At 41.8% G+C, this 70060-nt stretch overlaps 5 protein-coding genes across 12 annotated transcripts in view; 2 read left to right on the top strand and 3 right to left on the bottom strand.

Moving 5' to 3' along the window:
- Positions 1–1453, bottom strand: part of cabin1 (calcineurin binding protein 1) — a 38989-nt gene extending 37536 nt beyond the window's left edge. For all 5 annotated transcript variants that reach the window (XM_084945353.1, XM_084945354.1, XM_084945355.1 and 2 more), the window contains exons 1-3: positions 808–1453; positions 603–695; positions 370–483 (exon numbers count right to left, since the gene is read on the bottom strand). In XM_084945353.1, the coding sequence (XP_084801479.1) occupies positions 370–483; positions 603–695; positions 808–810 (210 nt within the window). In that variant the 5' untranslated portion in view covers positions 811–1453. The remainder of the gene's footprint in view (positions 1–369; positions 484–602; positions 696–807) is intronic.
- Positions 1454–3848: 2395 nt separating this feature from the next.
- On the top strand, positions 3849–6478 carry neflb (neurofilament light chain b). Its single transcript, XM_084947331.1, has 4 exons — positions 3849–4980; positions 5139–5263; positions 5383–5786; positions 5894–6478. The coding sequence occupies exons 1-4, from the start codon at positions 3910–3912 to the stop codon at positions 6085–6087; spliced, it is 1794 nt and encodes a 597-aa protein (XP_084803457.1). The 5' UTR covers positions 3849–3909; the 3' UTR covers positions 6088–6478.
- A 6421-nt stretch (positions 6479–12899) lies between these two features.
- Positions 12900–52186, top strand: dock5 (dedicator of cytokinesis 5). 3 transcript variants are annotated; one of them, XM_084946243.1, is made up of 51 exons: positions 12900–13119; positions 20885–20968; positions 21190–21230; positions 21324–21379; positions 21654–21750; positions 21916–22064; positions 22211–22346; positions 22438–22595; positions 26211–26292; positions 26871–27000; positions 27709–27781; positions 29902–30044; positions 30201–30326; positions 30458–30582; positions 32006–32104; positions 32333–32405; positions 32529–32632; positions 32891–33071; positions 33417–33514; positions 33596–33685; positions 34959–35059; positions 35191–35325; positions 35419–35530; positions 35950–36020; positions 36249–36355; positions 36493–36629; positions 38751–38846; positions 39050–39148; positions 39453–39623; positions 39735–39835; positions 41027–41085; positions 41337–41491; positions 41644–41729; positions 42118–42274; positions 42408–42448; positions 42529–42619; positions 42755–42877; positions 43207–43296; positions 43825–43929; positions 44211–44352; positions 45394–45475; positions 45587–45671; positions 45844–45930; positions 46049–46225; positions 47529–47612; positions 47694–47831; positions 48075–48247; positions 48423–48546; positions 48743–48902; positions 49102–49220; positions 49353–52186. In XM_084946243.1, exons 1-51 carry the CDS (start codon positions 13077–13079, stop codon positions 49452–49454), a joined length of 5598 nt encoding a protein of 1865 aa, XP_084802369.1. In that variant the 5' UTR covers positions 12900–13076; the 3' UTR covers positions 49455–52186. The 3 variants fall into 3 exon arrangements, with proteins under 3 accessions (XP_084802369.1, XP_084802367.1, XP_084802366.1); XM_084946241.1 differs by having other exon boundaries at positions 48402–48546; XM_084946240.1 differs by having other exon boundaries at positions 45394–45671; positions 48402–48546.
- A 2676-nt stretch (positions 52187–54862) lies between these two features.
- Positions 54863–58217, bottom strand: tas2r202 (taste receptor, type 2, member 202). The gene has a single exon (XM_084947003.1). It carries the CDS (start codon positions 56266–56268, stop codon positions 55126–55128), a length of 1143 nt encoding a protein of 380 aa, XP_084803129.1. The 5' UTR covers positions 56269–58217; the 3' UTR covers positions 54863–55125.
- Positions 58218–58353: 136 nt separating this feature from the next.
- vsig8b (V-set and immunoglobulin domain containing 8b) lies at positions 58354–63964 on the bottom strand. Of its 2 annotated transcripts, none has more exons than XM_084947554.1 (8): positions 63837–63964; positions 63482–63576; positions 61486–61646; positions 61159–61357; positions 60763–60915; positions 60525–60647; positions 60207–60345; positions 58354–60117 (listed from the first exon to the last, which is right to left on the bottom strand). In XM_084947554.1, exons 2-8 carry the CDS (start codon positions 63552–63554, stop codon positions 59865–59867), a joined length of 1101 nt encoding a protein of 366 aa, XP_084803680.1. In that variant the 5' UTR covers positions 63555–63576; positions 63837–63964; the 3' UTR covers positions 58354–59864. The 2 variants fall into 2 exon arrangements, with proteins under 2 accessions (XP_084803680.1, XP_084803679.1); XM_084947553.1 differs by having other exon boundaries at positions 63482–63561; positions 63837–63953.
- Between the last annotated feature and the right edge of the window lie 6096 nt (positions 63965–70060).

The raw sequence follows: 70060 nt of genomic DNA, 5'->3' as shown, positions 1-70060 counted from the left end.
CTAATTTTAGAACAGCTTTAATTTAAGGAGCGCCACAGTTGTTAGCACTGTTGCCTCACAGCTACAACGTCCTAATTACGAATCCACCATCTGATTGGGGCAAAGCTGTGTTGCGTTTGCATGTTCTCCCCATGTTTTTGTGGGCTCTCTCCGGGTACTCCGGCTTCCTGCCAGAGTCCGTCTCAATGTGTTAGCCCTGCGATAGATTGCTGACCTGTTCAGGGTTTACCCTGACTCTCGCCCTGGGATAGCCGGGATAGCCCACCCACCCCCACAACCCTGAAAAGTGTAAGAGAATGGATGGATGGATGGATGGATGGATGGGATGTTCTGTGAAACCATATTATTAGTTTGTGTTGGTGTGTTTACCTCTTTGAGCAGTGGAGTTTTGAGAAGCTCATGGTAGGCCTTGGCGGACTCCTCAAATTTATCATGTTTCTGCAGATCCAAAGCTTTGTGATATAAAGCGAATGCCTCTGCTTCCTATTGACAGAAACAAACGGGGGAATACAACTGACTTAATGAGATGTACAGAGATGAACGACTGCATCAGCAGATAGAACTAATATTGCTTATTCATCAGCATATAGTATGTAGCCTACTTGAGCCTCTTTTGTCTGACTCTTGCTGTTTCTCAGGGGGTCTTGAGACTCGTCTGCAGCTGCCGAAGCAGCATTTAGTGCTGCTATGCGAATCTGTGTAAAAGGGCAGAGAGAAAACGCTTTACCATGCAGTAATCTGTCTTAGGCAAGGGAGTGTGCGCAGTTACAGTGAGGATGTAGCTGACGCTGTGATTCAAGGTCTTACCATTTTAATATTTGAAAAGCAGCTCTTCTGCCTTCACGGTTCGCAGATTTCGTTGAATGCAAGAAAAACAAAAAATACACTGCAAAGCCATTTAGTATGTCCTCTGTGTCTTTTCCATTTACTGTTATCTATTCATTTGAGTGTATGTGAGAGCTTTGGGCGTACACAACCTACAACACAGAAAAGCAATGCGAGCCGGCGTTTCTATCACGCCACGTATTTGCTCTTTAAAGAGGAGATTACGACCACTTGGGACCGACTAGCTCACATTACCGACACGCCATTCAAAACCAAATCTGGTTAACTTAGCTCTCTGTAAACGATATTTCGCTCTTAGCAAATAATATACAGAACTCTGGAGAGTAGATGCTAAACGTAGCTCACAGTTTCTCCAGCTAGCCGAAATTAGCAGAGACGTTTGTGCGCTAACTGTAGCTTGTGGTCCGCCGGGCGACCGTCACTTCCAGAGCTCAGCGACTTACCATTCATTCTCAATTAAACTGCACCTGTAAAGTTTCAGGTACTCGAGCAACATAACAAACCCTGAAAACTCCGCGGCTACGAAGCAATTTAGAAACTTAACCTATACATCATCCTTTGTTGTTGTCAAACATGGATGAGACCCTGAGAATGTTTGCGTCACTGGATGACATTTGCCACCCGCCAATCAGTAACGTGGTCACTGATTGGTCAATACCCAGTGGGCGTACTCTTATGACCAACGATACTGTATGATATTGGGTGACACCGTCTGGGTTCGCTTTATTACTACATCGCCGTACGCCTGCCGGAGGGGCAGCGCGACAAGGCATTTGAAGTGTCGGATATCCTGAGTTCCGACAAGGAAAAGAGCACGCCGACTGAAAGAGCATTTATTACATAGCTACACGCTACCCAAGGAATACACTAAGGTGGCCCAATTGTTGGAATTAAAAAGAATATTGTATATTATCCTAATCTGTGCAACAGAAACCCAACCTGCCAAATGCGTACTCTTGCATAGTGTTATTTTAAACTACATCGGTGACCAATCAGGAACCTCTATATATAAAATTGCAAATTAAAGTTTGGGGCAAAATCAGGTCGGTCAGAGGGATGTGCACTTGTTATTGGTTATATCTTTATTTTCCAAATGTGGATGCTCCGCGAAATAACATTATATCTTTATAATAGTGTCGTGCGTATATTTTAGTGGTTAATTAAAATGGGAAGAAATTATCCTGTTGCTGGTAATTATACTATCATTGATCATCAATCATACTAATTGAATAGACCGGTTTTCTCAGCAAGTAGCCCATTAAAAAGCCCCTCTGTGGTCTTAAAGCCTCATTGGGGCAGCAGGCTATTTAAACAGCACGATGTGCATGAGTGGCTCGTTCCAGCTGTGCCAGCTTCCTAAAAACGAATATGAACTTTTAATATGCAGAGAGATGCTTATCCCCTCTTGACCAAAGTTAAAATAACTTCATCAGAAGCTAGGCTAACAGTAGTATGTCAAGTCTGCGCAGAGGTCCATTCGTTAGTGTGTACTAGTGTCATGGTCCACAGTTAGATAGGTAAGCAAGTGCACAGATTTGGTAAAGATAACACCGAGGGATTTGGGAACAGCCTATTGCACACAAATACTTTGAGCAGAAAAATCAGTAGCCTTATACATGTTTGTTTGTTTACTTGTTCTCATCAAAGTCCAAGCTATTAAATCTTCAAACAACTGTGTACAATCAGACAAAAAAATGTCCAAAAAAAATGTTGTGTTTCTCCTGAACCATTTCTAACTTATCAATTATGCATTAATAATGGCAACATTTATTAATTAAATTTTTTTCTTGATTTACGACACTCCAAAACTGTATGTAAACTGCAAAACTAACAGAAATACACGCAAAGTTTGTAGTAAAATACATAGCCATCTCATATTTTTTTCCAAGTACGTCTTTAGACCGGTTCTGTAGTTCGGCCTGTGCACTATAAAGCTGACTGCCCATGGATGGACGTGCATATGTTCTTGAGAATCCAATTCCCCATATTTACAAGATAAAAATGCAACCCTGTTTCCTGGAAAGCGTGGATGTTGCAGCATAAGCAGCACGTGTGCATAACATATAAAATGTTGAAACTGAGACATGTTGTTTTATGAAAATTATCGCTTCATTTTGAATGTAACACCAACCACATACAGCCCATGAGTATTATTGAATTGATTTATAATATATTTATTTATTCACCAAATATACAGTTCATATTGGCTAAATCAGGAGATAACAAGGTGTAAACGTGAACATTTGTTATAGATTAGTGCTTAAATATTTATAACCCTGTTTCCATCATGGGAACTTTCCTCACGTACTAAGAACCATTCGAGTGACTCGTTTTTTTTTTTAAAGGCGTGGATCAGGGTCTAAATGAAGTTCTGGAAAATTGAACATTGTGATCAACATTGTGACATGCATGGGAAACAGTCAACCACTAGAGGGCAAACTTTTATCTATAATCATGAGAAGATCCAGTGTGTGTGTGGGGGGGGGGGGGTTTCACCCTTTTTTCAGCACCCTAAGATGCTGAGCTGATTACCTTAGCAAACGTTTGCTGTGATAGTTGGATCATAATAGAAATTTCACTGATACCTTTTCAGACACTGCTGACAAATTGTATAAAATTATGCAAAACAGTGGCTAAAAGATGGTTTTCTCTTTCTTCTGTAGTTTGCACAGATATGTGATAGAAAGATGAGGTCTTTGTCAGGGTTTCTGATGACGAACTGCAAGAAAACTGCAGCTTCTAGGTGTAACAGTATATCATCTTTGTCCTCACTGACCCTGTCTGTTGCAGTCCCTTGTTGCTCTTTCGTTGCTTCTCCCCCGCCTCCTCCATCCCTACACTCATCCTCACCCACCCCATCTCTTCCTTGGCTGAGACCGGCTGGCTGGCACTATTATCAATTCTTTCTGTCAGCATGCCTGCAAAAAAAAAAAAAAAAAGAGAGAGAAAAAAAAAGCTTACGTCACAGTCATTACTGGCCCTATAAAAGTCAGAGTGATGCAGATTCACTGTGCAGTCGGCCCAGCAACATTCACAGACACAGAGCAGCCCGTCTCACTAGTCATGGCTTCCGCAGGCTTTGACCCTTACTTTTCTTCTGCTTACAAGAAGAGGGGAGTTGTGCGCAGCGGAGGATATGGGACTGGTGGAGGGGGAGCAGCTAGGTCTGCCTACTCCACCCACTCTGTCCCAGTAACTTCCTATGCATCTTCACACAGAAGTTATCCTGCATATGCCCGAGCTACTTCCAGCTACTCCACCGTTCTTTCTGCTCCTGTGCTTGCACCTGCTCCTGAGCTACGCCTTGACCAAGCAGCCCAAGTCAGCTCTGAGTTCAAAGCAGTAAGGACCCAGGAGAAGGCTCAGCTGCAAGACCTGAATGACCGCTTTGCAAGCTTCATTGAGAGGGTCCATGAACTTGAGCAGCAGAACAAGTTGCTGGAGACTGAGCTCCTGCTGCTTAGGCAAAGGCAGACGAAGCCATCCAACATTCGGGCCCTGTATGAGCATGAGATCCGCCAGCTCCGTGTAGCTGTGGAAGAGGCCTGCCATGAGAAGCAAGCAGCCCAGGACCACAGGGATCAGATGGAGGATGTGCTGAGGAACCTGCAGAAACGGTATGAGGAGGAAGTGCTTGGCAGAGAGGAGGCCGAGGGCAGGCTCATGGATGCCAGGAAGGGAGCAGATGAAGCCACACTGGGCCAGGCCGAGCTTGAGAAACGAGTTGAGACCCTGCTGGAGGAGCTGACCTTCCTGAAGCGTCTCTGTGAGAGTGAGATTGCGGAGCTGCAGGCCCAAATCCAGTACAGCGCAGAGGTGTCAGTGGAGATGGAGGTTGCCAAACCGGACCTGTCTGCTGCCCTCCGTGACATCCGAGTGCAGTACGAGAAGCTGGCACAGCGCAACCTGCAGTCAGCTGAAGAATGGTTCTGCAACAAGATGAATGTCATGACAGTGGGCGCCACTCGCACCACAGAGACTGCACGCAGTGCCAAAGATGAAGTTGGAGAGTACCGCCGGTTGCTTAAAGCCAAAATGCTGGAGATTGATGCCTGCCGCGAGATGAACCAAGCTCTGGAAAACCAACTACAGGAAGTGGAGGAGAAACAGAGTGGTGAGATTGCTGCACTGCAGGTGAGGCACAGAAACAAAGGAAGTGCAGTGACCTCTGTCTCTTTCCTGTGATAAAAAAAAGAAAAAAAAAGAAGTGATCCTTTGTTATTTTCTGTTACTCAGAGGAGTCACAGATCAGATATTTAACTTATGTACATATAACATTTCTCTTTGTACAGGATACAATATGTGAACTGGAAGAAGAGCTGAGGGCAAACAAAAATGACATGGCTCGCTACTTGAAAGATTACCAGGACCTTCTGAATGTGAAGATGGCACTGGATATCGAAATTGCTGCATACAGGTAAGTGTCTTATACATAGTGTCCCACTGTCTTATATACTGGATGGTAATTGTGGAATACACAATAAAATGGGTAATTAGGCATCTCATCTTCTTGTAATGTGTGCTTTATCCTATCAGGAAGCTTCTTGAGGGAGAAGAGAATCGTTTGAATGTGGCAGGACCGATTTCTGTCACTGGGTACTCCCAAGCCATGTTTTCTGCTCCATCCTATGGAAGAACGCAGATCTCCATGCATTCTCAGCTGAGCTCTGCAGCTCCATACCTGCTGAGCTCCCGCCTGTATACTACATCGCTGCCCACAGAGGAGACAATATCTGCAAGCCAAGCACAGCAGGCAGAGGCTAGCCCTCCTGAAGAGGAGGAAGAAGAGCAGGTGGAAGAGGAAGAGAAAGCTGGAGAAGAAGAAAAGGAGGAAGAAGAGGCAGAGCAGGAGGAAGGGGGGGAAGAAGAGGAAGAGGAGACAGCAGAGAAGGAAGGAGAAGAAGAAGAGGGAGAGAAGGAGGAAGAGGCAGATGCAGAAGGTTAGTGTGGTAAATTTCCATGTATGCCCCTGTGCGTGTCCCTGTGTGTATGTAGTGGGAAACTAATGTGACCTTTTATCTTTCTTCACCTCATTTTCATTGTGAAGAGGCTGAAGCAGAGGATGGAGAAAAAGAAGACGAGGAGGAAGGAGGAGAGGACGGCCAGCCTGAAGACGAGGAAGATGCCGAACAGAAAGAAACAGAGGGCGATGAAGAGGGTGAGAAGGAGGAAGAAACTGTAAAAGAAGAGGAAGCAGAGGCTGAAGAGAAAAATAGGAAAACAACAGATAAAAAAGTCTAACTTTACTCATTTTAAAAACAAAGTGCTAGCCTGTAGCTAAAAGGATGTTCCAAATCCTCTGGTGCTCCTATTTGCTCTGATGTCTCATTCAAACCAAATGAAAATATCTTAAAAAAGTGCTGGTGACCTTCACCTCTGTGTGGTCAACACGAGTGAAAGCTTGTACCTGAAAGCATGTATGCACAGGTACACTCTGCAAAAGATTAAAAAAAAATATTTACAAAGACAGGATGTGTCAGGAGTAGGAATTCTGCTTGGTGGAGAAATGTTTGCTGGTGCTTTACCTTAACCAAAATATGCTTATGTAACTGCCTTGTATGTGCAATAGCCTTCAAGTCCATCGTGTGCTGCATTGAACTCCAATAAAGCCTTGAAGCCTTCTTAAGCAGAAGCTATCTCCTGGATTTTCATTTTTCCATACAAAAACAATTTGCAATGGTGTGTTAAATCGAGTCACATTTAGCATAAATAAAACGCATAAAAAGAAAATCATATTCAGCGTCCAAGTCCTGTGACTCACTTGCACATGTCAGGATGGAAATTTTTCCTTCCTAATTAGCCCCTGAGCTTCTTTTTCTTTCATTCAGAGTCTTAAAGCAAAATGCTACTGTTGCACTAGAATGTTAATGGAGGTTAATGGAAAAGTACAGAAATGGCAGCCAGAGGGCCTTGCTTCTGTTCACCACGATAAATCAGCTCACAACTGACTGAGAAGAGGAGGGCTGCAGCAAACCAGCACGGTCAGCAAGTCTGGATCATCTTAGGTCTTATTCAGCAAAAAAAACGAAAAAAAAAACACACACACCAGTCCACAATTAAAATGCATGAAAAACAACACACGACACAATAAATTTTCAGTGTATCGGGCAAGCATTAATCTTTTAGCTTTTCAACATGACAAAGCCAATAAAGTCTCCTTAGATTTCCAGTAACTTGTGAAACCAAAGGCTGGTGTTAACGAATTGTGTTAAGCTGGCGTTTTAGGCTTTTTAAGTCAGCAGGTCGTCCACTGTCCCGTCTCTGTTTGATCAGCGAGCTGACACCGGTGTTTTCTTCCTGCTGCCTCACCCTCATCCACATCACTGTCCATAAATCAGGGTGCCCTGAAACCTTTATGACTCAGCTACTCTGCTGCACCAAAGAATCTGGCAAAGTGTCAGCTCATGCAGAACAGTGAGGAGTGGAGGAAAAAGAGAGAGCAATTTCATTATTTCATTAGGGAGAAAGACAGACAGATTGAGGGTGGACTTGGGGGGTGGGGGCATTGGAATAGCTTGCTGCACTAAAACCTTGACAGAGGACAGACTGTCTTTATCCAGCAAATAGGTGGAGGATTTCAGGGCTTCCTTTAGGCATTTGCAGAGATGCAGCTCTTATCACTTAAGTAAACCCCAAACACACACACACACACACACACACACACACACACACACACACACACACACAGATGAGCATACACACAGATGCATACTTTCTTCCTTCTTCTTCGTATCTAAATGGGACACACAAGTGGTTAGAAGTGCTGCATCATATAATTTTAAGCACATAATGGCCCTTTTAATTCATTCAGCAGATTTCCTACTCAGTGTCGCATGTATAAAGGCAATGCCCTAAACACTGTGCAGTATCTTTTGCCACTCTCTCGCCATCCCCCATGTCCTCACTTTACCTCACTCGGAGCTACACACACCCCCATCCTCCTCGTTATGTTGCTCTTGGTTGCCACAGTAGAGTCGGTCCAGAGGAGCACTCCGTTTAATTATTAGAAATTCCACTTTAGAGTGAATTTGGCTTTGTGTTACACACACCTTTCACCACTCAGACAGAGCAATACAGCAAATGTTTTTTTTACTGGATTAAAAGACCACTAATTACATACCACTGGGTGGATTATAACACACAAACCACGCTGCACATAGAATGCTGAAAAGGGTATAAGGCTCCTCGGAGCAGAAATAGTAAACCACCAGTAGGATGTATAGCTATTCTCCCACTTGCCTTCCATACAGCTAGGGAGCCTCGCAAGGTTTTGTGCATGTGTGTGCCTACAGCTTGTGTGAAGCAGCTCAGGGCACAGTGGGGCACAGATCCCCTGTAAATGCAGCATATCAAAGCAAGGCTGTATTATTTTTATCACATTTCATCTCTCAGATACTGACTTTCAGCTCGTGTTTCATCTGTCACATTTGGGCTGTGAACGGACTGGTGTATAAATCTTATGGCTCTCTTCCTCTTCTGGGCATAACACTATGTTAGAGGCAGGGAGGCCTATCACCGGGGCCCACCGGAGACCTCCAAGAGTTACATCCCTTTGATGAAAAAAAGAGAGAGACAGAGAGAGAAAACAAAGAGCTGGAGGTGAGATATTGACAAAAACCAAGCTAAAAAAAAGTGTCAGGATTGTACAGTAAGTGTAAACTCTTGTTTTATGATGTAGATGAAATTAACTGATTCAACTTTGTGTCAGATTTAGAAAGAAATTACTAGCCAATAGATATACATCCACTCCCGTGTAAACACCCTGGCTCATTTGACATAGTCAACATTAAAAATTGAATATAGACCTTCTGTTATGATCACTATCATTATAATTTCCAAAGGGTAAAAATCTCAGGAGTAATAGTGGTTTGTAGATTGTTACAAATATCATGAAAGTATCGATAGTTTCAATATCAATGCCGATATTGGTATCGGCTCGATACTAGGGTGACTGATACGACCAAAATTTGCAGTCTGGCACAGCACTAATCTACAAAGCAGAATCCCAGCATTACTAATCTTTTGTGGTCTTTTATGGAATATTAATTAAGTTGTTTTTTTTTTAAACAAAAAGCTGCACTTTGATACACTCTGGTGTACATGCATAAGAAAACATGAGCATGAACTCTTTTTTTAAAAAAAAAAACACTGCAGGAATGAATGCTTTCCATGTCTTTGGAAAGATGGTGTTTTCACCTTGAAAGCAGCACTTGTCGTCCAGATTATGGGTTTTAAATTGTGGGTGGGCGGGCATGTGCTCCCAGGCTCCGGTCCAGACAGTGATTGTGGTGGCACTGCAGTCTGTCTTTTTCTCTTTTTTTTGGATGGATGTTAAACACGGAAATCTGGATAAGAGTTGCAGCTCCCTCTGCTGATCTGAGAGAATCGTCTAATTAAAAAGCCTGTGTCAAAAGAGCCCTCACGCTGGCCTGGAAGGCAGCAGGCAGAGACCATTTCATTTAAAGAGGTTGCAAACTCCAGTTCTATAAATAGATTCTCATGTGTACATACAGCTTAGCTTCAATTTTCAGATGGCCTCATGCACCCACTTTCAGTGCTACAAAGAATGCTTCAGTGAGTCAGATGGAGACAAATGGGAAAGCCTCAGGGTGCATCCCTTCTCTAGCATCACAACCTGAAAATAAGATGTTAGGCATGTGGATACAAATATGCTGAAGCTTGCTTAGACTATACCTGAGAAAGTGGAGGGTGTGATCACATATATTGACACTGTATATTTCCTTAAGTCATGTGAGGGCTACATTTATCATCCTGTGGAAATAACACTGTTTATCTAATTAGGATCTTTGCACAGGAAATGTGGTGACACGTCAGCAGGCTTCAAAAGCATGCAGCAAACATGAGAAACAGAAGCTTTTTTTTTTTTTCCAAAACTACAAATGTCTCAGAAAAAGAAACAACAGAGAAAGTCAACAGGAGCCTGTGTCCCAGGATGTAGAGTTGTCATGCACTGGCAGGGCATTGACCTATCCTCAAAGAGCTGCTGGACTGAGCAATTACCTGTATCTGCAGCCTGACAGCCAGGTGGATGCCCAACCCCAATTTGCCTTTGGCATCTTGTGGTTCTGGCTGTGGACCTATAAATCCATTAGGCCTTTTTTGTCGACTTGTGTTTCAGGAACTGAACCGCCCTCCCTCAGAGGGGGCAGTGCGACTCTGTGCTCAGATCCCTTCCACTTAGAAGTCTCTGAGGCCTCTGTGCTTTCCTCACATTATACTAGAAAATCAGAATTCACTGAGTTGAGTAATTCCCGACGCTGAGGAAAAGTCAACTCAGGTCAAGCTTTATAACACTTCATACATATGGATGCCCATTGTGCTTCATCTTTGTGCATGCCGCAAAAAACAAAACAAAATGCACACACATGGGCATATGCGTTCAAGCTTTTCCCTGCAGAAAAAAACTCATCAAATGCAGCAGAAAATAGCAAGGTGGACGCTGGATTGAGAGCTTATTTATTATTATTTCAGCTGTCTGTCATACTAGATGCACATTCATCTGTCCGATGATACACTGAGAAAGCCCGAGGCAATGTAAACAGATAGTGTATCCCGCAATAAAGACAAAAACATTACTGCTAGCTCTGATTTTTTTTATCTACCATATCAGCAGCACATCCTCATCACCAGGACCACTTCTTTGCTTTCATGTAGGAAGCTGAGAACAAACAGTGTTTACATCCCAGCTGTTGTGGCTCTGAGCTGCTTGTGCAACCTGTTTCCATTTACTTTGCACATGTGCACACGGCTGGATTATAAACTGTTTTATTTCCAGAAAAAGGAGGCTTTATTATCAAAATACTGCACCTAGTCAAAGAGTAGTGCAGGCGTCTGCCTGACCTGATCTAAATGAGACAATGAGGGCAAAAGGGGTTTCTAGTAAGGATCCAGCCTGTCTCCTTCTATTGCTTATGGAGCATTAAACTTCAGGTGAACTCTGGGGTTCAGTCAGCTTGTAACTCAGTCTCTCGCGCTCTCTCTCTTTCAAACACACACACTAACACACTAGTGCACACAGACACCCATCTAAATTTCATGATTTCTCCTTATGGAGGAAGAGCAGAAGTAGATATTAAAAAAATACCATGGCAGACCATAAATGTGACTCAAGAATGAGGTTATCTATAGTACTGCAATAGCAGACAGCAGTCAGGTGATGGCACTGTTGCATTCCTTTTTGCAAGCTTGATTGTTTTCTTTATAACTTCCCAAAAGCAACTCTTTACATTTCATATGAGAGATTTTGCCCAAAGCACAAGAAGAATCAGAGGCAAAAAGGGCACGAGCAGTTGCGAACACCCTCCTACAATGAACTCAGCGAGCACCTACGGCTCAGCCAGAAATAGGTCACAATAATCATCTGTAACGGCTCAAGTCATAACCTTGAAAATTCAGTTACAAAATACATCCCTGGTCCCCAGTATTCTGGATGGCCTCAGTCAGTGTACTTAAACCATTTAGCTCTGTAAAACTGGTTAAATTTACAGCAGAAAGAAAACATGCACAGTCACTCAAAATCCTATCAACTAAGAGCAGAAATGCTTTCCGGCTTTAATTAATTACAGTTTTGTCTATAGGCTTATAAAGTGCTATTTTGTAGTTCCCATATGTTTAATAGCCCCCCACACCACCACCACCACCTTTTTTTAAATAACAGCTTCTAATCAGACTGCTCTGCATTAGTAATAATTCATTACAAGCTGTGTTCAAAAAAGAGACACATCACAATAGATGGGGGACAGAATAATGGAAATTGTCCTGGTACAACAAAAGCACTGCGGCTGAACATTACTGACAGCACCATTTGGTTGACCAGTGGCAGCAGAAAAATAAACACATATGACGGGCAAACAAAAGGCTGAATGGGCTACCAGATCTCAGAGCCAACAGCTGTAAATTACTTCAGTGGGTAGGGGATGGGAAGGCAAAGGGAGGGGAAAGGGTGAAGTCTCATCTCACTGATGGACAAATCAGCAGTTGTGTTTTCTGGCATTGCCTCCATAGGCTTCTCCTAATTTTGTGGCTTGCATGGAATGGGCCACAGTTAAATCAGATATAGTCTTGACTATGAGAGCATAACTAGAGAGGGGCCGAACAATCCAAATATCAGTAGTATCAATACCAACGCTGATATTGGTATTGATACTAGCATGACAGGATCGATATTTTGTTTCTTTCCCAAAGTCAGTATGCAGCCCACAGGATTGTGATAAATAAATATTTGTTTTTTGAAAATGAAAAAATATGCTAAATATACTATTAAAATGTCTATAGCCTATAACACATTTAAACAACAAAACTTGGCCCTAAGTGCTTTAAAGACAGGCTCATTTATATTCCACGTCTCCAAAAAACCCAGTTTCAAAAATAAATGAACATTTGAAAGGTGTGTTTTGTTGTGCTAATTGTTGTGGAAAATAAAAATCAAAGTGTAATCAATAAAATTGTTCAAATGTGTGAAGAACTTGCAATTGGATGATAAGTCATGACACAGTGATCTCCCTCATGTAAGCTGCTTTTAAGCTATAAGTATCACTCTCGGTATTGGTATACCGATACTGGTACCAACATTTGCAGTATCACACAGTGCTGAGCACCACCAGCTGCAGCAGGGACTCTGCAGTTCAATCTCATTTTGAATTAAAAAACAATAACCTGGCTATCATTTATTTATTGCTCATCAGTGATTTATAACTCTGTCTTCAATTAATTATTCCTCTGTAAGATTGTCAACTTGTGAGGCAGTGGCCTCCTGAAACCGACACTATCGGGAGTCACTGGAGCAAAGCGAGAGATAGTTCAGTCTTCTCTAATTTCCCCGAATTCAATTTGAAGCTCATTTGAGGATTTATGAGGAACTGTTAAAGTTATCGATTGACTGATGGCGAGAGCAAAATAGCTGCTGGGACTAAGGTTGCCTGGGACAACTACCTCCCCTTGATGAAATAAGTCCCTGCGGTGTATTGTGGGACTGCCCTGCGTTGTATTGCGCTGGGGGTTGGGGGTTAGCTCGTCAAGTGAATGGTTCACGCCTATCCCGCTCTCTCCTCTCTCGGCCGTGTTGTGCCCTCCTCTCCCCTCCCCGTGAACAAGTTATGATGGCGGAACTGTAGATCTCGGGACGAGCAGGAGTGCACCGCCCGCCCTCGGTTAGCAAGTGTATATAGTTATTTATTTATCCACCCAACTTCACGTCTTCCCCCTCAGCTATGACCCGCTGGATTCCTACTAAAAAAGAGAAGTACGGAGTGGGTAAGTGTTTGTATTTAACTACGTGCCCACCACCCCTCTTTATTATTTTCTTTTGCTGGTGAACAACTCTCCGCGTCAACTCCCAGAAACTCCACCAACTTCAAGAGGGACAAGAGTCGGGAAGTTGGGAAACTCAAGTTACTGGCGACTTTGTTGCTGTTGTTGTTTGTGACCTGAAGTGATTGTTACCACACTGTTGCCCAACTGGGTTTCACAAGCTTCCCTGTGGGGGCTTGTTCTCCCGTTTGTCCCTCTGTGCAGTTTGGTTTTAAGTGAGAAATTATTTACAGTTCAGTTACTACAATGTGCGAGGAGAAATGGGGGAAGAGCCGGGAGTTCAGTGAACGTATCAGCCATTCTTGAGTTTATAATCCCGCCGAGCTGAAGCTGTGCTGTAGTTAAGGTGAACTTGAATGAATCGTCATTTTGCTGAAAGGTCCTTTCCTTCAAGGACTCCTGTCGGGCCCCCACATGGGATCCGCTGCTGTGACTGCATGCCTCATGTGAGATAGTGGAGGAATGTTATTTGCATAGGCACGAGAGGAACTTTGTGGACAAGTGGCATTTGGCTACATTTACATAAGACTCTAATGTGTCAATGCAGTGGACCATGACCACGTAGCATATGTTTGTGGTCCTCACGACTGTATTTTACACTTAAGTTTGTTAAACTAAGGTGTGGCCCTTCCACCTGTGTGTGTGTGTGAGCTTGCAGTTTACTTTGCATGTATGAATGCATACACATATGCTCATGCTATCAGGTACCAGTTATCCACGCCCTCAAGGCAAATCAGCACAACTGTTGTCTCTGTTAGGAATCCCTTTGATGTTTACTGTAACGATTTTATAGCCTACACAGGTTGTCTGGTCATCGGTTTCTTCCCTGAGTCACTGCTGGATCTTTTGCTTTAAGCTACAGACACTTACCAGTATCGCTTCCTGGTGTACTACACACATGAGAGTGAATATATCTGGTGTCTTTTTTTTCTTCTTCTCTGGATGAATCGCAGCTTAGGACTGAAATACCTTGGCTGTGTTCTCTAACCTGGATCCCCCGCCCATGACTTTATTTTGGCTTTAAATAAAATGTTCTGAGCTCGGTTTGCTGTTGTGACTAAAAATATTTCTAAGCCACAATTCTAAGGCCACATGTGTTTCTCTGCGCACAAACTCTCTGCCTTTTGGTTTGCATGTGACCTTGTTTTAGCAGCTGATGTCGAGGAATATATATATATATATATATTTAAATGTTAATCCTTTTAGATCCCAGTGTGGTTTTCAAAACCGTATCTCTGATTGATTGTGTAGATGGTGCCATTCTCCTGACATTATTTTTCTTGCCCCAGAAACAAGGCAGGAGTCACTAGCGTTGTACGTAATCCTTAAAATGCCATCGGACCCCCGTACAAGGGCTTACATTTTTAATCCGATTAGTTAACCAAGGCTGTGCTCAAATACGGGCAACTACACTTTTTTGGATGAAAGAAGAGATTGTAAGGGTTCTGATCATATCAGTTATATCACACTAGTTAATGGGGAAATGTGAATAATAAGGAGCTTAAGAGCTGTAATGGTGAATTTGTGACACTGTCATAATAGGATAGCTTCTTATTTTTTATATCCAGAAGAGAAACGCTGCCCTGGAGGCTCAAAGGCATTGAAATCACCAGGTCTTGGGGAGTGATGACACATATGTGGCTCCAGAGGGAGCTCTGGAAAATCCGGTAAATTACCTCAGGTGATGTCAGTTGAGTCAGCATCATTCGGGACTTCACGTCTGAGGAAGAAGAAAAAAACCTGGAGGTACGGAATACAGAACGACCAATACATTTAAATTCCCGGCTAATATTGGCCTGCTGCAGATATGCCACTGTTGGTGTGTATGCTGTGTATTATGTGCGCCGACAAGGAAATATAATGCAGGAGAAGATGCTTGGGGTATTTTACGAATGAAATTCACACAGTTTATCCAGTAGAGCAGCGTTGACTTCATTGTTTTTATGCTAATGACACATCGCAGCTGGTGCCTGCCTTTTTATTGTAAACTGTGACCAGTTTTTGAAGTGACCCTGTTGTTACAATGACTCTATTATAATTTTTTTCTTCCTGTTTCAGTATAAATGCTGTGTGTTCAGTACAGCGTAGTACTGTGATAGTTTGCATGGAGATATTTTATCGATGCAGGGACACGAAAGATCTATGTTTTATAAAGTAAATGGAAATACTCATGGAATACTACAAACAAGAGGGCTCATCTAATGCACCACCACGCTGAGAGAATGTTAGTGGAGCTGACGTACACTAAATTGACTCAAGTGAAAAATTATCTATCACTGGACACACTTACAGAGCAACCGCCTAATTCAGAGCACGCTAATGGCTCAGTCACACAAATGAAAACAGGACACTAGCTTCCTTACGTCTATGAAGTCTAGCTTATGGCAACATTTATGGCAGGTTTTAGTGACAGTGTTGGCACGTTTGACTCATTTTACAACAATAAAAAGACAGGGGTGACAAAGCTTTATCTTATTGGATGAAACCAAGTTTAACCGTGAGGGCTTAATTTGCAGTTGTTAATTTGCATATGTCATTGCAATATTCTGTTAAAATGTTAATAAAAAGGTAAAAATTCTCAATAATATTGTATCTTGAGTGAAGTATTGTGAGTGTATCTGTTGTTTCCCCATACCTACTCTATTTATAGTTAAAGAATATAGGCAGATATGTTGATAATGGAATTTTCCATGAAATCCATCAAAGTCTTATCAGCACTGGCTGGTAAATCCACTAATATAGTGTGCAGCATGAAAGAAGTTTCTTCGACTTCTGAAGCTGTAGCTCATCTCTGCTTGGAGGTAGATTGGTTGCCACTCTACACAAGGCTCCTTTAGATTTAGAATAGCATGCCTTTATTGCCTCTGCAAAATGTTGCACAATTAAATTCTGATGTATCTCCTGTTAGCTGTGGATACATACAGAGGAACCACTACGGGGAGAACAAAACCGCTGCATTAGTGCGCCTCCACCCTTGTCAAAGCAGACCTCTCCCACTAGTCGTCTGGAATAAGAACATGAATTTTCTGGCTGTGCTAAATCGAACCTTATCCCTTTTAAGAACTGTCCATTGCGACGCTCACAGTATTATTTGATAACAACACTTACTCGCTGGCGGTACTCATTAAAAGGGCCCCTTCAGAAATGTTTGAAGAGGCCTAAAAATATCGCCTTGAATAATAATGTGTGTCTGAGAAGGGCTTACACTCTTCAAGAAAATGTAATAGACCATCTAAAAATTCTTAAAAGCACAATGTGAAAGTTAGTTTCATTAGAACCGTGATGTCTCCCGATAAACTGAGTGGTGCGCTATCGTTTTACGTGCCCTGGGTGCATCAGGTGTCCAAATCAGTCTTGTGTAAGCAGTTTGTTAGCCCACAATGACTGTGAAAATAGCTGTGTCACAGTTATGCTTGTTCACATACATACACATTTAAGCAGAACACCCTTTAGTGCAGGGAAGTCGATACAGTTCCAGTGAAGTAACAATAAACATTTCTGAGTAAAAATAAGCGGCTTGTGTGATAATTGAGTCATAATTATAAAAGCTGTCTTACAGTTGCTTACAAGCAACACTTCTGCCTCCTGTTATTACCTGAAGTTTTCCTCAGAGAACTGCCATTCTAGCCACCACAACTTCCACTTGATGAAATTAGGCAATAAATAGCATGTAGCATTTTCTTTAAAACGATGAACCGCTTACTTTTGCTCTCTCTGCTTGCCTGGGGCGGGCGGGGTTGGGGGGTGGAGGTTGTTATTAACAAAATCCACTGGCTTTGCAGCGTAAATACATCACAGTCATTACATCCCCCAGTTTGCCAATCTTGCCATGTCAAACCTAACTGCAGCCGGTGATTTGGAGATAAGTGCTGCCTTCGTTCTCAGCAAACCAATACCTGTTTGTTTTTAAAACGTAATAGCAGATGAATCTCCTTCTTCTTTTACAACCTGGTGAAAGAAGTCTGTACTTCTAAGGTTTTTTTTAATTTTCTTTTTCTGTTTAATGTTGCAGCAGGGTTTTTTTCCCCTACCCAAATAAAAAGATGAACCCAAGCTGCTCTAATTTTATCCTTTTTTGCACTTTTTGCTTTGAACTTGAGAATTAACTTTCTGATTTATGGATAACATAAAAGGACTTATTAGCTGGAGCACAGTTTTAAGATCATTTCTGGCTGTCTAGACAAGGAGATGGGAGGCTCGAGGCTTTTCTTGTGAGGCCTTTACCTTTTGAGAAATGCTGCCGGGGGAGAATTGGCTCAAAAGCAAACCTTAATAGACTTACTTATCTAATGGCTTTTTGGAGAGATACTAACTGAACCTGTCCCTGCTTTTGGTAGTATATGACATTTGTATGCCACAAGAGATACTGGATGTGATACATCACTGAGTGGTAGTTTATAGGAGGAAATAATAATATTTTAGTAGTTGCATCTGAAAAGTGATTTGATTTTGTATAAATGAATATGCTGCCTGCGCATCAAACCCCGTGCAGCGTGGCACTTAGTATTTCTATCCCATTATGGACTTTATGTTATATATATATTTTTTTACTGCACTGAAGGCTTTTCTACATTGAATGCAGAGGATTTGTATAGTAACATTTTCAAGGATTTCTTTCAGAAATTGATTCTTTCATCATTTAAAGCTGTTTTTTTTTTTCTTTTCTTTTAATGCTGTGTTGTTTTATCTTGGTCATGCAATGGTCCTTTCATGCCCAGTCAGCACTAAGAACAATAGATTCTCATTGTATTGTGTTAACTTTGATGAGCTGCCAGCGGCTGCCCAAACTCTTCGACTGGGGTGTTCTTTAATTGTTGGCTAGTGCACCTCTATGGTAAATCATTTAGGGGGAATCAGGCTGACTCTGATTTAACATTAGCATGCTCATTAACTTGAACTTGTGCCGATAGAGCTTTATTGGACTTTACAACAGTAGCTACAGGCTCAGCATTTGAAGTTTAAGAGGAAGACAGGGTGCCTCAGAGTGGCACAGATTAGCTTTGCTGCCAGAGCCCAGACTGATGCTTTTGCTTTAGACAGTGTGGCTCTTGCCAGGCCCGGACACTGTCAAGTTGGTGAATGGCCCATTGTCACTCTTGGCTTGACTAGAGGCAGATGTCATTTTCTTCAGTGCACATATTCTGGCTGCATATATAATTAATTTCCTGGTGATTCATAGTATGCCTGTAACTTCTTTTTAAATACAAAGACGATTCCAAAAAAGTTCAGACTGTGTAAACTGTAAATGAAAAGTGAATGCAATGATTTGCAAATCTCATAAACACACATTTTAATCGCAATCGAACATAGAAACCACATCAGTTGTTTAAAATGAGAAAATCTACCATTTCAGGAAAAACAAATAAGTTACATTTGAATTTGATGACAGCAACATGTCTCAAAAAAGTTGGGTCAGGGCCATGTTTACCACTGTATAGCGTCCCCTCTTCTATTAACAAAAGTCTGTAAATATCTGGGCGCTGAGGAGACCATTTATTGGACTTTTGGGAGAGGAATGTTGTCCCGTTCTTGTCTGACAGGATTATAGCTGCTCAGCAGTCCCCCATTTCTCATTTCATGATGGGCCAAATGTTTTCAGTTGGTGAAAGGTTTCGGCGACAGACAGGCCAGTTCAGCAACCGGATTCTTCTATTATTAAGTCATGCTATTGTAATAGATGCAGTATGTGGTTTTTGCATTGTCTTGCTGAAAAATGGCTCAAAAGACATAATCAAAGCTCCCAATTCCATAGACACTAATGGATGCCCAGACCGTCAGAGATACAGGCTTTTGTGCTGAGCAACAGATCGTCCCTCTCTTTTTTTAGTCGGGAGGACTTACAAGAAGAATTTCAAATTTGGATTAGTCTCACCACAGTTTTCCAGTTTGTCCATTTTAAATGAACTTGGCTCAGAGTAAACAGCAGTGTTTCTGGATCATGTTCACATACAGCTTCTTCTTTGCACAATAGAGCTTTACCCTGCATTTGTCTATGCCACTTCTGGAAGTATTCCTGAGCCCATGCAGTGATTTACATGACAGAATCATGTCTGTTTTTAATGCAGTGCTGCCTGAGGGCCCAAAAAGCATGGGCATGCAATACTAACTTCCATTGTCCTTGCGCACAGAGATTTCTCCCCATTAACCTCTTTAGCTGCAGTTTTAGCAGCTATTTTTTTCTTCCCCTTACATCTCCATCCTTTTGTTTCTGCATCCCAACTTCTTTTCTTACAGTGATACATTTTCTCACTTTAAACATTTGATACTTTGTTCTGTTGTAAATAAAATTGTATTTCTGAGCTCTACAAAACATTGGAATCTGTTATTATTTACATTTTGCACACCATCATTTTTTTAAAATTTTTTTTTTAGATTTGGGATTGGAAAACAACATCTGTCGCTTCTGTTCATGTTCATGTTCAAAAGCAGGAAAAGTTGAACTATTATTAGGTTCCACTAGCTGTCTTTTTTGTTGACACAAGGAAGAACCTCACACCTGTCCAGGTGCTCCTAACAAAACAGCCGTCAAAAGCCAACGTGATATTCCAGGAGCTTTTTTTGTGCAGAAATGCAAACAAAGTCTCAAGCAAAAATGTGTTTTATGGAAAGCCGATGAGGAGGAAGTCAAAGAGAAGGAAAAGCAGTCACATTCAGTGATTTGTCAAGTTTTGGTATTCAGACTGAGGTGTGATAAGCTGAGCCAGTTGGAGCGTGCAGTGAAATCTGGCCTCCAGCAACAAGCATTATCACCATGCAAGTCAGGGCAGAGCTCTGCTCATAGTTCCTCCATCTTACTGTGAGAATGAGTGGCTGCGCGTTATTGCAGCTCCCTCAAGTCGTGAATAAGACCTTTGCTACAGTAGTGTTTGCCAAGGTTTCTCTTTTGCAGTTTTATGCGCGCGCGCATGTGTGTGTATATGAGTGAGTGTACATATGTTTTTACGCACAAGCATTTTCTTGTATTAACCCCTCCAATGTCTGTCCTGGTAAACGGCTAAAAAGGAAAAGATAGGAGCTGCCTCCAGGAAAGCTGCAAGGTTAAAAATGAGCGCAGGGAGGGGCAGCGCTTGCAGGTGAGTCACTTGGCAGAAACACAGGCTGCAAGTGTAACTGCCGACCAAAGGTCACAGCAGGCATGTTATCGGATATAGGGAGAGTCTGATGCTATTGCTTTTTTAGCGGTACTCCTCACGTTTGACACTGCAACTACCTGCTCCGGCGCGGTCTATTTACTGGAACGTTAATCACAGCCCGAAGGCATCCAATTCAATTAAAAATAGCACAAACGCTTTGGAGGTTTGAGTCACACAGGCGTGCTGCACAAACACACTGCCTGCTTTTAGAAAACGCAATAAGATGAGGAATAAATCAAAGATCAAGATCCTCTCTGCTGCGCGTGCGTGCTCTGTGACATGGAGGTTGAATTGGTTTCTTTTTTCCAGTGAGAAACTGCAAACCTCTGATCCAGAACTTCTTTTAAAACAGACTTGCTCCTCTGTGCAATAAGTGATTGAAAAGGGATTTGGGGTTTTTGCAGTAATCCACCGGACCTTGAGGAGGAACAAAACTCGTCAATCAATCTGTCTGCCCGAACCTTTTTATTTAATTTTTTTTGGTTAACAGTTTTTGTTGTGTGTGTGTGTGTGTGTATGTGTGTGTGTGTGTGTGTAAGATTCACATTATGAGACAGTCCTGCTTTGTCCTTCAGTGATCTACAATTATGATGCCAGTGGCGAACAGGAGCTGTGTCTACAAGTGGGGGACACGGTGCACATACTTGAGAAATTTGAAGGTGAGCAAGCATAAGCACACAGCAGGCCCCGACACATCCCTCTTTCCCCTAATCTAAAGCAAGCTGACACAGGAACTTAAATGAGATGTTGAACTAACTGGCACTCAGTGTGTTATGCATAGTAATGTAAATGAGTCTATTACATTGTCCTCCTGACATCACTCCTATCTCGCTCTATCCCTCAGTGTAACGTTTTTGTTGGGTAATTTATGTCTTCTTAGGCTGGTATAGGGGCTATGCTCTACGCAGGAAATCAAAGAAGGTATGGGCAATAGTGCTATATTATCATCATTGTCTTGGTGTGTATGTGTGTGTGTAATTTACTGATCACTATGAAATTTTTCTTTTTCTTCAGGGCATTTTCCCTGCTTCCTACATCCACTTAAAGGAGGCTACGGTTGAGGGAATAGGGTGAGATCACATATCAGTAAACAGATCATTTTGATGATAATCCACTCTGCTTTTGGTTTGCTGTCCAGCCTTGTGTTTTGCCAGCAACATAGCAGTGCACTTACAATTATCATAAGTGAGGACTCAGTAATGCTTTTCTTGGCTGTGTAAGGAAACCATCCACCTATTTATCATGTATAGAAAAGCACTTGAATCTATCCAAATTATATGACATGATCTGTGAGTGATGAGCCACTTTTCCAATGTCTTTCTATTCTCTTTTTGTGGCTGGTAGCCAGCAGGAAATAATTATTCCGGCCGATTTACCCCTGGTACAAGAGCTCGGAGCTACTCTGAGGGAATGGGCCCAGATATGGCAGAAGCTGTATGTGGTATGTGGAGACTTTTTTCTTTTATCTGCCACTTTGACTTTAGTACACACAGTTCCGTGCACCTCTGTTTTTCACCCCTTTGACACACTTTTGTTATAAAGTTGCATTGCTCTTCATTCGTCTGAAGGAAGGTATTACTTATAATAAAACCTGTTTATCTGGCAGGAGAACAAGACAATTTTGTTCAGGACTGTGCAGCAGATGGCCTACAGCCTCATCGAATATCGATCTCAGATAGTGTCAGGAACGCTGCCCAAGGATGACCTTGTAGAGCTCAAAAAGAAAGTCACAGCAAAGATTGATTATGGAAACCGGTATGAATCCTGCTTTTTTTTTTTTTTTTTCCTTTAGGAACTATTATTGTTGTAAAATCTCCCCAGGAAAGGGTTGTATGGGTGAGCCTTTTAAAATTGCTTCTGTAAACTTATTTGATGCTGTTTTGATCCTCTGGCTTGCTCAGGATTCTGGGTCTGGACCTGGTGGTGCGGGATGAAGCGGGAAACATGCTGAATCCTGACAGGACTAGTACGGTCAGCCTGTTCCGGGCCCATGAGACCGCCTCCCGCAGCGTTGATGACAGGATACAAGAGGAGAAGGCACAGTTCCGATTTGTTGATACTATCACTGGCTGTCAGTTTCATTTAATGTTGTTGTCCACTCACTGTTTCCGGCCTTGTTTTCATCCAGACACGGCTACAGAACCTGGAAATGAGGCGTCAGACTCTTTTCAGTACGGTGCACACCTACAGCTTGTTCATGAACTTGAAAAACTTTGTGTGTAACATTGGAGAAGATGCCGAGCTGCTAATGTCTCTGTATGACCCGGATCAGTCTGAATTCATCAGGTTAGCTTGTTGTTTTTGGTTTTTTTTTCTCTTAACTCGACAACTAAACAAGTTCGATAGTTTGCGCTCGTCTGTGCCTCTAAAAGTCTATAGAAATGTTCACAATGTTTATATAATTGATCAGAAAACTTTTAAAGAAGTATTAATGGCTCGCAATACTACAACTGCTAAAGTGAAAAATTAGGAATTGCAATTATTTATGTAATGCAGTGGGGAAAACAAATGTAATAATGGCTGGAGGTTGTGCATTATCGTCAAATAACTCCGCACAGCTCTGCTTTAAATTAGCACTCAAGGCTGATCGTTGTTAGGCATTCATCTGCTTGCTGGTGTAGAAAACTACCGTCTCTATTTGCTGTTAGACATTATACCCGCATAAATAATGGAAGTGATTAAAGCAACCTTTAAAAAGTAAACATTTTGCTAACTGAATGTTAGACAAATTAGTGGTGCAAAACCTCGAAACAGTCATACTGCCGATGCTCATATCTGACCCGCCATGTACAAACGCAACGAGTGGAAATGACAGTTTTCACTTTACGCTCAGACGTTGAGATCTTGTAGATGGAACATTTTAAGTGCAACAAATAGCTTTAGATCTGGCAGGGCTAAAGCTGAAAGAAGTCAGACTTGGCGAGAAAACCCAGGCTGACCAGCTGACCTCAGTGCCTCACTACATCAGCAGATGGCAGATATTATTCGTGGTTTGCTGTTTAAGCTGCTGGCCTGCAAGCTCTTATTGCTGTCTCTGCAAGTTGCTTTACAACCCACCTCCATCGTTTCATGCTACTCGTGAAGCTTCCGCCACACAGAGGTAGAGGAAGAACATTATATATATATATATATATATATATATATATATATATATATATATATATATATATATATATATATATATATATTAGGGCTGCCACAAACGATTATTTTGATAGTCGACTAGTCACCGATTATTTTTGCGATTAGTCGACTAATCAGATCATCATCCATTGGACGTAAAACGTACAGCTTATTGCACCAGCAGCATCTGCTCTTATATAACTATCATTAGCTTACAGCTTTAAGTGTTTAAGGTATGTGCTAAGTATGTGCTAACTAAAAATAAAGACAAAATGATAGTTTATTAAATTTTAATTAAATTTGCAGATTGTTTCGGTGAAGTTTAATAAACTCCTTGCTATCTAAAATATAACAGGAAACCGGAGTATATTATCGAGCATCTCACACTTCTAATAATCAGCTGTCTGCTTGAGGTTTATTCAGCTGTGTAAAAACTATAACTTTAATCTCAGCCAAACCGATTTACTCAGGAACAAATAAAATACTAAAAAAAAGCCAAACAATAACATTTTGAAGTTATCTAAGTGACTTATATATCATGTTTAACCTGAGTAGCGAAAGATGGCGGTGGGTTTGAAAACGATTAGCCGGCAGTCCAGTGTTCTCACGGGCTCTAGTGAGCCTTGCCCCCGGCTAGCTATCGAGCTAGTGGGTAACAGACGTCTCCGAAAACGTCGGAGCGCTTTTGAAAGTATGTGGTGTCTTGAAAACTGAGCACATATTTGAAGTTTACACAGCTACATTCTCGCCTGAAAATATGTTAAACTTTATGTTGTGACCCAAAAAGAATAATAAGAGTAATATTAAAACTAACTAGCTGCCGCCATTGTTGGAAACTGAGCTGGGCTGCGCTATGAATTCTGGGACACAGCTTCTTCTTCTTCGGGGTTTAACGGCAGCTGGCATCCTTGTACATGCAGTGCTGCCATCTTCTGTTTCAGTCCGTTATTACACTCTTAAATCCTACTACTTATTCCTGCATCTTTTGGGATCTTACAAAGCTTCAAATGACGCGTCGACTATTAAATTAGTCGTCGACGATTTTAATAGTCGACGTAATCGTGACTAGTCGACGTAATCGTGACTAGTCGACTAATCGTGGCAGCCCTAATAAATATATATATATATATTAGTATATAGATGATGTGAGAGGGCGGGTGTGTGTGTTTAGGGCCCGGATGGCTTGGGGATAGAAGCTCCTCAGGTCTGAGGAGATGTGGACACCAAGATATTTGAAGGACTGCACCCTCTCCACTAGAGCTCCATTGATGATAATGGGCTTGTAGTCTCTGTGCTGACTCCTTCTGAAGTCCACCACCAGCTCCTTGGTCTTGCCGACGTTCAGCTGGAGGTGGTTGTCCTGGCACCATGATGCCAGATTCTTCACTTCGTCCATGTAGGCCGCCTCATCGTTGTTGGAGATGGCACCCAACACCACTGTGTCGTCAGCAAACTTCACAATGGTGTTGGAGCCATGGGTGGCCACACAGTCTGAAGTGTAGAGGGAGTAGAGCAGTGGCGAGAGGACACATCCCTGAGGTGCTCCTGTGTTGATGGTGATGCTGTTAGAGACGCATCTACCCACCCTCACCACCTGAGTTCTGCCAGTGAGGAAGTCCAACACCCATGCACACAGACGGCTGTTAAGTCCCAGATCCCTGAGCTTTGTGAACAGTCTGCAGGGCACTATTGTGTTAAACGCTGAACTGTAATCAACAAACAGCATTCTCACATAGTCACCCTGTTTCTTGTCCACGTGGCTGAGGGTGGTGTGCATGACATGGGCGATGGCATCCTCTGTGGATCTATTGGGTCGGTAGGCGAACTGCAGCGGATCTGTGGTGTCTGGGATGGAGGAGGAGATGATGTTCTTCAGCAGCCTCTCAAACACCTTCATTACTACCGAGGTCAGTGCAACTGGCCGGTAATCGTTCAGGGATGAGGGTTTGCTGTTCTTGGGCACAGGGATGATGGTGGATCTTTTGAAGCATGTGGGGACCACAGACTTCGCCAGGGACTCGCTGAAGATGTAAGTGAACACACCTGCTAGCTGGTCAGCACAGCAGCGCAGCAGACGGCCGGTGATGCCGTCTGGCCCTGCCACTTTCCTTGTGTTAACTCTCCTCAATGCTGCTCGGATGTCATGTTCCGCGATGCTGGTCTATTCTGTTATTCTGCATTCTTATTAGTATTCACTTCACTTGCTTGCCACGGAGATGACCTACCTGCTTCGTGTTGACAGCATTGCTTAAAGCCACCCTGAATGACATTGGCTTTCCATGGTCACCACGTTGCTGCGAATCACTTCCTGTGTAGATGCAGCTTTGATGTCATGTGCATTGTTATGGGTGCGGGATGCTCTGTTCTGTGGGGGCGTCTCGCTGCTGTCCAACCTGCATTTTTCCATATTTGTGCATGGAAATGCAGGGATGTGTGCTCTCAGGGAGGTCCCAGAACAGGGCTGTACTGCCAAATATAATTTACTGCAGATGGAATCAGTCTTGTTTTGACTAAAATGGTCCTGACAGAAATACCAATAATGACCGGCTGGTGATGATTCTTTTAGGATGGCTGCATCCTCCTATGTTTGGTAAGGCCTGCAGGGATATCTAGGCTCTTATAATTATGGCATTTAAAATATGCAGACACTTGAAATTTTTTTTCTGGAAACTTTTGGATTTTATTGGGTGAGACATAAAATAATGCTGCTTTTACATCACTGGCTTTGGTTTCAGATAACGCCGTCTCTAACTGTGACTTTTATTTAAATTCTTGCAGTGAGAACTTCCTGGTGCGCTGGGACAGTACGGGAATGCCTAAAGAAATTGAAAAACTCAACAACCTGCCAGCACTATTCACGGTAACCGAATCCCTACCCACCACAGTGCGTTCCCTCTCTTTCAGATTTAAACAATCCAAGCGCCGCCTGAAGTCTGTGACAAAGAAGACAATTAGCGCCTGGATTGCTCCTAATGTACTAAAAGTTTCACTGAATGGCTCACTCACAGCACATCATTGAAAATTTGAATGCATTCGCCTCCATTATGTTGCTTCTGCTTAAGTTAATAAGCGGTGCTCTGTAATCAAGTCACTGTGTTAACCTCCATGTGTGCCATCAGGAGCTAGTGGTTTGGAGTGTGATAAAGCCACATTAATCAAGGTGTACGGTTTAAGATTATAGCAAAGCACACAAGTGGATGGTCCTTTGAAAAGTAAAAACCTTGAGAAAAATAAGCATATAAACATGCTGGGAAGGCGATGTGTTTAAAGCTTTTACTCCACTCCTTTATCATGGAAATATTTTCCATCTGGTCCTCAGCTCCAGCCCTGTGTGTGTACACAATGACTGGCAAGTAGAGTCACTGCCTTTTGTACCTAATGCACCTTATCTCTCGCAGTGCCATAATAAATAATCTTTTGTGTGTCTTCTGTGTCCAGGACCTGAGCAGCACTGACTTGATGAGGCAGCGACTCTTCCTGGTGTGCCAGATCATCAGAGTGGGCAGCATGGAGCTGAAAGAGGGCAAGAAACAAACAGGCGGACTTAGGAGACCGTTTGGTGTGGCCGGTGAGGGACTTTTTTTATGTCCTAATATTTGTAAGAGCAGTATAAAAGTTCAATTTAAGAAGGAAAAAAAGTGGTGGTACAGATGCATGAATAGTTTTGTTGAGGTGGAGAAATGAAAGATCCATGTGTCGAAATGAAATGGGAACACCTGCTTCCTGACCTAGAAAATGCCTTCACTCTGCCTTGGCAAGGCAGTCGGAGGAAAATTGGTTTAGCAACTGTCTTTTTGTTTTCGGCCAGATGATTAGTGGATTTGATGGGAAATGGTTTTCCTCTGGTGTTCCAGCAAATGGACTGAAACTGGAGTCAGAATGAACATTCAACTCAGAAGTCATATTATTCTTAGCCAGGGAAAAAGCGTTAAAAAAAAGCATTCTAGGAAAAGATCCGGGTGAAATGAACAATTCAAAGGCAAGATCAAGACCGCTCAATATATCTTACTAAGCTGGCTTTCTGCTGCGCCAGGCAACAGGTGAGCGAGATCCAACACCTGGCTCGGCTTCTTTTTCAGACGTGGAAAATACACTTTCCAGACTTATAAGTTAATTAACTTTCCGAGCTCTTTAAAAAATAAAACAGAAAAAAGGTGATTCCCATTTTGCTGTCGTTTTGGCATTTACTAGAAAACGCTGTTAAATCTACTTAATTAGCTCGTCTTTTTCAGTCTGCAGCCTTACTGTGAATGTGTCAATGTGTTTGTCATTGCAGTGATGGACATAACAGACATTGCCCACGGCAAAATAGATGACGAGGACAAACAGCATTTCATCCCCTTTCAGCAGTGAGTCCTCTAATGTTGTCATATTTCTGCTGTTTACAGGCTCGGTCTTGTTTTGTAACGCAACTCAATTGAGCACAAATAATTCATAAGAACATGAATAGCTCTCGAGTTATACTTACTGCCAACTGTGTTCTATTACGTTTGCTTTTTTTTCTTTTTTCCAAGGCTGCAGTTCGACTTTTCCTACACTGTATTTCAAGGACAAAACACTTTTTGCAGTTCTAAATGAAAGAGAAGCTTCAAGATCATGTTTTTAGGGCACCTACAAACTGGAGGGGGAGGGGGGAGATAAACAATGACAGTCATATGTTCACAGGGATCGTAGATGGAAGAGAGCCAAAAATATCTCGACTCATTTCTGGCTTCTGTACAAATTTTACCAAGTTTTAACCTCAGTTTTTCTTTTCTTTTCACTCTAGAACAGATCACTCTGTCTTTTTGAGAAGGTAGAGGCCAAAAAAAAAATACTGATTTAAATTTTCAATTCGTGGCATCCTTCTTACCTTGAAAGACTTTGGCCCTATGTGCTTTGTATCTGACAGGAAATATGCAAGCCTTCAGATAAATATTAGTTTTTGTTTGGACATATACAAAGGAAAGATTGCACCGCTGAGCGTTTTAAGCTTTCCAGCCTTGACAGGTTAATGATTTTTTTTTTTTTTCATTTCATTAACAGAGTAAATGTTTTGGCACTGTACGAACAATTAGGTAAATATGAATAGACCAGGGTAAGTAATTTTTTAATTGAACACAAGATAAAAAAAAATAAATAACTACAACGAGACACTGTTACATTTTTCTCCTGAGCATTGAACGTGGTGAAAGGCTGTGAGATGGAACCGATTGAGATCACCAGTTTTGGCAAGCTGTCTGTAGCAAACTCTAGAGTTCACCTTACATCTTGGGACACACATCGCCCAGTTTAATCTGAGCTGGTCTGGTGAAGTAGAATAACTAAATAATAACCTAACATATAAAAAAAAGTTCATAGATACATAAACGTTCATATTTAATAAACTTTCCATTTACAAAACAGCATGAGATGCTGCAAGAAACATGCAGTTGCAACAACACGTCTCAGTTTTTCTACATTCAGTTTGCTGTCAGCACAGTGTGTCGGCTTAACTGTCTTAGTCTAATATCATTATGTAAAAGCCTTGGGTGATGTCTTTGTCGGTAAGAAGGCTGTAAAAGTGATGATGATTCAGACCTCTGTCTCAGATTAAATTAATGGTTTGGACAACAGCTCTCGTGATGCGACTCGTCCTTAACAGCCTGCAACACCATGCTTTGTGGTGCAAAATAAAGTAACCCCTCCAAAAAAACAAAAAAAACCATTGATTTTCTTTCTCTGCTAATTTTACACCTTAAAAAGCCATCCAGTGGGCCAGCTGGGACCTTTTGCTGGGCCTATTTTGGCCCTTGATTAACACCCCGATCTGCTGTGTTAACCTGCAGTCACAGGTAGAGCAGACTAGCCATAGCATGGTGTTGGAGAACTGAAAGCTAATCCAACATTGTAGAAGAGTAAAAACACAACATTTCATTGATTTAATGTGATATATGCTTTTGCAGCACACAGAAACCTGACAGTGAAACCTTAGCTGACATGTTTCTGCTTTCCTTGTTCCTTGTTACTAAACCACTACAATAGAGTTTTGTGATTATTCCCTTCTGTATAATTACAGCATCGGCACTGTGTGATTCTGTTTTCTGATACAAAGATGTTTGGCTAACCTCACTGAGTACTTCCATAGTAGTGTAACTGTAAACTAAAAATGTGGTCAAGTGCTTTAAAGTACTTTAAAGATCAAAACTGATCGATTCTTTTTTTTGGAAATCTATAAAGAGATTTCAAATTTATACACATTGGTGTTTGTCTTATTAAAGGTTAGAGTAGTGTTAGTATTTTAAGCAAATTTTCTCTGCTGTAGTCACTCGAGCAGAGCAGCAGGGATCTGGGAGAGATGGTGCGTGTTGTCAAAAACTCCAGAAAGCCTCACAGTGCCTTCGCAGCTCTTCCGTCCATTTGTTTGTCACCTGTCAAAGATGCTGGCAGTTGATTCTTTTTTTAAATTTTTTACTTTCATTGTATTGTCACCTCTATATTTCCCTCTCAGGATAGCTATGGAAACCTACATCCGTCAGAGGCAGCTCATCATGTCTCCGCGCATCCCTTCTCGAGTCATAGGAGAGAATGAGCCCCTCACAGCTGTCTTCAACAAAGTCATTGCCACGCGGGAGGTCAATCACAAAGGCCAGGGTAAAATGAAGTGCTCACAGACAGTGTGTTCCCCTGTGATTTTAGAGGGTTGCTCTAAATTGACCTTTTTTTTTGCTTTGAGGAAAATAATTGATGTGTCAGGGGTCTGCAAGGTGCAGTCTGCCTCATTGAATTTCTTTACATGTTTGCTGGCAGGGCTGTTTGTGACCATGAAGCTTCTCCCAGGGGACCTTGCCCAAGTCAGGAAAGACTACCCCCACTTTGTGGACCGCAGCACCGCTATCGTCAGGAAAATGGGCTTTCCAGAAATCATCCTCCCTGGTGAATGAAAGCCTTTGTTGATGGGCAGTTCTCACGACGGTCATGCTCATTTTAATTGCTCACGAAGCTGTGAGGGGCTTTTTTAAAATTTCTCAACACAACCTTCTGATCGTCTTTTATCCCTTGTCCAGGAAACGTAAGGAATGATATTTATGTAACCTTGCTACAAGGAGAATTTGACCGTGGTAAAAAGAAGACCCCCAAAAATGTAGAGGTCATACTGAGTGTGCACGATGATGAAGGCAATCCCATGGAGGTAAAATAGACCAGTGAATGACATTAAAAAAAAATGTACTTAAAAAAATGTAATTTCATTTGAGTTTAATGCAGCTTACTGAATGGCATCTTTATATAAGTCATATAATTGTGACAGTATACATGGGGCCGTGGTTGTGGACAGCCCTAAAGATAGAAAAGTGTTCTATTTCACTTATCAACAATCAGAAGTTCTGTTTTTTTTCTGTTTAGTAAACACTAGTCTATAAAAACTGGAAAGCACAGTTCACTTACTCAAGTTGCCCCATACCTCTCTGTTAGAGATTATTGATGAGATTCACCAATAAATATGCCCTATTGTGGATTTTGTAAAACATAATTTGGAGTTGAAGCTTGCTTTGTTGCTTCCAGCTATTTGCAGAATTCTTCCCATTGGTTTAATAAATACCTGCCAGTTTATAAGATCCATATGAGTGTCTCCAGAATGAGACTTGTCTTTCCAATCCAATGATATCCATGATAACTTCATAACTAGCAGCAAAGTGTGGAACTGTTGGAATGAGAATCAACACCTTCAAAGTCTGAGGCCACTCAAAATAGGGTGGAGTGCTCACTCCTAGACCAGGATGAATTACTACCCCAAATGGAGGATTTGAGTCGCTTGCCGTCTTGTTCAAAAGTGATGGGAGAGTGTAGCATGAGATTGACAAACAGATTGGCGCCACGTCCTCAGTGAAGCAGACATTGTAATAATCTGTTGTTAAAGCAAAGCAGACGACTTATTGGCCAATCTAAGTTCCTACCCTCACCTCTGGTCATGAGCTCTGGGTAGTGACTGAAAAAATTAGGTTGCAGATAAATGAGTTTGCTTCAAAGGGTGGCAGGGTTCTCCCTGAAGTGATAGGGTTAGAGTTCAGTCATTTGAGAGGGACTTGGAGTAGAACTGCTGCTCCTTGACATTGAAAGGAGCCAGTTGAGGTGGATCAGGCATCTGATTAGGATGCCTCTTGGAAACCAACTAGTTTCGGGCAAGTCCTAATAGGAGGAGGCCCCAGGGCAGAGCTAGGACTCAACAGAGAAATTATATCTCTCAGCTGGATTGGAAACAACTCTGTGTGCCTTGAGATGAGCTGGAAGAGGTGGCTTGGGTGAGGGAAGTTGGGGCTTCGACTATGACCCAAACTCAGATAAGCGGCAGTGGATGATGTGAAGGAGGGATCTACCAAATTATTCAAGCTAAATTGTTTCTTAAAATCCTTTGGCGGGAGACCATCCGTATTGCTGCATCATTATCTAACTGATAACTGACATTTTGTAACTCTGTATTGATTACATGTAGCAATTTATGTGCTTGGCTGTACTTTAACCAAAAAAGAAAAAAGTTAGAGACAATTGAAAACAGCAGAAAGAACATTGAAGATGTTCCTGTCATGTAAACTAATCTCTTCCTTTAATGTCTTTAGAAAGCCATATTCCCTGGAGCCGGTTATGATGGCATAACGGAGTACAAGTCTGTCATTTACTACCAGGTGAAGCAGCCTTGTTGGAATGAAACAGCGAAGGTAAGCTCACAGCAAGCACCCACATGAGCAGCTCTGTGCTGTCATGTTATCTAATGAGATTTCTTTTCAAAATGGATTTGCTGTGGCTCAATTTATACAATAATCAGTAGGGACTGCATTGGTTGAATGCGCTATATGTAAATCTCCCAACTGCATTTGTTCCATATGTATAATCCTGTATTAGCACATTTCCTAATTCCAGTACCTTTTTTTCCTTGTCCTTGCAAGGTGACGATTCCCATTGAAGACGTGTGCCGCTGCCACTTGAGGGTGATGTTTAGACACAGATCCTCCCAGGACTGTGAGTGACTGTGCCTTATTTGTATGACAAACACCCACGTGTAATGCTGCCACCATGTTAAACACAGCTAGTGTGAGTGTTTTTGGATGAGTTCCCGTTTTTATGCTCCTGTGTGCCCTTCAGCTAGGGACAAGTCAGAGAAGCCCTTTGGCATGGCCTTCGTCCGGCTTATGAGAGGAGACGGAACCACGCTGAGAGATGGCAGACACGATCTTATCGTCTATAAGGTATTGTTGCGGAATGATGTATAGGACAGGATGCTTTTCACATATTTATGCTGTGTTAAAGGTAATTCAATGAGCTTTTAAGATAAGCAAGAGAATGTTTATTGCTTTTATCTAATTATGCAAAAAGCCTGTCTTGAATAGCTGACAATGGGTAGATGGATTATTCATGAATCTCTCCAGAGTCAATAAATATGAAATTAGATTTCCATTGATCAGTGAAACCTCATGATTCATTCCCTAGTTTCTGACTTTTCCTAGGTTGACGTGAAAAAAGCAGAGGATGCAAAGGTTTATCTCACCTTGCCAGCAACCTGGGCGGAAGTGGAGGAGAAGGAGAAGCAAACGGGAAAGCCGTTCCACCATTCAGGAGTCATTCCTGTGACTAAGGACAGCTTCCAGCTTGCCACACTCACCTGCTCCACTAAACTCACTCAGAATGGTACCATCTGGCTCATCTCTTATTTTTTCTGCCACCCTTCCAGCCTGTCATAATGAAAAGATGTCCTGTCACAAGTGGTGTTTTAAGAAATGAAACAGCTTTGTTGATGGATAGCTAAGCATACTGTCATTTGACCTCCCCGCTGATGGCTTTGAAATTAATTAAAGTGATCCGTGTTGCCAATATTTTGCTGATGTGTTGATGCTGTCTGATGCATTTCTGATTCAATTTATGCTGAAATTTCTGCCTTTTAATGTGGATTACATTAAGTGATGTGGCAACAGAGGAGACGTTGCTCCTGCTGCTTTTTGTGTGTTCATTTGTTTTCTCCCCTTTCTCCTTTAGTGGATCTACTCGGCCTTTTGAACTGGAGGTCTAACACTGAGGATCTTGACCAGATTTTGCAAAGACTCATGGAGGTGGAAGGAAGCGAGATAGTTAAAGTATGCACAAAAATTATCTAGAGTGTTTTAGAACACTGTATTTAATGGCATTATTGTAACAGGTTTTTGTTTAATCCACAGTTCCTCCAGGACACTCTCGATGCCCTGTTCAACATCATGATGGAAACCTCAGAAAAGGACACCTTTGACACTCCGGTGTTTAATGCCTTGGTTAGTCACAGGAGCTACAATTGCATATAGCCTGATATTAGGATTCTCATCAGTTTAAAAGCCCAAACACAATTAAAACACTCCATAATTGGGATCAACCCATTGCTTAATTGCAGAGGTGTGGAATAAACCTTTTCATAATCCCATCAGATTAAACAACAAATCAAATGTAAATGATTTAACCTGATTAGTGTCTTGCTGAGCTCTTCCTGTCAATGTCCTCTGGCTACCCAATGACAGGCACTGTTGTTGTTGCAGTGAACAAACTGTACAGTATATATGCCCATTTTCAGTCAGCTGATCAAAACACATCAAAGACAGCTGACAAAAAAAAAAAAAGTTTACATGCAACAGCAGCCAGTGTCAGTATGTGTTAATTCCTACTGTTGAGTTTCAGTTTGGGTTCCCTCAGGCTGAATCAGTTCACAGGGATGAAAATGAGTCCTAATAATAAAACTGAACTGATTTTACAAGTTTAGACTTTTTTTTTTTTCTTCCCAAATTTAAATTCATTCTGAAATTTACAAAAATTGGGCGAAAGTTGCTGCGATCACCAGCCTTGATGATAAATGCAGTTGCTGTGCCTGCTTCTTAAAAGCCACCCAGTGTTTTTGGCTTTTGAACACGTTTAATGCCCCAGCGTAGTCCATCAGAACTGCTTGTGAGATGATTGATACCCCCGCAAACACACACGCACTTTCTTTTTTTATGCCAAGATTGGCAAGATCCCACTGTTTATTATTACTATGACTCCTGAAAGCAGCAATCTGACTTTCACACCCAGGCTGTGCGATGGTGACAGAGTAATCGGGGTTAAAACTTTCTCGTCTCTCTGTTTTCTTCCGTTTGTAACATAACTGAATCTGGCACTTCTCGTGCAAACAGCTAAGTGGAACGCTGTGAATGCCTTCTAGGACACACTGTATGAAAATGTGTGTTGTCATCTCTATATTTAAATCATATCATGCCTCCCTCTTGTCTGTGATGGCAGACTTTATGAAATATGGCCTTTCATAGCAGCTTTGAGCGCATTTGCCTCTTGATGTTTTTCCGATTGTTTGAACTAGTACTTTTTTACCAAAACCTGGCACTTCGTGTGAAGTAGTGACTGTGTGATGCTCTGTTTGCATTAGCGCCTACTTCATACAGCCTTTCTATAACGTTAGAGGAGTGAACAACTTTTCATTTACATAAAATGATAACCTTTATGAACTGTTTTAATCTGCACAGACTTTAGTTTTATTTCCTCCTTGTTCCTTTTGCTTTTATCCAGGTATTTATAATTACTCTTATTGGCGACATCAAATTCCAGCACTTTAACCCCGTCTTGGAAACCTACATCAACAAGCACTTCAGCGCCACCTTGGCTTACGTGTGAGTCCCCGTTCTATATTTATACTTTTAATAGCTTGTGCTGTTTATTCTTAATTCTTTCAGCTCTTCTTCTCCTCCCACACCATAATTACCCCCTTAGACCTTAATGTCTAACTGATTCACTTTCTCAGGAAGCTAACCGGGGTGCTTAACTACTATGTGGGCCATGCTGAAGAGCCCGGCCTGACTGAGAGACTCTATGCCGCACTCAAAGCTCTCAAGTACCTGTTCAGGTTTATTGTACAGTCCCGAGTCCTCTATCTCAGGTATGAGAAGCACTGCAACACAAGAATCCACTCAGCATTTCCATCATTCGGAGGGTGACTTCTTGTGTTTTAATGGTGGTGTTTTTACCGCAGGTTCTATGGGAACAGCGAGGACGGAGACGCTTTCTTCAACTCCATCCGCACCCTCTTCCTCTCTTTCAACTCTCTCATGGACAGACCGCTGGATGAGGGAGTAAAGATAAAGGTACATTGAAGGTGTTTGTGTGTTTAGGAACTAAATATATCACGTGGAAGCATTTTATAATTGTATTTATTTATTTATTTTTAACCAAAAAGCCATTTGTCTAGCTTTACAATGGAACTAAAATGCAGCTGGTCAGACTTTATGAAGATATTATTTTGGTTTTTGGTCTTTATTTTTCTGCTGCTGCTGTTCAATAACTGCAGCAATCCAGCTGTGAAAAATGTGTTACACTGTTGTACACAAGTTATGGAGGAAGCTGTACAAATTAACTGCAAAATAATGTGAGCTCTTTGCTGGCGGGCTCGGTGAGGTGAGGAAAAAGCTCAGTTAAAAAGCTTGTTTGACTAGAGAATAAAAATCGTCTTCAGCCTGATGAGACCTGATTCTTTTCTTTTTTCTTTTTTTTTTCTTTTTTTCAGGGGGCTATATTGAAATACCTCCCCAGCATCATTAATGACATCCAGACTGTTTTTGATCCTGTGGAGCTCAGGTAACTCTCCAGAGAGTTTGCACAGCGGGAAATGATAATTGCCTGTCTACGTGAAAATTGTCATATTTACTTCTGAGCAAAGGAGGCGTTTTTCCTCAATTCTTGCTGCAGTAAAATCAACCCGTCGTGTGTGCCGCTCATTAGTCCTCTGTGACTATAATTACTGGATGTGAAATGTGAATAGCATTAAAATTGTCACAGCTGCTCTTTTGCCTCTTTTTCTTTCAGCGTTCTCCTCGCGAAGTTCATCGAGAGCATTCCCGACTCTCAGCTCGTGCGTCAGAAGCTTGGTTGCATGTGTAAAATGGTGGAGAGTGACCTTTTCAGGCAGCCAGGTAGGAGTCCTTGAGGCTCAAAAAAAAAGCCCGTGATGACATTTCGTATGAGATGAAAGAGGAAAAACAACTTTTACACTTGCTTACAAGTTTATTAGGTTAGATCCATTAACGGGAAATGTGCCATGTTCCCTTAGAGTGTCGAGATGTGCTTCTGCCGCTTGTTACCGATCAGCTGAGTGGGCAGCTGGACGACCACTCGACTAAACCAGACTACGAGGCCTGCGTCCAGCTGCTCAGCACAGTGCTGGACAACCTGGACCGCAAAGACGTGGTGAGGCAATTACTGGTTCACGTCCAAATTACCGTAGGAATTATCTCGTCAGAAATGAGGTGGTCGATACGAGCTGCCAAAATTCAATTTATCCACAGAGAGCGGTTAAAGAGCTTAGGTATCCATGGGGATCACAAAGAAAAACTGCTACTCTTTACCATCACAAGGAGCCAGTTGGGGTGAATTGAGCCTATTTTTAGATTTTATCTTTGTACTTTTAACTGGGGAAAAAAAGCCTTAGGCAGACCCATAGCATGCTGGAGGGATTATAGATCTCATCTAACCTGGAGGAGTCTGCGATCCTCTGGAGAAGCTGGAGGATGTAGTTAAGGATAGGAATGTCTTGGCTGCTCTGCTTACCCTGCTGCCACTGTTGTGCTTATCCAAGATAAGCTGTTCAAAATGGATGGATGGATGGTTAAGTGGAACATCTAGTTATCCCAGTTTGACTTTTACTTGCCTAGGTTTTGAAATATTGCTCTCTAGTGACTCCCCCCCCCCCCCCCTCCACCCTATTATACCGGAGATGAATGGAATTTCCTTCTTTGATGCTCCAGTGAGAAGAAAAATGGCAGTCACATCACTTCCCACATAGGTTGTCTGGATAATCCACAAACCTACATTTACTAGTGTGAAGCCTACCTTCTAACGTTAATAAATATGAAAAATATTTGCTGCACATTAAATTATTTCATCCTTTTATTTTATACCTAAAGAAAAACAGCAGACCACAACAGACCAGCGACCTGCCCATATTCACGAGTTCCAAAAATAGAGCTATGTCAAAGGATGATTCAGCACAAGCATGACAGAGTAATAAAGTAGAAAGCAATAAATTCAACAAATCCCACTGCGGTATCTTTTTACTGTTTAGATGAGAGAGCAGGCTTCGTGTGTAACTTGGTGATATGCAAACTGCTGCTGAGTTTACATTCAGCTTTGTGGTCAAAAATGTAGCCAAGCTGACAACGTGGTGTCAGTAAATTTAGAGCTGAATCCAGTAAAACGCTAAAAACCTTAGAGCTGGCAGTCTCTTATAGGTTGTACACATTTGTTTGTATTTTTGAATTGTTTCTAAGTTTTCTTTCCATTGCCAGAAAGCATAAATGAATCCTGATTAATTTAGTTTGCAACTGAATGGGGTCAATTTCATGCAATCTGGTAAAAATCGCAAATCTGGAGCCTTCTGCATGTACACAAAATGTACTATAACTATTCATATTCATAATCCAGCCAGAACCACGTGGATTTGTAACAGGATTTCAGACATTCCCCCACAAACAGGGACATAATTGCTGCAGGACAGCAATTCAACTGCAAAATGACGTAGCCTCTCTTTTATAAAGGATTATAACCAGAATACAACCCGATGGCAACCAGTTGAGTTGAGTTCCAACTCTGAGCTCATTGGAACAGAATGACTGTGATTAGCTGGAACGTGCTGGCAGCAGTCTGCTATTATTTACAAGCCTTCGCCAGTTTGTCTGAGAGTGATTGCAGTCAGCACGAATCAGGCCGCGATGGTTTGGAGACAGATTCCACCAGGAAACCAGAGGTCACACAGAGGTTGAGGTTGTTGCACTCTCAACCACCTGAGGAGCAGTTAGTTGCCACAACTAGGTCGCCGGTTCGATCCCCGGGCTCTCTGTCCTGGTCGTTGTGTCCTTGGGCAAGACACTTTACCCTACTGCCTACTGGTGTTGGCCAGAGGGGCCGATGGTGCGATATGGCAGCCTCGCTTCTGTCAGTCTGCCCCAGGGCAGCTGTGGCTACAACCATAGCTTGCCTCCACCAGTGTGTGAATGCGAGAGTGAATGAATAGTGGCATTGTAAAGCGCTTTGGGTGCCTTGAAAAGCGCTATATAAATCCAATCCATCATTATTATTACAACTACTTGTTAGTCAGAAATGGGGGGAAAAAATGGACGACCACAATTTTTTCTCTTGAATTTTTACTCTAATATGACTAAAATCTCCACGGGGACGACACTGTCAAAGCTGAGTATTTCAAAAATAATGAAAGCGCCCCTGTTAACAGTTTAACAAAAAGGGATTCTGTCAGTCTGTGACAGCACATCTACGTCGCTGGTAACGGTGCCTGAAGCTGTTCTGTCTGCGCAGGGTCCAACCAGGGGGCACGTTCAGCTGATAATGGAGAGGCTTCTTCGCAGGGTTAATCGCACTGTCATCAGCATGGACCGATCATCTCCTCTCATTGTAAGACACGCTCATATTACAGCTGAAATGTGTCCTTGACAACCACATTGTCAGCATTGGTTTTAATATTAATGGCACTGACATGAACAATGGCTATATATATATATATATATATATATATATAGCTGAATATGTAAAATATGTGCTGAAAGTGTCTTTTTTTAAAACTTTAAAGATATTTGACTGTCTCTCTCTTGTGGCAGGGTCACTATCTCGCCTGCATGACGGCGATCCTCAAACAAATGGACGACATGCATTACTCCCACTACATCAGCACCTTCAAGACGAGACAGGATATCACTGTAAGTGTCTTGGTTCCTCCCCTCTTGGCTACAGCTTGTCCTGAAGCATCTCATCAATAATGGGCTTTAAACCACCCAGGCCACTTACTGCTCCTTAAGAGAATATTGATTCTAGACATTTCATGCAGTGGATTAAGCACACATGATGAGGATGTCCGTGGGCCTTAATTAAGCCGTGGGACCATTATGCCTGACTGACATGTAGTTGCAGTGCTGTGAATTTTTTGCAGGTTTTATTATATTTCTTTAAAGGGCTGGAGAGTAAACCCATGCAGTAATGATTTTATTGTACTTTTGACCCAAGGACTTCCTCATGGAGACATTCATCATGTTTAAAGACCTCATGGGAAATGTCTTCCCCGCTGACTGGATGGTCATGAACCTGGTGCAGATGGGAGTCTTCCTCAGGGCCATTAACCAGTACTCGGACGTCCTTAACAAGTTTTTCCTGGACAAGGCACATTTTGAACTCCAGGTTAGTCTCGTCCTCCTCCTGCTTCAGTAGAGGTTACATTCTTTATTAAACACAAACTCGAAATCGGTTAATTATGGTATTAATATTTGAAAACCCTGCTTCCCCTCGCAGCTGTGGAATAACTACTTTCATTTGACCGTGGCGTTTCTCACTCACAAGACGCTGCAGCTGGAGTCCTTCTCTCAAGAAAAACGAAACAAGATACTGAACAAGTGAGACCATTTACTATTCATCAGACAGGTTATTAAAAATAACAAACAGATTGTGCGTTGTGTAGAATGTAAACAAAAATAGTGCGTTTTATAATTGGCTAAATATGGAAGAAAAGCATATTAAATGCTGAAGAATAAATGTGTTTTCATTTTTATTTTTAATACACAATACAAGAAAAAAAGACTGGCATCACTTTTGTTTTGAAAAGTCCTTATTTTTGAAAGCACATTTGTTTTCTTCTAATGTAACCTGAAATTGATTGGAAATCTTGTAAATGGCAAATAATGATTAATGGAATAATTCATCATAAATCATTTATGAATTTTTTAATGGAGTATCTACAAAGGCATACATTGGGCCTCATTAGCAACCATTACTTCTGTTCTCCTGTGGCACATTGTGCTACCGAACTCAAGTTCATCACATTAAAAGACTGATTAATCATTTGAAAACCCCGTTTCTATTACGTCTGCTGTTGCATTGATTAAAGAAGTGGTAAATTTGGTTAGTGGAGCGGGTGGAGAATCAGGCTCTGCGGGTCAAATTATAGTGCTAAAATGGACCAAAAAAATTGAAATCTAATGTTCTTCTCAAGTTCTCAAGTTCTAAGAAATAAAGGGTATCCTGGAAATTCAACAGTATGTACCGCTCCATTTAAACAAACTGGTTTTAGTGGGAAGCCAGAGTACCTACAGGAGTTGGACAGATACCTCACAGGTCCTTATCTGCCAGCTTCTCAAACTAAAAGAACAAGAGAGTTTTTGATTCAATTTTATTGATATAGCGCCAAATATTAGCAACAGTGGCCTAAAGGTGCTTTGCATTGTACAGACCATACAGTAATACAGGTCCAGCAATCAGATGACCCTTTATGATCTACCGAATCCAAACTGGAAGTTGAAGAGGTGGCTGAAAGCTGAAGGCTCTGCCTCCCATTTTACTTTTAAATACTCTAGGAAGCAAGTGAGCTGCTCTATATGGGTGATATGGTACTACGAGGTAGGATGTGGTCTGATAATTATTGTTATTGATAATTATAATTGTTCTCCTTTCTTCAGTTAAATATAAGATTTAAATCATATGCAAATGACTGCATTTTGTCATCATTTCCCATTTGCACACCTCTTAGGCTACTTTTGTTGTGGTTGTAGAGCATATTTTAACAACGCTTTGATTGAATTTTGCTGCAGATACGGAGACATGAGGAAGACTATTGGATTTAAGATCAGAGATATGTGGTATAATCTCGGTGAGTGTGCTGGACCATCTGGTAATGCTTCTGTTATCACAGAGTTTGTGGAACTGTGTATTCATTCCCTGCAAGTAATGCAAGGGGAATAACAAGACAATATTTTTTATTGTCCGGCTTCATATTTTGTTGTTGTTTTGTTTGCCACATTATTAGATTTGTCCTCTCTTTGTTGAGAATGAAGATGCGGTTTATTGCCTCCTCAAATAACACTATGATGTTTCTGTGTGATAATGTTCGTTGTCCCTCAGGCCCCCACAAAATGAAGTTCATCCCAGCTATGGTCGGACCCATTCTGGAGGTCACATTAGTGCCTGAGCCCGAACTGAGGAAAGCCACCATCCCAATCTTCTTTGATATGATGCAGTGCGAGCACAACTTCAGCCCTGGACACACGTTTGAAACGGTGAAAATCTGCCTCAAAAGTTCGCCACTTTGGTGGTTTTTGTTTGAATTCTGCGAAAGCTGCTCCTGGCTAAATATGACATTTGTGATGCTTGTGTGATGGTGGCCTTGGTTACTTTATTTATTTTTTAAATTCTCTTTTCATCTTTGCAGTTTGAAAATGAATTGATAACAAAATTGGATCAAGAGGTAGAGGGAGGCCGAGGGGATGAGCAGTACAAAGTCCTGCTGGAGAAAACGTAAGCCAGAGGAGCAGATCAAACAGCAAAGATTTCTTTTACCCGAATCTGTTTAAGGAGTACACCGCACTGATGAAAAACATTGATTCTTTCTCAAAAAGGGATTCACATAGGATTGCTTCAAAAAAGAATACAAAGGCCTTTCTGATTGTATTTTGATTCGGCTCTCAAGGAGCCAGAAGAGCGAGGTAGTCTGTTAGAATTGTAAGCAGTGTCTAATAAAGCGATGTCTCTCAGGGACAGAATGTACCATTCTGGAATAATAAAGCAAATTTTATTGTGTTTGTCAGAAAGAAAGTCGGGTTTTAGCAAAGTGATGAACTAGAAATTTACCTTTACAACTGAAGAGTGGTCTATAAATGACTTTTGTTTTGTTGGGTATGTGTAGATTATTGGAGCACTGCAGACGCCACAGATACCTGTCCCAGTCAGGAGAAGAGCTGGCTCTGCTGCTGAGCAGCCTGCTGGAGAATCTACTGGCGTACCGCACCATCACACACGATGAGAGCCCCGAGCACCGCATGAGCTGCACCGTCAATGTGCTGGTATGCCCTCTGCCTATATTAACCAAAGGTGTAACGCTATTTGCAATATAAAGCAATCACCTGTGCAAATAGCTTGAAAGAAAATGTTTAAAGAAAAAGCATCAAATTTTCCCTCTTTTTTTCCTTCCTGCAGAATTTCTACAAAGAGAAGAAGAGGGAGGACATTTACATTCGGTGTGTTAGATTGAGACGTAAAGCTATTGGTTTGCAGGCTAATGGGCGAGCTGTGTCTAACCGCTGTGCTCTTGTAACAGGTACTTGTACAAGCTGCGAGATTTGCACCTGGACTGTGAGAACTACACAGAGGCGGCCTATACTCTGCTGCTGCATGCCGAATTACTGGAGGTCTCTGACACATCAAAGCCTTTTTTTTGTTTGACAGAGAGATCTTTTTTTAAAGTCTGAGCTGTTTAATCTTTTTCAAGTGTGCTTCTAAATGGTGAACTGAATGCTTATTTATGGTTATTTGCTTTAACGCAGTGGTCCGACAAACCTTGCGCAGTTCACCTGATACCTCGGGGAGACGGGGAGCATGTGTGGACCCAGCAGGAGCTGAAAGAGAGGCTCTTCCAGGATATTATATGTTACTTGGACAAGGGCAAGGTGATTATTAGCTGCTCTACATGTGAGCTGTTGTCTTAGCATGAGGCTTAAACCACTCCAGAGAATGTCTGTTCTGTAAGTCAATATTGGCAAACTTCTCAGGAAGTTGCAAAAGCAACAAAAACACAGACCCAGCCACAAGACTCTTGAGTTGTGACAGCGTTTAGGCTTCTCAGTAGTTAGCGCATGAAGCATCAACTGTTATCCCCCGAAGCTGTGAGGTAGGGGTTTTTACCGAGAACAGCAGGGGGAACCAGATGGCGAAGTATACCTTGTGTTATGTTTACAGTAGTCCCTCTTATGACCGAGTGGTGCATGTGTCTTCTCAGATGTGGGAAAAGGCCATTGAGCTGGGCAAACAGCTGGCCAAGATGCACGAGAGCCACATGTTTGACTTCATGGAGCTGAGCCAGCTACTGGTAAGAAGAGATGCTTTAGAATTGAGTACTGCAAATAAAGCACTGTGATTACTGAAACCTCAGAGAAAGTCACCTTCATAAACAGATAGGGAAAACAACTGATATAAAGTGCAGACTCTCATTGTTTATGGCCTCATTAATACTAATTTAAATGAGCGTGATGACAAGAATTATGTGCCAGCTTGTTCGAGGCTGCAGCCGATTCTCTGGGAAGGGGAGAAGAGAGTGTGTGCGGTAACCTTTTGCTGAGCTCATTTTCACTCCGACAGCGTCTGCTGATAGTGTGGAGTTTAATTTGATTATGTGCAGTCTAGTTATAAAGTCTCTCAGCGTTAGTCATTTTGTATATTTGTGCTTCAGAAGTCTTTTCTTGAAATTAGGTAAAAGATAATGAAAGTTTTGTTGCAGTGTTGTTGTTTTTTTTTTTAATACTGTTATAAATGGTTTTATTTTTGTAACTGCTGTTAGTTTAATTTCAAAATACTGTCTTTGAACTGTATTTACAATCTTGTTTGGCTTGTGTTACAGAAAAAACAAGCCGAGTTCTATGAGAAAATAATGCATGCGATGCGGCCGCAGCCAGAGTATTTTGCTGTTGGATATTATGGCCTTGGATTCCCGTCCTTCCTCAGGGTAAGAAAATGAACACCTATCTCAATAAATAGAGACTTAGGAAAAACCCTTATGTACCCGTTGCTTATGCAGTGAGCTGGCTTTTTGAAAAATGTCTCGGGGCAATGTGCAATAATGCCGATAAAGGTTATTAGCTTTCTGATGACACGAGAGAATGTCAGCACGAATACAGCATCACACATGCACACCTCTCGTATATCATGGAAAATGAGGTTGATCATAATTCTTGCTGCTTATTGGCTTTCATTTGATGTGTTACACAATTACACTTTCTGCTGCAGAATAAAATGTTCATCTACAGAGGCAAAGAGTATGAGTGGCTCGAGGACTTCAGCTTAAAGCTGCTCTCTCGATTTCCAAATGCCGTGCGGATGACCAGCACAGCACCCCCCGAAGAAAACATTAGCAACTCCCCAGGACAGTGTATCCTTTAATGATAAGAAAATGCTTTTAATTCATATGTCAGCATTTTTGGACATGGAGTATTGTGACCCACCCCTTATTTCTTCATATTTTGCTTCCAAGAAGCCAGACTTCCTTGTGATTTTCTTTTTCTCTTTTCTTTTCCTTTCTTTTAAGTGGTCTTCAGCCATAGTTCTGCAGGCCTTATAGATGTCTTTCAAAGTTTTTTCTTTGGAAATTGGCTGCTTTTTCACACATTACAGTCCAGTTCTTGTATCTGACCCTTTTCAGAGGAATGCTAGTTAAGCTACTTAACCTATGAATTATTTAAGCATAAAAAAATGCCACCTAACTCATGAACCATTATTGTGGGGCTTGATTTCAGCCCTTGGTTATGAGGATCTAGTTAACATTGATGAAATTATGAATGCAGAAAAGTTTCATCAGAACAGGAACGGCATCATTTTTTAGCATGGAAATGATCTAAAATAAACTATCAATTAAGTAAGTGCAAAAATCTTCATAGATTGGCCTCCTCAGAGTCCCAGCCTCAATATCCCAATATTAGTGAAGCAGTGTGGGATCGTTGTGACAGAGAACAAAAGGCAGTAAAATCCAAAGAAAAGGAGAACTAGTTTACTATTTTACGAAAGCTTGTCTAAGAGAGTGAATGTGCAAACAATTTTTTGCCTCCCTGTATCTATTCTGTATTTCTGTAACAAAAAACCTCAACCCCCCAAAAGATCAAAGCAGGTCTAGCTGAAGATTCACAGACCAATGCAGATGTAAGAACCAATGTTTATGTCTGATACCTTCATTAAAGCTTTAGCTTTAGCTTTGGTCCATGGCTAGTTAGCACATGTTAGCATGCTAAGAGAGTATGTTAGCACCAGCACTGTGAGAGTTCTTTTCTTACCTCAGGAGTACAATTTTAAAAAATAAGAAGGCACTTGCTTTTATTTGCCAATTAAGGAAACTCTTAAAACCACACTGAATTTGACTTGTGTTTGTTGTCTCTGCTTTTTCATATTGTCCCTCGTATTATCCTTAGCTGAACTTCAGACATCCAGTGCTTTACTGTCAAGCCTGTTCTCACTTTGCCGAAGCAGTTTAAAGACAAGGGGGTTCCAGAGCAGATATTAAAGTGCGTAACAGAACACTTAAAGGCTGATTTATTTTCCCGTGGCTATCCTGGGATTTATGGTTCCCTGGTCAAAGCGCTAACTCAATGCTGTCCTTCCCTGTTCTTTTCCAGCTATTACAGAACCAATGAAGTGGACCAATTCCAGTATTCCAGGCCCTTCAGGAAAGGTGAAAAGGACCCAGACAATGAATTTGCGGTTAGGACTTTTTAAATTTACTTTAAAGCAATGACTCATATGTAAGCATACACTCATAAATTAAAAGGAGGCAGAAAAAAACCCTGTGTATGCACATGCCGCACCTCAAAGATTGATGAAGACATGAAAACGTCAGCCTTTATATTTTATTGTTATTTATTCTGCCCTATAGACCATGTGGATCGAGAGAACAACATATATTACGGCCTATCGCTTCCCAGGGATTCTCAAATGGTTTGAAGTCAAATCTGTCTCAATGGTAAGAACACTGGACTAAGCCTTGACGCTCACACTCTGTGTTTTCTTACGTCGCATCGTTTGGTTCACTAAAATTTGTCCTAAACTTTATTTTTAATGTGTGTCTTTTTAATGTGCAGGAGGAAATTAGTCCTTTGAAAAACGCCGTAGAAACCATGGAGAAAACCAACGAAAAGCTGAGTAACCTTGTGCAACAGCAAGCATGTGATCGCTCACTGTCCGTCAACCCACTGTCCATGATGCTCAATGGCATAGTTGACCCCGCAGTCATGGGTGGCTTCTCCAACTACGAAAAGGTCATTTAAAAAAAATAAATAAATATATGACATTTTCTCTTCAGATTGCTTTTTTTTTAACAGACAAATAATTTAAAAGGGATTTTTTTTGTAATTGGGTCATTTTATTAGGCTGGAAGCTTTGTGGAAGTTCTCAAAGCAAACAAAAATGGTTTCTGGACAACAAGCAGATAAAAAAAACCATCTCGCGCTTCACAGTGAAATGCTGATTCCCGACAAAGACGTCCTCAACACACATTCACTCATTTTTGTTTCAATTATACTAGTGTGTATAGGGATAGTAACTTTTGGCATGGATTTCAAAGAACAGCTCGTGCAGTACTGTGAATGCAGTTATACGGTCATTAACTAAAGTAACGGACAGATTCAAACTCTAATCTGATGATTGAATTAAAGGAACAGCAGTGCTCATGGAGCACACAGAGATCACAGAGAACATACTGTCCTCTGAGAAAACATGGATTTTGATGCATTTCACCTTGTTACAATACTTCTCATTGTTAGGCTCATCTCTGCATGAAAGGGTAATTATTTCTGTGTGTTTTTGAGCATTCCTGATATCACATCATCAAATGAGAAGTCAGTAGATGGAAATAACAAAAAAAGAACAAAGAACAACAAAGTCATCCGTGACCCAGATGACAGCGAACAGAACTTCATACCAAAAATGATCTTTTGAATCCACCTGTGTTTTTTGTATTTCTGGTGTAGGTGGTGGTGTAGAAATACTGCATGTGGACATGCCAAGTGTTTGGCAGGCTGTATGAATTGATCATTTACTGCGACAACAGCAATGTAAATTGTACAAATGGGAAAAAAGGCTACTTTTTTTCTTTTTCAAATTGAATATGTACAGTGCACACTAGAAGCCACCCTTTACATCGATTAAACTATAGTAGAACAGTGTCTCACTGCTTCTCCTTGCAGACTGCATTGTTTGCTGAATTGGTTTCATGTCGCTTGCACAGCTCTTAACTTTTTTTTTGAGCCAGAATATAAAGCATTCAATCGACCAACTACTGCCAAAGCCCTCTAATAAAACATAATTCATTCAACTCCAAACAATAATGGTGAATTATAATTTCTAAATCCTTTTTTTTTCTCCCCCACTCAAAACTTCTGGCTGGCCTGTTGCTTGTTATGAGCTACAAGATTGTATTCATAAGTATACCACTGTGGCCTCTTTGCCACTCTTTGGAGCTCTATTCAATGTAGCCAGTAGCTGTATTTTAAGTGACAATGCTTTAACAACACAAAAAACCCCCAAGTTGCCCAATTTTCATTCTGGTTCCATTCTCTGCAGGCTTTCTTCACAAACGCCTACATCCAAGCGCACCCAGAGGACCGTCAACGCATTGAGGAACTTAAACGCCTCATCGCCCTGCAGGTAAATCCTTCACTTGTCATTGCCACGGTATCCATGACAGCAGCCTTCTGTAACACTTAGGTGCTCCTCTCCCCCCTCCAGATCCCCCTCCTGGCAGATGGAATTCGTGTCCACGAGGAGAAGACAACGGAGCAGCTGAAACCCTTGCATAACCGCCTGGTCACTTGCTTCCAAGACCTTCGGGAGAAAGTGGAGAAGCAATATGGCGTCATAACTTTGGTGTGTTGCCAGCTCAAAAACTCAATTTAATGTAAGAGGGTGCCAACTTAAGCTATTGGCCCTCTTGCCTTCCTATCAAATGGTTCTCATTCAAAGCAGAGTGTACACTATATTAGTGCAGGACCATAAATCTTCCTTTAGCCAATCTATTGCGACCCGTGTTTTGCCTGTCATTGTGCTCCTCCCCTGCCAAGATCTCCTCTTCTCCCCCCAGTGACGCTTAATCCCATTTGTGTGTCCCAGCCCTGCTCTCTCACCGAGCAGAAGAAGAGTCGCGTGGGCTCGGTGGTGATGCCCTACATCCTGCCCTCCACCCTGCGTCGCATGTCCACTATCTCAACCATCTCCAACGCCTCCTCGGGCCTCTCCAGCGGCTCTGCTTCCTCAGACGGGCCCTCCTGCCTTTCCTCCCAAGAGTCAGTCCCAGCATCCTTGTGCTGCTTATTTTATCTACCTTTCCATCCTGTCTAGACATTGCTTACTTTTAAAATGACTTTTGTTTTCCTTGTTTGGAAAAAAAAAGTGCACCGTCTATGCATCTGATTCTATATCTGCTTCATTCACAAACAGTTCCTTGTTGTCCCGTCCCAGAGATCGCAGGGCGTCTGTTCTGTCCCGCTCAGATGAAGACAATAGGATTGCTAGAAAGAACAGAAAGGAGTGGAGTGTGAGCAAATCCCAGAACCTCCTTGAGAGGCAGTCAGATGGAGATGAGGTAAGGCCTTATGCCCAAGAACTGTTTACACACTTCATATTTCTTCTGTTATTCTTATTCCCCTGTAACATGCACTAAACAAAGGTACTTAAAAAGGCCGTGTTGTTATTGTGTCAAGTGTTTTAACTGTGAATCGGGAGCAGTCCCGTTGTGCTTAAATGGTTTTGCATTGTTGTGTTTTCCACTTTCATTCTAGACTCCTCCAGAGAAGCAGCAGAGGCCCAAGAGTTTACAGCTGGGAGACCGCCGGCTTACCCTCTCCCTGTTTCAGGGTGTTTCATCTCAGCTCAGCTTGTCTAACCCGCTCAGCCCTCTACCTGCCTCTCCACACACACCGCAAACACCGCGCAGCTCCAGTATGTTATCCCCCCCCCCCCCCTCCAAAAAAAAGTCAAACACTGCATGTCATCGTTTTATTTTCTCTTAAAGTTATGCCTTACATACGCAGAAACAGGATGGCTCCGTTGTCTGAAGCCCTAATCAGGTCACACACACACCTCATATTCACTGATGCATGTGGCCTGAAAAGCTTTTATTTCCTCTCTCCTGTCGTAGGTTATTCATCACTTCTCACTGACAATGATGTCAGAACCACTGACACCCCAGGGACTCCTCCACCCATGCCACCAAAGAAACACCCGCATGAGATTGACAACTCCGGGTTTTCTACAGAGGTACGTCTGCTCAGAGAAAATCTCACACACCCCCTTACAAATACATATTTAATGTCATGTAAACGCTAAAATATTCCGTTTTTATTTTTATTTGAAGTCCTAACACGAGCACTCTTCTCTTTTTCCCCGAAGTTTTCGCCTCCGCTCCCAATGAAAATTGAGAGCAAGCCTCCTCCACCGCCTCCAAAGGCACGGAAGTCAATGTTCCCGTCCTATGAGCACCCCCCCCAGTAAGATTATTACCCCCCTAATTCTATGATTTGGCTGTGATTTATAAACATAGCTTCATTTGTGGCAGAGTGGAAACCCCACAGCAAGGTACAGATTGCAGGACCATCAGATTTTCAATGGGAAGCATATTTCTGATGCAAGTCGATTATAGTTCCAAGCAGTCCTTTTAATTTTGTTGTTAAGCTGCGAGGAAGTTTAGGTGTGGGATTACTGTCACAAGACTGTCATAAGGGTACTAACGTGCAAAAAAATGGATATATGATTTTCAGGTACAGGTTTTAATTCTCTTTTTAGAAAAGATACTTTTTTTTTCTTAACACAAAGCGAATGTGGTGAACAAGGAATGATCAATGTTGTAATGTTATATTTTATTTGTAGACTAATCAGCCACAACATTTAAACCACACGCAGGAGAAACGAACACTGATCATCTCATTATAATCCAGCATCGTCCTGGGAAGTTTGGTCTTTCGTGTGGATGTTAATTTAACCATAAACACCTGCTAAAGCTGCTGCAGACCAAGCACAGCTACCCATGGGAAAAGCAGCTGGTAGCAATGGGCTCTTTTCCTACACCACAAAAAACTGCTCAGGACCTACTTGAAAGCATCCAAAACAGCCCAAAGCATTGACCTGGCCTCCAAACTTCCCAGATTTCAGTCCTATGAGGCTTCCACAAAATGCACCAAACCCTCAGGGGACAAAGGATCTGCTCCCGATGTCCCAGTGCCAGACAGCACAAGACATTCTGCGTGGTCCCCTATCAGTGGCCTGTGTCCGAGTGTCATGAGGGGAACCTACTCAGAGCTGGTGGTTTTAATGTTGTGGCTGAATAGTGTGTGTGCTTATAGAGTGACACTGGATGACTCATTTCCCCTCTAGCTGTTTACCAGCATTCCATATTTGAACAGTAAAAAGCTGCATTAGATTCATATCGAACTTGATTGAGAGCAGGGAAAACAATGTACAGAATGTAGTTATTGTTTGTTGATAGTGTCTAAACCACAATGTTTCAAAGACACTGGATGGCATTATTGAATGTGCTGCAGATTATGCGTTTGTTTTGATGTTGATGATGAACTGAATACTGTAACCCGTGCATCCAAACTAAACTATATCATGTTGATGGTGAGGTTCAGTGAAAGGACGTTTTGGAAAATCTGCTTATTTGCATTGGTTAGGAGACAAGATCATAGATGCCACTCTTGTACCTTTTTAGTGGGCATGTAGCATGGAGCACAGACTGTGTATAAAAGACAAATGACATCACTGATTGGTTTGTGATTTCTGTATTTTTGAAGCCTCCAATTTAGCTAAACTCATGACAGCTTGCATTTCTGGAACAGGAAGTGACCATATTTAGGCCACTGAGTGTAGTGCTAAGTTATCAGCTAAGCTGCATCCATAAGATGAAACTATTCCAGGAAATTCCAGTAAAAAAAAAAAACCCAGCAACAGCAGGTCCATGTTTGCATTGGTGCCCAGCAGATATAGACTAATGGCAACATTTGGTGATCTTATATTCTAATAGATCAGCTGACATAAACAGATTTGTTTGTTTCAGTTTTGGCCAACTCTTCTTGGATCAGCTGGTTTCATTTTTGTAACAGTTCAAATGACCTTAACTTTGAACCATGACTGAAGCTAATGATACATACAATCCCAAAACAAGTATTGTACCTGGCTATAAACATTCACTTCATCTCTGGGTATTTTTACACAAGAGTCTATGGGGACTGACTCACTTTTGGAGCCAGCTTCAGGTGATCTGTGTTTTTTTGCACTTCCAGGTTGTTGCTTGAATTTAAGCCAAAAGGTTAGCTTAGCTTAGCATTAGACATAGAAGACACAAAAATACACATGTCATCTGTAAAGCTCACTTAATAAATCAAATCACGAAACTATAAGAAACCTTTAGTTTAAAGATGACATTGTGTGGCAATTAGAAATAAGATCAGAAAGTTACTGCTCTTGGCCAAGAGATACTCATTCTGTCACATGTAAAACACAACGTTTCCCTCTTTTGTGAACAAATTAGGATATTTTATTAATCCCAGAGGAAATCATGAGATCTGAATTGTTTCCAGTCGGCAGCTGTTTTCAGTCCTAATGCTAAGCTAACTGTAGGTTATGGAGTCATCATTTAGACAATGATGTAAGTGGTATAGTCTCTTTCTCTTGTCAAGAGAGTAAATAGGCAAATTTTCCAAACTTTCTAACTGGTCCTTTAAAGAACCCTAAACGCTATGTGCTACAAGCATAAATACCTCTGAAGTTCACTTTAGTTTGATATTTCAGGTGTGGGTAGATTTTCTTTTTTATCAATTAATTTTCAAGTAAATTATTGCTATTCGTTGAATTAAGTATTTCCTTAGTTTTGCACACCCAGTGTGTACAGAGATTGTTTATTTTGAGTGCAGTGTAATTTTTAGTATGATTTCAATATACACTTTTTCCTGTGCGCTGTCAAAATGTTCTAAAAGAAACAGTATGTGCAAAATCTCTGCATGTAAAAGTGCTTTAAGAATGATAGAGTTGAATCTTTTGTTAATTTGCCAGTGTTTTATTAAATTTACATTGTTTTTACAAGGGATTAACTTCTTTTGTACAGTGGAAATTCCTTAACGTGCATCAAAGACGTTTTATACAAACAATGCCTCAAGAGATATATGATGATCTTTTTTATGAACAAGCTGTTGTTGACTTAACAGAAATAAAGCAGTTTCTGAAATGCCTGCAGACTCCCTATTTTTTCCCTTTTTTTGATGACTATGATTATTTGAGAAAAAAAAAAAAAAAAGCCTTTTAGCTGCAATCTTGCCTCCATACAGAATACAGATTACCCTCTGTACCCTCGGTGGAAACGCAGCACTCACACAGACAGTTATCGGGATGCTGTTGATGGCGTGAAAAAAATTACCCACTCAAGCTCAAAACATCAACAAACTAGACACAGAAGTGGTGACCTATGCATTTCAAACACAATTAGAGTTGGTGTAGGTAAACGATACTTTACTTTAGCTCACTGGTGCATAGGCTGGAGAGGCTTTTTGTGTGAAAGCAGGGAGGACTTTACGCAATTCTTCTAGGAATTGTGGGATGGTGCTGGTGTTGCTAATCTGTATTGTTAATGGCCTCTTCCTTCCTGTTGGATAGTGAGGTGCGGGGGTATCTTTCTCCCTTCAAGTCTCATGGGCAGTGGACATTTAAAGGGATGTTCACTCATGCAAAGGAAGCAGCGTAATAACTGCCAACTTTAGCTGGATACTCGGGAACATCTCCATGGAAACAACCTCATAGTGTAACAGGTTTACGGCTTAATGCTGTAACAATTCCAAGGGCAGAAATCACAACAGCATTGTTCCTTTCTGTTGCAGACGTCTTTCCAGTCTCCTCTCACCTGACTTACAAGCCAGTGGCACATCGGAGTGTCTGAGTCATTCCACAGTCTGAGGTCACTCACACAATTTCCATTTCCTTGAGACAGCACTCAGTCGAAGTTTGAAACATTTTTTCCAGAACATAGTTGCAAACTCTTACACTTCATTTATCAGACATAACAAAGTACTAAAGTACAATTCTGAGATACTTCTCTTAGATATTTCTGCTACTTTAATTCTTTTAGTCCAGTCCACTGTATTTTAATTTAGATCTTACTGCAGAAGCTCCGGCGGCTGCTTTTCAGAATATTTACAAGTCATTATAAATTAATTTGCGGTAGAAAATTCGATATAAAATTCAATAATTTATTTTATTATTCAACCTGCAGGATTTTTTTGGTCACTTGGGGTCAGCAGAAATAAGCTGTGAATACAAAATAAGACATACTGTCCTCCTTAGTTCGTAGACAACATATAAGTTCCAGGTGGAATATTTATTTTTCATCCATCCATCTGATTTGGGGTTGCTGGAGCTTATCCACAGGGCAGGACACAGGGTACACCCTGGAACAGGTCATCGATCTGTTGCAGGGCTAACACACATTCACACTTGTGGCCAATTTAGGAATCACCAGTTAACTCAACCCCATGCATATGTTTGGACTGCAGATTGAGTACCTGCAGAGAGGGATCATGTAAACTCCATATGGAAAGGTCCCAGCCTGGATTCAAACCCAGCACCTTCTGTGCTAGCCACTGCACCACCATGCCACCCCTGTTTGTTATAATTTCACTCATTTAAAATGATAATTATCGCATTTATTGCCTTTTGTCTTTTAAGTCTTAATTTGCATCTTTTTTTTTTTATCTTCCACTAAATGCAGTGTAGTTTTAAAAAACACAAGTATTAATTTATTTATTGCTTTAACTGTCAAAGGAAAAAGTCCAAAAGTGATCATTAAAACAGCTTTAGTCTACCGTATGTGCATATGGTATTTAAGACTGGGTCCAGTTTGAGCAGCTACAACTGTAGCCATTTCTTTCAGTTAATCACTGAAGAAATGGCCATTTGTAGCCATATTAGCCCTTTTATTTTTTGGTTCCTTTTATTGTACTGAGCTGTTCTTGGCCTCATCTTTAACCTAACTTGCCCCTGTTATGTTGAATCCAGCTCCCTCCAACAGGGAGAGGAGAAGATGACAGGAATGGAAGCGGAGGCCTTGGTACGACTTAACTCCCCTGCATCAAAGGATAATACGCCCTTTCTTACTTTGTCCGTTTAACAGCTGGAGGGATCTCGAGTCTGTGTGTGTAGTGGGATTAGCTGCACTATTGTATCTCTGCTTTGAACCTCACTAGGTGGTGCCAGAGGGTGTGAACTAATGTAGCATTGCAAGGAGGTCTGCTGCATTTTTTTCTTTTTTTCCTTTTTATAAAAAAGCCCCTCTATTTACTCAGAGTAGGTTTGCTGGGCATGAGTGCACTTTTCAGGAACACCGGCTTCATATCCACACTCTCAGCAACAGCTACATAAAGTCACACCTGGGAGCTGTCGAGTGCAGGTATACACGATTCTGTCGAGGGCCAGAGAACACATATACTAAAAAGGAGGATGTTGGGGGGGGGGGGGGGGGGGGCTTCTCTTCATCGGGTTTGTGTTTTTTTCCCCTCATATGGTGCGGGGATTTGGCCTGGCATCCTTCCAGCTAACGTGCAGGTTACTCCAGTCCCTGTGTGCAGCTTAAACTATCTGCAACCTGAGTGAGGTGGGAAAAACTCTTAAAGCCAGGTTCTGCATACGTTCCTGTTTTATTAATATGCTCTGTACTCTTACCTCAGTCACATGTATTTTTTAACGTTTTCAGATGGGCCCCGAGTTACATCATGTCTAAGCACGCATGCTTTGGGATCTGTTTTACAGGCCTAACTTATTATTTGTACTACTGAAATATTAATATTCATAGGTACTGGCCTGGTCAGCTGGTTATATGGCCCCGGTGTGCGTTCACTTGCAGAGCTCTAAGTGGCCAGCACAGCTAAAATCCCATTCTGATGCAAGAAACTGTAATTAATGGTGATGCAGCAGGACAGTAGTCATTACTGAAATTGCTAGCACAAAAGATAAAAGAATACTTCAAAGTTTTTTAATAAGTTCAGACAATGACCAATTGATTTCAGCACAAAGACCTCCAGCAGAAAGCAAATTGGCTTTTTTTTGTCCCCCAGTTTTTAACTTTTGAAGGAAGGCTGGCTTGAGTCTTTTGTTCGGGCACCTTCAGACAAGACAAATACAGTTATTCACTAAGCCAGAAGTTAAAATCATGTATCAGCGTTTTCCAAAGAGTCCTCTTGCCGTAGATGAGCACCACGGCAGCAACGGTCGTGTAGAGCGATGTGAAAAAGATTGTGAGAGAGAGGGTGCTCTCTTGGTGCACCACAATTTTGTAGTTGACATACAGGTCAACCACGAGCAGGACAAGGAAGTTGGCCACTAGACCAAGAGCCATCTCGATGACCCTTATCTGAGTGCCCAGCTTTGGAGGGTGGGTTCCATTGGTGCTAGCTTTCATGTGCTGGAGATGGATGGCCAGGTGAACAGAGATGGAGATGCAGCATTTCACCATGACCACCCCTGGAAATACATCAGAGAGGAGCAAGTACATGACTTGATAAACCTTCACAGAAGTGGTGTCAGAGAATACAAGTCCACAGTCTCCATTTGCTTTGTAGGTGATGTTGCCAACCGCGTTTCCAGCAGCGCTGCTAGCTGCGTTGCCAGCGTTAAACAACACAAGCATTGGCATACAGGTGCCAAAACCAAACAGAGGGATGAGAATCACAGCTATGGTCACGTGCTTGACGATGACATCTTGGGCGTGTGTGTAGCAGTGGTTGGGTTCGTGAACCAGTTTGGTGCTGTAGTAGAAAGTGAGAAAGCTGCTGTTCCACATGATGATGAACTTGAAGCTGAAGGTAAGCACCAGCAGGATAGCGTAGCCTATCTGGGCAATCTGGCAGTTACTGTCCACCTCATCCATGGTCATCCAGAAGTAGCAAGTCATCTGGTGAGCAATACTGGCCACCGACAGAGCCATGGTGATAGTTTCACAAGGCGTCCACTGCTTTTTCTCCTTGTAGTTCAACACACTCATCAAAGAGATATAGGAATTAAAAAAGACAGTGGTGATGCCCAGCACACCCGTCATTACCCAGAGGGGATATTTAATTAACACAAACATAATAACTTTCACCCCAAACTCTTCTGTGCCGTAAACTTTAACAAGGATACTGTAGTCTTTAAGTCTCCGTGCAACACTCAGCAGTCTGTGTGGGCTTCTGAAGTGCTTTGGTTTTGCTGCGTTCAAAGAGATGACAAGAAGGGGGGAAGAGGAATAATAAATTATATACACACACTCCAAAATCAGATGATTCTTCATTTCTGTCACAGAATTGAATCAGTCATAGCTTGTCAGAAGGGCCCGAGGAAAAGATTCACACATTTAGCATTTGAAATTCATTAAACAGATACAAACAGGCCCAATTAAAATCTTTGGTCAATGTTCAAATTTTATGCCAATTCTGAAATTTAAGGTGGTCACATGCAAAGCGAACAAGTGAGGTAAGAAGGTTAGAGTAATTAGTGTAGGAAATTCCTACACTAGCGAAGCTCACCTGGGTCAGATATTGTGTTTTTTATTGCCGTGAATCCAACTGAAGGTTTCTGCTTACGTTCTCTTTGCCTGTTAGTCGTAACAATACTCTGTCTGGCTCAATAACTTTGGCAGCAGCTGAGGAATCCTTTGTTTTGTTTTGTTTATTCAAGCATTAATCCTTGCCTGGAGTTGTCTGCAGGATGCACACGCAAGGTGAAAGTCTTGGATCTAAGTTTTCTTTTCACGGGGATTTATATGTTCACATTGGGTACGATTTGCATCATCCCTGACCACAGGTAGTGGCGACAGCTGGTTTGCATTGACATGAGGTGGACAGGATATGTGCTCATTATACACAGATCAAAAAAATAAATAAATAAAGGGACAATTTGAAAACATCAGATCTCAATGGGAATCGATGAGCTTCTGGACAGTCTGAGCTGCAACCTGGCAGCATCGGATGGACCAAAACACAATGTCCCAGAGATTTACGTCCATTCAGGGGTATCAATTCTTTCATTGTCATAGAACTGCCTGCATACTGTCATCACATCACCCGAAGGAACTTTAATCCTGATACCTAAAGGCAGTTAGGGCGCTGATGTCAAGCTTGTAGAGGTCTGTGTGTCCCTGATTGAAATGCCTTCCCAAACCATCACTGAACCACCACTAAACTAATGATGCTGAATGATGTTACAGGCAGCATAACATTCTCCACAGCTTATCAAGACTTTTTCACATCTGTCACAAGTACTCAGGGTGAACCTACTCTCATTCGTGAAAAGCACAGGGTGCCAGCGGTGGACCTGCCAATTCTGGGATTCTATGGGAAATTCCAATCGAGCTGCACAGTACTGGGCAGCATGAAGCCTATTTCTGGTTGTTTGGTAAGAGACATTCACACCAGCAGCCTGCTGGAGGCCATTTTTTTTAGCTCTGGCAGTGCCCATGCTATTCCTCCAGATACCAGTCCTACTGATACGGGAAGAACCTTTTATGACCCTGTCCAGCTCTCCTTAAGTAACTGGCTGTCTCAAAGAATCTCCTCCATTCTCTTGAGACTGTGCCGGGAGACACAGCAAACCTTGGCACCTCATGCTGCCGATAATAACACTGACTTCAAATTCAAAACTAGTGAAAAAACAGTCAGAAAAGACGAGGAAGGAAAAATGTCAGTGGCCTCCACCTGTAAAACCATTCCTGTTTTGGGTATTGTCTCATTGTTGCCCCTCTCGTTTCATTTCATGACCAACAAAGCAGCTGAAACTGATTAACAACCCCCTCTGCGACTTAACTGACCAGATCAATATCCCACAAGTTTAATTGACTTGAGGCTGCACTCTGATTAAAAAGTCCTTCCATTTTTTTTTGAGCACTGCATATTGATATCCAATGACTTTACTGTATGTCTGTCAGTGCAGCACAGCAGCTCAGCCAATCCACAAACCACAATCCAACACGCGCCGCATGCAAATACTTATTCCTGCTGTCCGCCACATATTTACAAACACCAAACCGCCCACACGCACGTGAAGTCACCTTCACAAGCCGAGCTCATGCAGCACCTTATCACTTTAGCTTGTGCTGTGGAGCACCCCAACTTTCTTTTTAATGAGGTGCTGACTTAGATTATAGTTCAACTCTATTTAGATTTCTTGTTTACTCTATTTATCCAGTCAAAACAAGAAAGATGCTGATTTCATAATGGCTTTCCCAACAGTCTGCAGTCACACTTTTCTTTATAAAAAAAAAAAAAAAAAAAAAAAATCACCTTAAGCCAAATTTCAAGGACAGATTCTGCCTTTTTGCTGCACAAGAGCATTAAAAAGCAGTTTTCCATACAAAAGCTCTTTGAAAGCAGACTGCGGTGGTAGCCTTTTCTTTTTTCTAAAAATAATAATAATAATTTTTTTTTTTACTATGCCAACCCTGTTAAAACTTCTGCCATCCAAAGCAAGACTGCGATTTTCCAACAAGGCTTCCAGAACAGTATTTGTAATTAATTATTGTATCCGTTTTCCTGCTTCTTGCATGGATCAAAGGACAGGCTAACGTGTGAGCACAAGAAAGCTTGACGGATGTGCATTTACTGGGAAAGAAAGGGGGGGAAAAAATACTGGTTAGAGCAAACAGAAAGTCACAGACATTAACACGGACCCACAGAGGATGTGTTTGTCTTCTTGGGAAGCAAACAAACGACAAAGTCAAGCACAGCAGAGGCACATTAAACACTGTGTTATGCGAGTCTGTTGGTGTAGCTGTGTGGTGGGTTGGGATGGGGTGCCCCTTGCCCTGAAGGGGACTGGAAACAGAATTACTGACCAAGCCACACCACTACCAGCAGCTCGTATTCATTCAATATGCACCTTTTGAAGATGGGATCAGGAGGAGATGTGCCTGCAGCCCCACCTCTCTTCAAAAGAGAGGTGGGGCTGCAGGCACAGTGCTGACTCTGCTTACTGAAGGTGTCAGCTGCAGGTCAGTACCTCCAAAGTTAGACTAAGAGCTAGTTTACCTTCTTCCTACCCCCTCCCCAAAAAGATCAGACATGCATCCCTGCACAGGACATGAACGAGGCAATTCTGTTTCGTTTTGCTCTACAAATTATTATATATTTTTTTTTACCAGAAGGCAAACTGACATAAAGAGGGTCAGAGGTAAAGCTAACTATTCTAAAGTGTCCCCAGTTATCGAGCCACTTACACCCCTGAAAATAGCAGCAACTGTGAAAGCTGTGAGAACACATCGAGCATATTAAATGACCAAGATTGAGGGTTTTTTTAAACAAGAACTTTGCACTAGATATTTATTTTAATGGATTCTTCATTCGTTAACCTCTCTAATTAAGTTACATTTGTACACATGTGACCCATGTGGACCGACAACACAAACACCCGAATGCCATTTACATTTGTTGTTCGCCTTGACTTGCCAATTAAAACATTAAACTGTACAAAATAAAAAAATAACAAGAAGGAAAAAAAGCACCATAATAAAAATAATTGCTTTGCTATATACATTTTACATACAGTTTTAAAAAATTAAAAAAACAAAACAAGAAAGCAAATCTTATTTGTGATTATGAAAACCTGTTCTTCTGTTTGTTTTACACTAGCAGTGATGTGCTAAAGTGCTTCATGAAAGTCAGCTGATACATATAATATGTCACATGAGGGTAGGATTTTATGAGTCAGTAGCTATGCAAACACTCCCATTGTTCCCTGGTTTAAAAAACATGTATATATTATTGCACCTCTTGGCCATTATATACTTCAGACACAGAATATTATTTAAAAGGTGTTGAGTCTTTTTTTTTTATCATAAAGTGTAGTTGAGCACTAAAAATAAAATTAAGAGCCTGTTAGGCTTGAGGTTTGTGGTCACACGGCGTATCCATATTTAGGGTCATATGTGAGGTGAGCGGGTATCTCCCCGCCTGTGGTCGTCCCATTGCTTCCATTTGTGAAGATTGGGCCCGATTCATTGACCGTAGGCAGATTGCCCCTTACGGAACTGTAGATGACGCCGTGGTGAGTGCGGTATCCCATCACCGAGCGGAGGCTGGAGTGCCGGCTGGAGTGCATGCTGGAGTTCCTGCTCGGGGGCCTGCTCTCCGGGGCCTGCGCATCCTCCCTGGGAAAGCAGAGTCACGCAGGTTCTCAGTTAAGCTGCTGCACCGATCTGAGATCGTTTGACAGATGCCTCAAACGGCCATAAAATACCTTATTTCATTCGCGACCTCCTTCTGGTAGCGACGCTTGTGGCAGCAGCAGATGAGAAGCCAGATGAGAAGCAGGAGGAGCAGCAGAAGCAGCAGAGCGCCTATCACAGCGCCAGCTATCACACCTGCTTTATTGGTAGCTGGAAGAGGCAATGTATTGCTTAGAAATCAAACGTGTGCAGCTCACCTTCTTGAATTCCAAATCCAACAAGAGGATTATATGTGATTTTGCATAAAAGCAAGTCAAAAAAGGTACCTTCAGGATATGAGTGTTCAGAGCTGTTAAACTGAAAATAAGATGATGATATTGTAGACTTACGGTTGTATGCACGCAGTACGTATTTACACTGCCCTTTGCCCACAGCGTTTGCTGCCTCGCAGACATAAGTTCCAGTGTTGCTGTCTGTATGGTTCTTTATCAGAAGCTCCCCACTCTGTTGGTCTTAATGAAAGAAGACAGCACTGAGTACAAGCACATTACCTACACAAACACAGCCGCATTAGTGTTTAGAGAAGAGCATTCTTAGAAAAAGGCATCCTGGTGCTAAGTTGCTTACTTTGAGTAGCAGTGGATGGCATTGCAGCTCCGTTTTCTCTCGTCCACACATAGCTGATGGGAGAGGATCCTTGACGGGATACGCAGCGGAGGGAGACTGTGCTTCCTTTCTCCTCACCACCTTCAACCCAACACTTTGGCGTTGATGGGGGAACTAATGAAAAAAAAGAAAGAAACAACCCATATGGCACAAAAACTATTTTAGTGCAATGCTCTGATTCAACACTGAAGCATCTGGGTATGGCTGCAGTGAGGTAATCTACTGAGACAGAAAGAATGGAGGAGCCTTTGCATTCCATGTGAATGAGCACATTTAAAAGCAGACGGCTGAGAAATGAAACAAGTTAGACCGGTTAAAAAAAAAAGAAGCAAAACAAAAAAAGCAATTTGTCCTCACCCAACACAACCAATGTGATTTTTCTCATGTCAATGCCTGGGAGCTTCTTGACTTTACACTGGTATGTGGCGGTGTCTGAGACTGTCACACCAGTGATAGAGATCGAAGCATCTCCCTGGTCGGGGTTCCCTGTGAAACTGAACCTTTTGGAGACGCTGTTGTCCGTGTAGTGGGTCTGGCCACCTGAATATGATAAGATCTGAGAGGCAAGATTTGCACTGAGTAATGTCTTATTTTTTGATTCAGGTTTTCCAGCTAACTGAGCCTAAATGCAATATTTCCTCTGTCTTTCTATAATTCCTCTCTGTCATCACACATGCAACATACCACTGTGTCCTTCTGTGTCATGTCCGGACTGACGTTGGACCACTCAATATCCAGCGGTCCTGTGTCTGCTGCGGCTGGAGTATAGGTGCATCCCAGTTTAACAGTCGTTCCCGTTGCAAACTGAATGGTCTGCGGCCCCGTGGATGTTATCTGCATCGCCTCTGTTAACATGGGATGAAACCAAAAATTCTATTAAGCTCCGTCTAACTTAGAACAATGCTTTCTTTCTCCATTGGATTCTTACAGTCGTGTACCCAAGTTAAGAGACAGAAAGAAGACAGAATAAAATGAATTTCGCTCTCAAACGTATTAATATTTCTCCCACTTAATGGCATTCAAGCTCTGGGCCTGCGCTCCTGTGCCGTCTCAGGAAGGAGAAGAAGTGCTGATGTGAGACTAATAGGCCTTTTAAGTCAAACTGAAGATTTTGAGAGCTTGGACATGAATTAAAGTAAAAGTTTCTTTTTATTTTTTGGTTGGGGATGCATATTAAATTTAACTTATTAAACTCTGGAGGCTTATTAATTGTCTGAAATATATCGGCAAATAATGATGAAAGCTGAACACATGAGCTAGTTACGAGCCGTCTCTGAGTTGACACACACTCCCCGCTAACTCACTCTTTTTGGCCTTAGATTTTTATTCAACTGTTGCCAGAGTCAACACTGATAGCGTGGTGACACATTTCAACAGATCAGAGTTATTTATCTCGATAATGTTCAACTCTATCTTCTCGCCATCCCTCCCCCTTCGTTCGGGTGTCCAACCTTCAGAAAATATCTAAATGGAGCTCAAATCAAATCAGCCTCTGTTTTGACATCGCTCATCATTAAATCCACTATAACCCTCTGAAAGCACTCGGAATGCACTTTAGTGGCACCACAACAAAGCAGAGGATGTCAGGGGTATTTATGAAAGCGTACACAATGGCAGATGTGACGAAGGGAGTGTGGAAAAAAAACAAATTAGTCAGTCAAATGTTTACACTGTGAAAGCCGCCCTCCCCAACTCCCAGCACCCCCCAAGGGCAAAACACTGGGATCTAAAGAAGATGCGATTTCCACGTGAAGAGGCCACTGAGCTAACTTGCCAGTAGGTTCAGCCACTGAGCTCAGTCCAAACATGCACATCCCTGTGCCCTCCCCTCATTGGCAAATACAAAGGTGCCTCACAGTTTTTGTTTTTGTTTTGTTTTGTGTGTGTTTCCTCCTGCTCACCCCTACTTCTTCTCTGGAATAATTTTTTGACTCGTCATAACAGCAGAAGCCGAAGTAGAAGTGTTTACATCAATGATGCAGAGGAATTTAAAGGAATTACCACGTACAATGCTAAACCCTGGATGTCGCTCATCGTAAATAAAAATGATGGTTGGAATACTGCCATCATTAATGTTGTTTATTCCTCCTGTGAATGGAAATGCACACGCCCAGGTGCTTTCCTCAAATAGGCACGATAGAGCCGAAAGAATCAGTCGTGGCTCTTTATATAAGGCGGTGAACTTTTGGTCTAATTAGGAAGCATTATCTGAATAATGAAGGGGACGTTGAGATTTGAGGGGTTTTTCTGGGCGTATTTGATGTATTTTTATTTTTTTTTTTTGCATTTTTATGCTGCTCTTACAGACAGCTTGGATGGGGGCCCGAGGCTAATTACTCCCCCGGTCACAATAAAATCCCTCAGGGTCGCGCTTTGCAAATGCACATAGCTGTTTGACCCTCAGCCACAATAATTTAAGGTATGAATGCTATGCGGGGTACTTCTCAGCCATCCCCACTACAAATGCACGCTTCAGTGAGTACGTGAAATGGTCAGATCATCAGCTGAGTTACAGTGAACTGTATCTGCTGTGTGGATCACAAATCAGATTCAGGTTCAGAATTCATAAGAAAAACAACTCTTCTGCTGGTGATCATTGTGTTCCCTGATTCAACATGCTCAGAAACCTGAAACAAACTCCTTAGATTTAATCAAAAAGAAAGAAAAACCCCACACTCACCTGTTCTCAGCTGAATTGTCACCAGAAACAGCACAGCCACCTTTAGCCTGACGCTCGTGAATGCTGGCACCATTTTCAACCTAAGAGCAAACACACTATCAGGAAAATAAGAGTTTTAATCCTAAGGCTTATATTTGGCATCAAAAAGCAAAGATGTCTGGCGTCATTTACCTCTCCCCCAGAGCCTTTATCACTTTTGCTTAGTTGTTTATCTATAAACTTACATCACCTGAGAACTCAGTCGTGACGGTTTATTTTGTGTGTGTGTGTTTGTCTGTACAAACTACCAAGAAAATCAAATGTTGATCGATAAACGCTATAAAGGGAAGAAATAAAAATAACAGCTCTGACATACCTTAAAGTGAAGACACAATCCACAACAAAAGTATGTCCTTGAAGGCTAACCGGTGTGACAGTACAGGTGTAGCAGGCTTATTTTGTCCTCGGGTGAAACTCAGGAGCAGTAACTATGGCCACACCCTCTCTGTCCATAGTGCACCTGTTGGCCACTCCTAGACTTGGAAACACGCCAAGCCCCCTTCATACTTGTTTTTATTTTTTCTTGTTTGAATAAAAGATAATCAAAAAATATGAAAAGAGACTTTTGCTAGTTTAGGTTTCCAGTCTCTGTGTGTGTCTTGGCTGACAACAGTTTAATGAACACCTACATGTACTTTCTTGCTTTTTTCACAGTTTTATCTATCATCTAGTTATCACATCTATCATCTGTTATTTCATAACAATGCAAATTCTCTCTGTTCCTAAAACTACGGTATGATAAGTCTGCTGCATGCTGTAGAGTTCTTTGTGGTATGCTTATGTTTAAGGTAAGAGGAAAGTTATGATACTTGTTTAAGTCTGAATGGGCCAGCAAAAAATGTTGCCAGCCCTTGTGTAACCCGTCTTCCTGACACTCCCATGAACATACACTGACTGGTTTTTGTTGCTCTGCCACACAGGGCACATAGTGAGATCCATGCTGATTTGGGACTAAAAGACAACTTAACGTGACAGAGCGGCAAAGCGCAGTGCGGCAGCTGCCACTGCCGTTCATGCTGTTAGTGAGGTTGAAATGGCTTATCAGCTATGAATGATTTACCAAAACACAAAGTTTTGATTTAGGCCAGAAATCAATTCCTTTTATTTTTCTGGCTCAACTGTGGTATCTTTTATGATTTTCAGTTCATAAATGTGTTATTTTTCTTATCCCGGTGCTCCTCAGTTCATCCACCATCTGAAAAATGCTATTTTAGCTTTTTCCCCATTTCTTTGAGCCATCTTACTTCTGATTGCATGCTCTTAGTAAACAAAGTTTGAGCAGCAGGTACACAGTCCTGTGCTCACAGCCTGCAATGACCATATTAGGAATTTCCACCCTCAGTGACTTCTAAAATCCTTCTGAAACCAAATGTTCTAGACTAAAGCTTGAGCTGTTGGCTCACACTAAGTTCCTTATACAAAAGCTGGTCTCATTATTTGAAAGTTTGCACGTGTTTAATACACTATATTACCAAAAGTATTCACTCACCTATTCAAATAATTGAATTCAGGTGTTCAAATCACTTCCCTGCCCACAAGTGTAGGAAATCAACCGGGGCATGCAGACTACTTCTACAAGAATTTGTGAAAGAATGGGTCACTGACTGCACACCAGTGCACAAAGGAAGGTCCATAAAGACGTGGATGAGCGAGGTCAATGTGGAATAACTAGACTGGCATGCACAGAGTCCTGATTTCAACCTGACAGAACAGCTTTGGGATGAATTAGAGTGGAGACTGTGAGCTAGACCTTTTCATCCAACATCAGTGTCTGACCTGGAAGAATGGTCAAAAATTCTCATAAACACTCCTAAACCTTGAGGACAGCCTTCACAGGAGAGTTGAAGCTATTATAGCTGCAAAGGGTGGTCCGACGACATATTAAACCCTATGGATTAAGATGAGCATTCCTGTGAAGGCAGATGAGCGAACACTTCTGGCAATATAGTGTATGAGCGTGGACGAGTAACAGAACAAATATATCACAGAAAATAAGGAAAAAGCATAATGGAGGCTCATTATGGTTTATTTAATTTGTTTTAACATGCAATATATCTGTTTGGCTAATGATGTAAAAATAAAAAAAAAGATCTTTTCAATGAAGTGAGATGTGCCGCTGGAATCATTCAGTACTGACTGAATGACATCGTACAGTATGATGTGAGCGCGGAGCGTGACCTTAACCATTAGGAAACTTAAGTGCTGGGTTAATGTGATCCTGCCAATAACGTTCATTAAAGAGATGAACAAATTAGTAACGCTCAGTATGAAACATGATCAGAAAGCAAATCTGAAATCAGCACAACCCTGTTCTCATTTGGTGCTCACTGTGTGTTTGCAAGCTTTCTGCTAGAGTTTCACGCAGCGCGCCTGAGTGACACCACACCCATAAGTCTGGGTTTGAATGTGTCCATGAGCGATCCACCAAATATCGGGGTATGTGTGAGGCTGTGCGGTATGGCTCCTTTATCAGCAGGTGGTTAATTGCCCCACTTCCTCCCCCTGGTGTAAGAGGAGGTTCTGGCACTGGAGCTCCGAGTCGAGCAAGCTGTGTGACAGGGCGAGGCGGGACCGAACAGACAGTACTAGGACACCGACAAGACCATCATTAACACTGCAGGAGAGCGTGTAGACAAGCATGATGAATACATTTGTGATCACTGACCTGAATGTTCTCAACTTGTTGCATCTCTTTCACAGCATCTTGATCGCCCAGTGCTTTTGTAATTATCCCGCTAAACTTGGTAGATGTGGAGCAGCCATGCTGTGGCTCTGTCTTTAGAGCCAAGGCTCGCTTCAACCCACATCTCTCTTACCAGATTTGGCACAGGTAGCCTAATCACACCACAGGGTTGCAAACAAACCACCTTGACAGATGTCCAAATTACAAGAAAACAGCATAGCAGGGGAGGCAAACAAATGACCAAAGCAGGGAGGGGAAAGGCTACAAAAGGCTTGGCTTGCCAGCAGCCATACTGAAATAGCACAGCAGCGTGACTCACGGTGTGTCAATGTCAGGGAGCCAGTTGGGCACACATATTCCTCTTTTTAAGGTGGAACGCCACTGGGACAAGGATGGCGCTTCTGGCAGAGGGGAGCAGTCACTCAACCCCTCAAAGAGCAACGTGAGTGGAATACAGCCAGCACAATCTGGGCCACACACTTTATTCATGACCTCCTGAAACTCAGCAATTAAATGTCCACTCTGACAGTGAAATTGATTTTTTTTTTTGGTCTTTTTCTTTTATACCAATCAGTCTGTATTTGCAGATGTCCTGCAGATCATAAATACACTCTACAGCCCGGCTGGTGTTCGTTAGGCTGTGCAGTAATGGGACCAGAGCTAGCATCGCTTTTAAGGGTTTCCAGTCGTCATCCAATTCTAACTGTTGTCTTGTTATGCTGTGAAACTGGCATGATTAGTCCCGCTCTCCAAGCAGTTTTTTCCCCCTGTTGCTCCAGCACCGCATGCTTTCCTTGTGCCATGCTGCCGAATAAGTAATAAAAAGGGAAATGCAAGGATTCCTCCCAGCATCTGTGATTCATCCTCTCAATAAGTAACTCACTAAGGAAAGGGCATATCTACCATTAGAGCGTACTTGAATGGCATTATACACAGCAGGATGAAATCCCATCAGTTATCTGCTATGCTTTCATTCTCATATATTTATGATTTTGAAACTGGTGCAGACAGTATTACCATTATTTTTATGTCTCTTGCATTTGTTATGGCCCTCTGCAACCTGTACTGGCTGTGCAGTGGTACTGCATATCTTTCTGTGGTGCATGGGTTTCATTGCCTAAGGCCTCAGTCATACAGGCCTAGAAACCAGCTAGCAATTCTCTGGAAACCTCCAGTCACTAGGAAAAAAAATCTATAATCTCCAAGAGGTCGGTGAGTGATTGCTGGAGTTTGGTGGCTGTTGCTGGGTGAAATCTATCAGGGTATATACCAAAAACCTCTTTGTGATTGCTTTGGTTGCTGAAGTTGACAGTACTTTGCATGGAAATATGCCAGTTTGTCTGCAAACACTCGTCATTGGCTATCCAAGCAAATAGTGAACATTGAAAAAGTGACTCGAACCACTTACAGAGAACATTCACCTGCAAGGTATTTGGAAACCTTGTACTCCCCACAAACACTCACTTTCTTTGTGATCAATTTCATACTAACAACTGCTAGCAACAAATCAGTGAATCCACATCTTTCTTGGTGCCATACGTGCAGTAAATATACATCAATTTCACATAAGCAACTACTAGCAACTTCCTGAAACCACCTCCCACTGCCAACTATTTGAGGAAATGGGATAGATGGTATCAAAATGTAGGTCCAATCTGGATACATTTTGATACTATGATCATGGCCTAGCCGCGCTGTCTCTGTCATAATCTTATATGGAAAATCCCACTTGTTGCTGTTTACACTGATCATCTTCTGGTTGTGTTTTTCTTATGTCTTCCCTGCATTTGAACTTTTGTGGAGCTGTGAGTGAGGTCATGACACACTGAAAGAGGATATAAAGCAGAAAGTGGTTTAGAGCAAAAGAGAAAAAGAATAAGATCAGGATTAACTTCAGCCTTAATGATACAAAATCCCTACCTAGGCTGTAATCTGTGAAAGCAGAGCAGGGTTACTACACTGAATAAGCACCATAACTCTCTTCATAACTAGATAGACATAGGTCAGTTCCTTAGCAACATTGTTTTACTCTGATGTCCCCGTGCCTTAGTCACACTGTGGGAACTGTATTTAAGAATGAGCACAGCGCTGCTAATACGTTAAGACGATATTAGTGCAGTTTCAAAACATACAATAACTCACTGTGTTATCATAGAATGTAATGCACATTACAGCAACTAACCATAAAGATGATTTACTGGAGATTTACTGGGAATCTTGTGGTATATAACTAATTTTTATAGCAGTCTAAAAGGATGCAGTTCCAACTATGCATCAACTAGTGATACAGTGCACAGCATGAAAACAAAAAAGATGAATCAACCATGAAACAAAAGGCATTCTACAAGTAGAACAAAAGTATTTTATAGATCTATTTATTAGATAAAATTATGGACTCATTTATCAAGCAGGCATCATAAACACAGAACATTTATGCAATGCGATGCTACAGCAATTACAGGCACCACAGACACAGAGAGTGTGCCAGTAAATCACTTCCACTGCAAATCTGCATGTGCACAATTATGCAGCATTCTATCAGCAGCCCCAGAGTCTATCTAACTGAGGACGAGTGCCAAAAACCTTATCCTGTCCAGGCAGACACAAAACTTCTCGAGGAATGAAATTAGACAGGTGCGGTTAAATCCACGTGAAACAAGAAAAGCCTTAACAGTCCCGCTTCATTTACAGTACGGCCCCCCTCTGGCCTGTTTACCGGCTAACCTGTGAACATGAAAAGGCAGGGCTCCATAAAGAAATCCCACCTATAAAATGGGAAAGTAAACGGGAGTTTGTCGTGTATTTACTGTTCCATCTCTATCTTCACAAGCTGCCCACCCACATACACCAATGGCGCGCACACACACACACACACACACACACACACTAATAGCCTCTAGCAATATGAGCATAAACGCTGGACTCCATAATCCAATAAGTTGTGCTTCTTGTGCTAAACCCAGTGAAGTCTGGCACACAGAGAAAGTCCACATAGACCAGAGTCCCCTAAGCCTCGCTTGCAGGAGTAGGATGGAAACTGTATTCTCTGATAAAGAACTTCAGATCTGTCTCTGCCCTCTTTGCTTCTGTGATAGCTCATTTTCCCCGCACACGCTGGGGAATTATGATATAATGATGTACTTTAATCCTGAAATTTCCTTTTCTCTAAAATGACCAATTAAGGGAAATGTTCCTCGAATAACAGCCTCATATAGCAACTGTGTTGGAAGGAAGGCTGTTGAGAATGATGTTATGCTGTTGTATCTTCAGTCAGTGGTGTACTAGCCTCCAGGCATACTTGGAAAATCCCAGTGGACCGTTGCATCGGTGGACTGTCAAAAAATCCATAAAGTTTTCACCAGCCCTGTCCGTCTCTTACCGGCCCCCTCTGTGTGTGTGTGTGCGCCTGCATTCATATGAAATCATCCCTTACTGACCTGACCTGGGCTCATCCCAGCAGATACGACCAGGCCTCAATTTCTTTCATGTGCACCCTTTCCCTGGGTCAAATAAAGAAAAGAAATGTATTGATTTGGAAAAAAAAATCCAAATCCTGCTGAAATGAATATCATTTGAATGGATTTATATACACATTCTGCAAATGTTTAAAATGAGAAAACAACTGCAATGGCAATTGTTAAACAACTAACAGTTTGAGGAGTAAAATTTGCATCCGTTTGATGCTGTTTGCCCGCGTTCCCTGTCACAACTACAAATGAGTGAACCCGGCTTTGTTTGGTTGCTTGGTAGTAATACAAGCGTGCTTTAGAAAACACAAGACTCATGCAACGATTACACGAGCGCTCATGCATATATTTCACAATTTGGTAGGACACTCTATCCACTGTTATCATTTA

The sequence above is a fragment of the Perissodus microlepis genome, chromosome 12, assembly GCF_051167445.1.
Source record: "Perissodus microlepis isolate ML-2025 ecotype Zambia chromosome 12, ASM5116744v1, whole genome shotgun sequence".
In the NCBI taxonomy this organism is placed as follows: domain Eukaryota; kingdom Metazoa; phylum Chordata; class Actinopteri; order Cichliformes; family Cichlidae; genus Perissodus; species Perissodus microlepis.
This window is presented reverse-complemented; position numbering and strand designations above follow the sequence as displayed.

What these genes read in the sequence shown, in the direction of transcription:
- vsig8b (XM_084947554.1), bottom strand. Translation starts at nt 63,554, where the DNA reads ATGGTGCCAGCATTCACGAGCGTCAGGCTAAAGGTGGCTGTGCTGTTT. An exon ending in AATCACATTGGTTGTGTTGG is followed by an intron (nt 60,916 to 61,158) that starts GTGAGGACAAAT and finishes TTTTTTCATTAG; the next exon opens with TTCCCCCATCAACGCCAAAG. An exon ending in CGTACTGCGTGCATACAACC is followed by an intron (nt 60,346 to 60,524) that starts GTAAGTCTACAA and finishes TGCCTCTTCCAG; the next exon opens with CTACCAATAAAGCAGGTGTG.
- dock5 (XM_084946240.1), top strand. Translation starts at nt 13,077, where the DNA reads ATGACCCGCTGGATTCCTACTAAAAAAGAGAAGTACGGAGTGG. An exon ending in GCTACGGTTGAGGGAATAGG is followed by an intron (nt 21,380 to 21,653) that starts GTGAGATCACAT and finishes TGTGGCTGGTAG; the next exon opens with CCAGCAGGAAATAATTATTC. An exon ending in TGGAGCTGAGCCAGCTACTG is followed by an intron (nt 43,297 to 43,824) that starts GTAAGAAGAGAT and finishes CTTGTGTTACAG; the next exon opens with AAAAAACAAGCCGAGTTCTA.
- tas2r202 (XM_084947003.1), bottom strand. Translation starts at nt 56,268, where the DNA reads ATGAAGAATCATCTGATTTTGGAGTGTGTGTATATAATTTATTATTCC.
- neflb (XM_084947331.1), top strand. Translation starts at nt 3,910, where the DNA reads ATGGCTTCCGCAGGCTTTGACCCTTACTTTTCTTCTGCTTACAAGAAG. An exon ending in ATCGAAATTGCTGCATACAG is followed by an intron (nt 5,264 to 5,382) that starts GTAAGTGTCTTA and finishes TTATCCTATCAG; the next exon opens with GAAGCTTCTTGAGGGAGAAG. An exon ending in GGAAGAGGCAGATGCAGAAG is followed by an intron (nt 5,787 to 5,893) that starts GTTAGTGTGGTA and finishes TTCATTGTGAAG; the next exon opens with AGGCTGAAGCAGAGGATGGA.